Source organism: Symphodus melops, assembly GCF_947650265.1.
Source record: "Symphodus melops genome assembly, chromosome: 11".
Lineage (NCBI taxonomy): Eukaryota > Metazoa > Chordata > Actinopteri > Labriformes > Labridae > Symphodus > Symphodus melops.
The window spans coordinates 17,523,377-17,594,869 of NC_136701.1; the positions used below are offsets into that span (position 1 = coordinate 17,523,377).

Sequence of the window (71,493 nt, forward strand, 5' to 3'; positions counted from 1 at the left end):
GGAAATCAAGTGATGATGATATGATGACTACAATAACATTGATTGCTTAAATGAAAAATTGAAGAAGATCTGGCTGGATCATATGGATTGGAATAAAATCAGTTATTTATGACAGAATTAGAAATTAGAGAATGAGAAATCCACCCTGACATCTAGTGGAGGGTGTAGGAAATTGAGGGTATGCATGTAGTAGGATTTCTGAAAGTGCTTCTTTATATAATGTGCCGACCTTTTGACATCCTTCCCCCAGGCCCTCTGTAGGTCAAAGAATACGCAACAGTTACACAATAACATATTAGGAATAACACTTATTTTATTGAAAAGGAGAATGTAAACAAATTAAATTTGTGTAAACGTTTAAATCCATCCATTAGTCTAATTGGAAAGGTAACTAGATAAGATTGGAACACTTTGTTGAATATAGCACCCTTTTTTCAAATGAGATATCTGTTTTTGAGCCATGATGAAGCTGTTTTCTTCTGCTAAAAAAAAAGAAAAAGATTTCAAGTAGCCTTAAATTGACAGCACAGCATTTCATACCATTTAAAAATTAAAAAAAAAAAAAATTCAGCATACTTGAATGACAGGAGCTTTACATAAAACAAACAATTACAACATATTTGCCAAATAAGTAAAATACTATAGCCTACAATCCACTTTTAAAGTTTTCTTGTGAAATACATGATTTAAACTTCAAGAAAGCGACTGGTGCCTACTACATTGCCTAACTGCCTCCACTTATACGTCATCTGATGACCATTTTTCGGATCCTGCGACTTTGAGGATGTTTGACCCAGATGGGCCACCGTACTTGTTGTGTTTGTTTTAGCGAAAGCAAAGATGGCGAACGAACTAGACCGAGTGCGAATCTCAGCTGCGGAACTTCGAGGTGAAGCGTCGGATTCAGTCAATTTAAATGACTGTCAAACAGGTGAGAGCAGTTTAACTGGAGCAAGTGAGCAGACAGAAGTCGAGAAAAAGTAGATACAGTTAATACTAAAGCGAAACAAGTTATCAGAAAGTAGCCTATGGAGTTGCTGAGTTTCTAACCAGCTAATGTTGTTAGCTCGCTAGCATCCTGTCCGCGCGCTCTGTTTTAAACGCCCCCTTGACAAAAATACCAACAGATCATTTTATTTCACTGTGGTGATGGATTCATCATATTTATGTATATTTTTCCTCCCCCGATGTGTCTTGTATATTAGTAACATTAGCTCCCAAGTAGGTATGTTCACTAAATATGTGGATGTAACGTGAAATGAAATTAACGATAGGCTTGACTATTCGCGTCGTTTAACGTAAATTAACGTCAGATAGTATGCTTACGTTAACAACGTTTTAGAGTTTTGTCATAAAGAACAACATATTAATAAATGAAACACCTAATAAGATAAGATGATATTTGGTTCCCAAGTTGTTGGATGTGTTGCAGGTTTAGCTTTTGTCTTTTGTGAAGTCAATAAAGTATCTACCTATCGGTCAATCGATCTATCTAATTATGAATTGATTGCGTGTTGAGGCTGTGAATTAAGCAGTTCTTCTAAGGTCGATATAATATGAGCAATCCCGCTTTCGTAATGTGGTCACATACCGAACATATGAAAAGTGAACATGCATTTGTGACTTCATTATATTCTTCTTTTCCCTGTTTATTAGACCCCTGATTATACTGTCTGACTCACACAAACAGTGTGATTTAAAATGGCAGGCAGTCAATCCACCACAAACTCTCAAACCTCATCAGTAACGGAATTGCCAGTTTTGCTCATTTCATTGTTTTGTGATTAGAGGAAAGAAACAAAGTGTGCCAATTTTATACCTTTCAAATAAAGCATCCGTTTGGCATTAGTAAACCTACATGTTGTCTTTTCTGTGAATGACTACTTTGTCTCACAGCATTTTGATTGTGTTCTCTGTATGTTTTTCTTCACTGCAGGGGAGCATTGTGTAAACAAGCAGCAAAAGAGGCATGAAGGAAAGCGTCCTGATCTGAAGCGCTATCAGCTGGTACCTGGACCTGGACAGCGTCACTGTGACAGCGAGGAGGGAGAAGCTGGCCAATGTGATCCTCCGACTGCTGATTTAGATGGGCGTGATCAGTCCTCACAGTGCGACAAAAAGAGCGCTTCTCAAAAAGTTATCGAGAGGCAGGAGTGCACATATGATGGGATGGATAAAGACTATATGGAAAAAGACAGGATGAGAGGGGATGGTAGTGGAACTCAGAACTGTAGAAAAGCTGGCATATCACAGGCTCAAGCTGATGCAAATCTAAGAAGAGACTTTGTTGAAAATGACACTGAACAACTGGAGCCTGTCGGAGCTGTGAAACCGATGAGGAAAGCTCGCAAACCAGACCGAGCATTTTATCAACCTGGGAGCAGGAGGAATATTCAGGGGAAGGACTGTGGAGTTGGAAGTGAGCAGGATAAGCCTCCCTCTAACAATCATGAGCACAAAACTGAGCCAGAATCCCAATCGATTACAGGGGATAGAAAAACATCTCTACTGAAGCTGGAACAGAAGGACCAAGAAGTAAAAGGCATACACGATAATGCCAGACAGTTTAAGTCCAATGAGATGAACAGAAAGCAGGAAAGCCGAGATCTAAACAAACCTCCGTTACCCTCTGATTCTTCAGTGGAGAAAATATCTCGCAAAATAGAAAAGCTCAGCGTGAAAGAAAAAAGTAAAGTTGGAGGTGATGGGGATGAGACCTCACTTTCAAGAGATGAGAAAACAACTGAGAAAAAAGCAAGAAGCCAAGGAGTGGGAACCATCGAGGAAGAACCGAAGGTGGAGAAGAAGAGGGAACGGGGAAACCGCAGAAGAAGAGGAGGCGAGAAGGACAAAGAGCTAAATCAGGACGCCAGTAGAGATGATCATGAAGTAGGCGGGGGAGGAAAGAAGGATGGGAAGAGAGCTGAGAAAGAAAGAAACAGACGAGCACCTGAAGCTGAAAAAGATCATAAAGCAGGCAAACCAGGAGAGACTCACCCAGGCAAAGGAAGAGAGAACCGCAGAGAAAACCGAAGAGGAGACAATAACAACAACCCGTCCAGAGATACTGAGAAAGAAGCTAGGGCGCCAAAATATAAAGACAGGGTTGTTGAAAGACAGGAGAGAAACAAGCCAACTGCAAATATCGCAACCCCAACTTCAAAACGCTATTCCAAATCAGATATTCGACGCTCGCGGAATCGAACTTACAGCAGTAGCTCAGCCAGCAGTGTGACCAGTCTCGATGGTCCAGGAAGAGGAACGGACGGGGACGGTGCGAAGTGGCCATGCTTGGAATCGAGGTTCACCAACAGAGAGGGCGCGGCTTACAGTGGAGAAGGGCGGAGGAGACACCTGCAAAGCTGGACAGCCAACGGGGAGTCTTCGACAGAATCGCAAGAAGGGAGTGAGACGAGTGACGTAGCCGAAGACAGAAGGAGGAGGAGGAGAGGTGGACGGGAAGAGCAAAGCGCGGAGAGGCAAAGCGAATCGAGGAATGGACCAAAGGGAAACAAAGGGGGATGTCGGGGAATCCTAAGGGTGTCTCTAGAAAACCAGTTGAGTACCTCGCCACGTGGCGGGGCCGCCAAACATTGCTCGCCAGGCGCGGCGGCTCCACGTGGCAGAGGTGGCGGCATCCTGGTGCTCCCAACCCGGACGGATGTCTCTAATCCACCTGAGGTCAGGCAGAGGCTGCTTTTCGGTGGAATAAGAGGAGGAGCTGCAAGCAGGAGCAGAGGAGGCAGAGGGGGCGGATTGAGGCGGCTCTGGGATCCAAATAACCCCGACCAGAAACCCGCTCTCACCGGAGCCCAAACCTCGCAGCACTTATCTCTCCAACAGCCGGTTTATCTTCAGACAGGTCCGGCGTATGGACAGCTTCACTTTTTAGACACTGACGATGAGGTTGCAGGAAGTCCTCCAGTTCCACAGGGGGAGAATGTTCGATCGAAGCAAGCCGCTGCCATGGCCTACTACAAATTCCAAAATTCCGACAACCCATACTTCTACCCTGTTCCCAGTGGCAACACACACAGCCCCGGCAACTCTACCGGCCAGCAGTATTCATACCCTTACAATTTGGGGCCCTATCAAATGAATCCCACCAACGGTATGTACGCAGGCGCCGGCGTGGGTCAGTTCTGTGGTAGCAGGGCAACAGGTTACTCCCAGACAGCTGCAGGCGCTGGTTTGACTCCAGAAGAGGCCGAGCAGCAGGCCAGAGGGGAGCTGGGGAGGATGCTGAGGGCTGCAGACGCACAGGAGCTCCAGCTCAGTAACCTGCTCTCCAGGGACAGAGTGAGCGCTGACGGACTGGATCGCATGGCCCAACTCAGGTGAGGATTCACGGGGAACATATTCATGTTACTACCGTTTGTTTTTTTTTCCTTTTGTTTCACGTGTGACGTTTACTGCTTGTTTAGCTGCATGTTGCCCCTCGAGTCTGATTGATTTAAGAAATGTACAAATCTGAGACAGTTGGTATTTCAACTAAACTTTTTTTTTTTTTCCCCAGAGCCGACCTCTTGGGGCTCTATGAGCAAGTCATCCTGATAGACATTGAGTTCTCGGACTCTCAGAACGTGGATCAGGCTTTGTGGAAGAACGTCTTTTACCAGGTCATAGAGCACTTCAGACAGTTACTCAAAGACCCCACATGTGACAACACACCTCACATCAGGAACATGCTGCTCACACTGCTTGATGAGGTAAGAATAGTTTTCCTGACATTGACTTGGTTTGACTTCACTATTATCACCCTGCCTCATTACATACACATCAGGTGAGATGCTTACCAACGTTATATTTGGATATGCGGTTGTAGATCAACATGTGTAGGGTTAGCTTTGTAATCAAACGAACCAAAATGGTTTCGATGGATGAAGCTCTGTGATATTGTTCTTTTAATAAGCTGATCATACCTGCCTTTCTTTTCTTTTTTCTTTTTTCCCTGTGGTGATCGTTGTGTTGTACAGGGAGCACTATTCTTCGATGCCCTGCTTCAGAAGCTGCAGACCGTGTACCAGTTTAAGTTGGAGGATTACATGGACGGCATGGCGATAAGGGCCCGACCATTACGCAAAACGGTACGGCAGTATTTCTTTGCGTTTACTTCACATGGGTTTACTGGAGTTCACATCATGAAGTATGTGTCGCTGAGATCTTGTTTTACAATGCACGTGCGTATGATAGCGCTGAGCTTGATATGTTTAACGTTGTTCGTGTGTTTCTGGCTTCCTCAGGTGAAATACGCACTCATCAGTGCACAGCGCTGCATGATATGTCAGGGAGACATTGCACGTTACCGCGAACAAGCCAGTGACTCGGCCAACTATGGAAAGGCTCGCAGGTAGGCTTCAATTTGAAACTTCTCGAGGTGTGGAAATATTCAGACCCACTCACATTTGGCACCCTTCACCCCTTAAAGCCCAGTACATTTGACTTTGTGCGAGCGCTCTGATTCACGTTCAAGCTGGCGTCCTTGGAAGCGGCGTGCTTCTGCACGGTGAAGTTCATGCACGAGCACACGTGTGCTGTAGCATGCACCGTAGTCCTCTATCTCGTCCATCAAACACTTTAAAAAGAAGATCACACAACAACAACAGCAAAATAAACGAACGTAGCCTTTTACAACAGTTTGACTTTTACACTGTTGCTATGAGCTAAAGTCAAGAAACTTAAGAGATGTATTTTTTGGGAGATGCAGAAAAATGTGCACAAAGTTCCGTGCTGATGATTGACACATTTATTCTCAGCTGGTATCTGAAAGCCCAGCAGATTGCCCCCAAAAATGGACGACCTTATAACCAGCTGGCCCTGCTGGCAGTCTATACAGTAAGTGTTTTGTTTCTTTTTAAATAATTATGTGACGTCATGCTTGTCTCCTTGTTATGACCCTGTAATGAAAAAAAAAAAAAAAAAACAGGCGACCGTTTTTGAATAGTGGCCTATTTTCACCCACCCAGTGTGCCTCTTATTCCTTGTCTGTTCCCGCCTCTCGCCCTTACAGAAGCGGAAGTTGGATGCTGTGTATTATTACATGCGCAGCTTGGCTGCTTCCAACCCCATCCTGACAGCAAAAGAAAGCTTGATGAGTCTGTTTGAGGAGGCTAAGCGGAAGGTAAGACGCATGCCTTAAAGACTGGATCGGGCACGTCGTAAATATTGCGTTGCATTCAAATAAAGACAAATATTTGGATTCCCTTTCTGGATTTGGACATGCTAGTCTGTTTTCCGATAAGTGACTGAACTGCATTCCAAACCAACAGGACCAGTTTCTTTGATCATGGTGGGACTGTAGTCACCAAAAAGAGCCACATGTTCACAGGCTTTGTTCTCGTAGGCAGAGCAGCTGGAGCGAAGGAGGAGGCAGGAGCATGAAGGAGGCTCCAGGGGTCCCGCAGTCAAAGGACGAGGAAGACGGGAAGACGGGGCACGTGTCGAGATTTGGATTCGCCCCAGCGGGCAAGCGTCAACCCCTTCCTCACAGAGGGGAGGGAGTGAATCCAGCAGAGACTCTGAACAGGATGGAGAACTTGGCAATCTGAGCCCCAGTGATGTAAGGTCATCTTCTCTTTCTAACCTCCACGCGTCATTCCTCTTTGTTTGAACATTCCCCCCCCGCTATTCTTCATGATGTCAACTCTAAGACACGAGCGCCTTGCATTAATCTCCTACATTAATTAATTTGGGTCTCCCTTCTTTTGATTATAATTGTGTGCCCCTGTGCTTTAATTGTTTCCTTTGAGTTCATTTTCAATTCTCTTTACTTTCATCTTTTTTGAAGTCTTTTATTTTGGGTATTTGTTTGGCATTTATCTTTAGTTTCTTCATCCAAAGGTTTTCTAACTGCCTCTTCACTCTCTTTTTTTATCTTTCTTAGTTTGTTTTTTTTGTGATCGGTTTTGATTTATCTTGCAATGATTGATTATCTATTCCTGAAAGGGAATGGTATCAAATGCCTGGGAAATGAAATAGTTCTATCAGTTTGAATTTATTGAATTTAGAGTTTAGGAAATTTAGGAAACAGGGAATAGAGTCTTGGTGATTACCATCCTTAGCCATTACATAAACTGATCTCCCCAAGTTCCTAGCAATGAACGAGACCTTTTCAGACGGGGATTATTTGTGTGTGCCGTGTCTAAAGCGACATGTGGAGCTTGTGGTCTGTTGCAACTCCTGTCAAAGCTGCACAACAAATTCATTCCAGGCTGTGAAAAACCTTTCAGCGGCAGGTTTTTCATGGGGACGATTTAGATTTTCTCTCATCAAAGTACCATGCTTTTCTACAGAAATGATCAGTGCATGTCGGTCCTCCTTCCTGTGTCAGTCCATTTCGCCAAACCTCTAACATTGTGCATTTCATTGATTACATCAGCTCCATGTCTGATGTCTTTTCTTTTTGCTCTCATGTGTCGCGCTGAAAGGTTTATTGCCACATGTTCAATAATTCTTTCTATTCTTTTTTTTCTTTCTTTCTTTCTTTTTTTTTTTTTTTTTCTCCAGCTAAATAAAAGGTTCATACTGAGTTTCCTGCATGCGCACGGAAAGCTCTTCACTAAAGTTGGGTAAGTGATGCCTCTTGTATTCTGGCTCCTAAGTTCAAGGACTAAATGTTTTAAATAAAGAGCCTCTCTGTCAGTCCGTCGTGTATTTTTGAGAATCGGTGTGTCCTGCATTTACAGCATGGAGTCCTTCCCCGACGTGGCGAGCCGTGTTCTGCAGGAGTTCAGGACGCTGCTTCAGCACGGCCCCGCCCTACTCGGCAGCACTCACTTGCTGCAGATCATCACCATCAACATGTTTACCATACACAATGCAAACAGCAGGGGTAATTCTATAAAACGTCAACAAGGTTCTTTTATTTTCTGTGTGAAATAGAACTGTACTCCTGCTGGAATGTTTGCACTTGAAAGCTCCGTTGAACATTGCACAGCTGATAGTAACTCTTCATGTTTCAATTTAAAACATATGTTCAAACCAGTCGAGCGTGCAGTTCTTCCAAAATGAACAAAAATGAACTGACAGAGTGTAAGAATCATTGGTGATAATCATCCAAAGAGCGTTGAAGAAAATCCACTTGACATGTTCTTATTTTGTTTCCCAGGTGAAGACGGAGAAGTGCGGCACCTTCTGCAGGAGCAGAGCACTGCTCTGGGTCTGGGCATGTTTGCACTGCTGGTGCAGCGTTGCACAGAGCTGCTCAGAGACACTCCTGCAGGTACAAGCCAGAGGTTTTAAATGAGTGTTACATGAGGTGAACGTAATCTATCAAAGAACAGTAAAAAGACAAGATTTTTGCACAACTTTAACTTTATTTGTCCCTGGAGGGCGATTTGTTGTGCGGCAAGTCAGAGCAGTGACAGCAAACGAGACGAGAGTACATGACCAACACGGTGACAATGCAAGAGGCATACAATCTTCACAGAGGAACAACCAGTCATGCACCTTTTGACTGGGAATAAAAATAAAATAAAATAAAAAGTAAAATGCAGCATCTACTCATTAAAAGCAGAAAACTGTTAGCTGTACATCAGTGGAGTAATTGCTGCGAGTCTCCTCCATCCTATCTTAACAAATGTCTGCGTATTGTGACGGTGAAAGTGTGACAACCTTTTGACCGACGCCACATTTTGAATGTTTCAGTTATGAAGGAAGCAGTCAGCCTCAGAAAATGTGATAACTATATCTTATTGCATTTTAATGTTGCAATCAGCCCTGATGTCTGAACATTTATCTGTTGGTCTTCAAAGTAAGCATTTTTTAGCAACCAAAATCTTCAGGAGTTTCTGGATTCTTCTGGAAGATATGTGTAAACTGAAACTCAAAACCTTAACGTTACTTTCGACTTCAAAAAGCTACAGGCTTTGTAACGTCTCTTTATAATCGTATCTTGCGTTAAGTATTTTCTGCGAATTAGTTTCCGCTGTTTTCTCTCAATCTTTATTTTTTTTTTTAAAAATCGTGTCCGCTCTCTCAGATCCAGTTCTGGTGGCAGATGGAGAGGAGGAGGGTAAAGGGGAGGAGTCAGAAGGTATGGTGCGGGTCTCTGCTTTTCCAGTGGACCTTAGGGAGCTTCTGCCCAGCATCAAAGTCTGGTCTGACTGGATGCTGGGACACCCAGACCTTTGGAACCCACCACCATCCAGCACAGAGTGAGTTACCAAACTAACTGTGTCTGCGTTGCACAAAAGCTGCACTGTGATAACACTGGAAGCGGAATTAAACGCTTCTGTTTGTTGATGTCGCACTGTCTTCGACGTGATCTTTGTATGAGTACAACCCTCCTCTGAGTGAAATTACTGACACTGTATCTTCATAAACTTGTCTGTCTCCTTCCCTTTTGCCATTTTTCTCTCTACCCAGCACCACCAACCCTGATGTTTGGCAGTGCCTGGCTGACCTGTGTAACATGCTGGCATGTGTGGACCACGAGGAGGTGCCGCTGTACAAAGCCGACACTGACGAGAGCGAGGGAGATGAGGAGCTGACGGTGCTGCAGCTGAAAGAGGACAGACTCCTCGCTGGCTTTGTTCCACTGCTGGCCGCACCACAGGAGCCCTGTTACACCGACGGACACACCGAAATGGTGAGTGGAAAGATACTGTATCATTATCCTGCTGCCCTGTTACATTCTTCCTCTCCTGTGGAATTGCTGCATTTTCTACAGCCACCTACAGAAGGCTCAAATTAACACGTGAGCCTAATCGTCCCTCTTACGGTTCTCTTTTCTCAGGCGATTGCGGCAGATTGTAAGAGAGTCACTGTGCTGAAGTACTTTCTGGAGGCTTTGTGTGGACAGGAGGAGCCTTTGTTGGCCTTCAAGGGGGGCAAATACATATCTGTGTCTTCTTCTCCATCGCCGAACAATTCACAGAATACAAGGAGCGTGCAGGATTCTTTGACTGAGAAAGAGGTTAGTAGCTTCCCTTTCTGACCCTCCTATAACGCCTTCTTGTTTCAAGAAATTGAACAAATGTCAAATGGAATCGCAGTTCAGCAGAGCCAGCTTGTGGTGCTGACGCGTGTCGTCCTCCTCTTTGTCCTTTTTCGGCAGTCTGACGACGTCATAGTGGAGGCCGACTCCTCTCTCTCCGCATCTGAAGGCGACGAGGATGCTGAGGAGGCAGGAGACAGCGAGAATGACATCAGGCAGCTGAAAGCTCGACGCCATGACCTCGCCAACAAACTGGCACAGCAACAGAAGCGCAGAGATAAAATACAGGTAACGCAGGCCGAAACTGGAATACCTGGACATACTGTAGATATTTAAATCAAGAAACCCATCACGTTGTAAATTGTCACTGATTTGTTTCTGATTGGGTTGAACAAGCCCAGAGCCACAGCTTCGTGAGCTTTTTTATTAATGAATGCATTCTAAGTCCGACTCATGAGTTACTCTGATGTGAGTAGCGAGGGTGACTTCATAGAGTTAGCTTCCTTGTTCTTTCTTGTTCCAGGAAGTGCTGCAGACCAGTGGGCAGCTGGAGCTGGAAGTGAGGCCACTGTTTTTGGTTCCAGATACCAACGGATTCATTGATCACCTGGGAGGCCTGAGGAAACTCCTGCAGAGTGGAACATACATAATAGTTGTACCACTTATAGGTAAGATAGAAATAAAGAATAAAAAGGGTTTGAATTTTAGGGATGAGTCTTTTGTTTGAGATCTTTGTTTGAGTTTTCATGCTCTTATGTGTTCTCTCTCTCTCCCTCCCTCTCTCTCTCTCAGTGATTACAGAGTTGGATGGCTTGGCTAAAGGCCAGGACAACTATGGTGGAGGAGCGGGGTCAGGAGGTCGCAGCACTGGCAGCCGCAGTAACTACAATGTCAGTGCGAGCCACGTGCAGGCGGTGCAGGAGAAGGCGCGTTCAGCGGTGGCTTTCCTGGAGAAAGGATTTGAAGCCAGGGAACCGTACCTCAGAGCCATGACAAGCCGAGGAAATCAGCTCGAGTCTATCGCCTTCCGCAGTGAAGACACCACTGGACAGCAGGTGGTGGTCCAGATTATTATGATTATTTTCTCGATTTTTCAATCGTTTTGAATACAGTTTCAGACTTTGCAATGTACTGCGAAATGTTCTACATTCATTGATTTAGTCTTCTGCTCTTCCTTCAGGGAACCAACGATGACGTGATTCTGTCCTGCTGTCTCCACTACTGCAAAGACAAGGCGAAAGACTTCATGCCTCATCAGAGAAGTACGTAACATTGACTGTGTTTTATCATTGTCATTCACCCACAAACGTGAAAAAAAAAAAATGATTTTTTTTTTTTTAATGCTCTTTCCCTAAAAAACTCAGATGGAACAGTGAAGCTCCACAGAGAGGTGGTGCTCCTCACAGATGACCGCAACCTGCGCGTCAAAGCGTTGACGCGCAACGTCCCGGTCCGAGACATCCCTGCTTTCCTGAGCTGGGCCAAAGTGGGCTGAAGCGGGCGAAGCTGCGATCAAAGGAACCATACTGCTGAAGCCGGCTTGCCAACTCAGCCAGGGGAGAAGACACACTTTGAAGAAGAGAAGGGGGAGAAACAGGGGAGAGGAAATGATGAAGAAAGCCAAAAACCACTTCATATGGAAAATAAGGAAATGATTGAGAGAAAGGTGGTTTGAGTAAGCTTGCCCCACCCCACCCCCCACCCTTGAGACAAAGTGTGTGTGTATGCATGTGTTAAGATCAGTGAGCTTCCCCAGAAAGCGCAACGGAGACTTGATAAGTCTCAGGAAGGCGGGATCAGAAAGGAGGCAGGTAATAAAGGAGTGATTTGATTTTGTAAGATGTCCGGAAACAGCCTCGAGCCTCTGCTCGTAGTTAGTGAGTGTATTCCGCAAGAAGTATTCAAATTTGAGGCTAATGATAGAGGGAGAGTGTTTGTGGTCATTTAATTGATTAAAGGGAGTAGTAATGAGGCCATAAGTGGCACTTCCACTCTTCTCTGAGGGCACAGCCACAGAGGCTGCTCCGGTCTCTACAGTAGAGCTGAAGCGGAGGGAAGATGAGGAGAAGCACAGCTGGAGGGTCCTCAACATATAAAATGAGTGAAGTGAGGCTCAATTGAAGGCCCACATGCAACTTCAGAACATCCATGGAAACGTTCCATGCATTGATAACTTGAGTTCCTCCAGCTCGATGCTAACATTGAGTTTGGGGATCAAAGGAGAATGCTCTTAAAAAAAGTCTACAACTAAAGCTATTGGTTATATTTTTTTTTGTTTTGGGTTTTTTTGGTTTGTGTGACTTTTTTTTTTTTTTTAATTCTTTGAGGCTATTTCTCGATTTTGTTTGACCTGATGTTAAATGTCTGCAGAGTTGTTTTTTTTTCTCAAAATATGTAAACCCCAATTTATTGAATCCAATCTTTTAAAGGTTTTATCATTTTGTTTTTAGCGGAACCGAACAGTAACATGGATAAAGCTAAAAAAGTGAATCAGTTTTCTTTTATTAGATGTTTGGTGACATTCCAGCTATTTCTTTTTCTCAATTGAAACCAATAAAAACAGATACTAAAAGAGACACTTCTACTTTACACTGCCATGTTGTGAGTGGATCCTCGGCCCTGACAGTTACTCTGCAGATATCTTAATACCACGTCCTGCTTTTCCACTTCACTGCGTCTTTACGATCACACGAGTTGTCTTGTGCTGTTCAGATTAAACTAACAGCAGTTTATCTATTCTACAAATGTTTCTAACCAAAACAAGTCATTTTCTTTTTCATGTGATTGTCTTTTTTTTTTTCCAGAGGTCACATGTTCACTTATATCAACTTTCGCTCTTTTAGGTAGGACACACATGAGGTCAACCAACATAAATCACAGCCTGTAAAACTCCAGTTAGCTCGAGCGTCATCTCACTGGTACATGTTCGATGTGAAACGCATGGGTAGTGTTTGTGCTTGTGTTTGCACTGCATTGCTTTGGAGACAAGTACAACATATGCTGACTTATCGTGGATGTTTCTATGTGCATTTATTTCTGGAAATTAAAAATCTCTTTTCGTCACACTCAGTATATAGACGTAAAAATGTGACTGTAGATGTGGCTTGTTTATTTTCCCTGTACTGTTTCAGCTAGGCTCTTTTGACTCTCATAAGCTATTGATGTTTCTGTATCAGTGTGAACAGGTTATTGCATTTGTTCTACTGCTCTGTGCAGATGCTACTGTAGTGTTCAGTAAAGTCTACCGTGTTTAGATCTGCTGCTGCTGCTGCTGTTTTTGTGTTAGAGCAAATGTAATAAAGACAAAAACAGTTCATCACTATTTCAACATCCATCAATAAACGTTTTGAAGCCACTGGTGTTTCCTCATTAATGATGTACTAAAGAAAATGATATTATTGATACAATAGGCGGACATCTTACAATAGAAAAAAAAACAGATGCAACATATTAATGAAGCGGCTTTCTACAACTACAAGAACTCTAATAACTGAAGAAGCTAAAAGGAATTCAGTCGTATTCTTTTTATAATTTTCATCTGGACCTTGCAGTGAGACATTAAAAGAACCAGATCATGCACTTGCCAGATTCATTGACATTATTTTATTAAATAAAAAATGCTAATACATTAAAGCGAAAAGTGAAACACCTGCTAAAAAGAAAAAAAAGTGATGAAACAGGATGCACACTATCAGGGAAACCTGCAGCAAACAATATTGTAATCAAAAGCTTTACAGTACTTGTGTGCCCTCATGTGGTAGATAAAGATGACACATGGGAAGAGATAAAACATTGTGTTCTGAGTTTTGGACAGATCACATCAACACAGCTTTGTTTCTCATCCATACACAATTGTGAGAAATTGGACGGATTAATTATAATGAACTTATTCAAGTTAAATCTGTGTAAAGGCACAGAGGTTAAATAAACATCGAGACATTGTAATTGAGTGAATGGCTTGGGTTCACTTCATTCTGAGCTTCAGGCTGATGTTGGATCCAATTTCAAAGTTCTACTGCTGATGAAGATTACAGTCCACAGAGTCAATCTACGCACACGAGTACAAATGCTATAGGATTAGTGCTCGGAGGCTTCTACTGTCTACTGTAACATGATAGCATGCACTCTTCTATAGAAAGCAGTTATAGCAGTAAGATCTGAAGTAGCACAGTCATTACACATGTTACGTTAAAGGCTAAATACAATAGATAAATGCTTATAATAATGAGGGTGTGTGTGTGTGAGAGAGAGAGAGAGAGAGAGAGAGAGAGAGAGAGAGAGAGAGTTTGTGGGACACAGTTCTGCAGCCTATCCATCCATATCATTTGCTTCAGTATACTTGTGTGCCTGGATACAGACCACACAGGCAGGACCTGATTCCCATCATCATGACAACAGGGCTACCAGGCAACCAATCAAAGCCCTCTGAGCCCTGCTCTGTGAGCTGATTGGTCCCTCTGCCTGCAGCCTGTTCTGGAATGCCCATCTTTAACCTCTGTGCTGCCATGCACAGTGCACATATCCTTTATATTCTCTTGATGCAGATTACACCTATATATGGGTAATCCTCTGAGATGTGCTGTCACGTTTTCTACTGATGTTTCGGCAAGTTGTTTTTTTCGTGCGAGTACAAGTCCATTAAAATGAAAAGTATTTATACCAACATTGGATAAACAGAGGCTACAGCTGCACACATGGCTACTTGTATGCGTCCCTGATGTAAACAAAAAATGATGTGTCACAAATGTATCAGCCATTTGAGTGTTGAGGCAATAGACCTCCTTGAAATTGTGTATTGCATCATCAAGCATTTGGCCTTGTCCACTGTGCTATTAAAGCATTACATTAATACAACCATATAATAGGATGTATACCAATTAGAGTACAACATGGCTTATGTTATTTTTCATTGCACAACAAGACTACAATCTACAATACTGACAGTTTGTGCTGTGGTTTAAACCCACTCCCACTCATACTTAAGAGCAAGAACAGGTGACCTGCATACTGTGGTCACTTGAACAGTCAAATGTTATTGATCCCATTTGACATCTGGAGAAAATGTGTCATTGTTTGAAGATGCACACACACACACACACACACACACACACACACACACACACACACACCAGTCATTGTCCGTTTAGATACAGTAAGGGGTTATTTATAGTAGAAGTCAAGACTGAAACTGTTAATCAGGTTAGGAGCTCAGTGACAGAGAGCATAAGGTCAAACAAACACACACAGAAGGTGAAGAGAGAAAGGTCCAACACTTGGTTATCTGTGCTGCATCGTTTCTGTGTTGACATTGGTCTGTATGGTTCCCTTTATCCAGACCCCACACACACCTATGCGTGCAGTTTTTTTGCATGGTAGTCTCTCCAGCAGTCACAGACTCTGAGGTAAAGGAGGGTACAGCATTGACCTGGTCTCATACAGCTGGACAGCACAGCAGGACTCTCCAAAAAAAAAAAACTGCAACACGTGTACTCTCTCTCCCTCTCTCCCCCCAGTTAAAGATAACTGTCCTGCCCTGACTCAGTGTTTTTTCGATTCATTTTTTTGGCTCCCTGATTCCTCCTCGACCATGAAAGGGAGGTGATTCTCCCCGCCGCCATTTTTTCGGGGAACTGCCTAATCGAAAAAGAGAAACTTTGCTAGCTCCTATCTCACGCTAGCAGGTTAGCTCGCTAGTTGGTTCAGTAGCCTGCAGCCTGCCAGCTGAGACAGTGAACGCTTGACAGTCAGGTCCGCTTGCTTTACTTGGATGTATATTATTAATGCGTCCAGTCAGCATACATGTAGAAAACAACGTGAACAAATCAGCTCGTTGTGGCCAGCGTCACTATTTGTGTATATCGGGTAGGGCAATATTGCCCTTAGACAGGCGAGTTAGCAGTGCTAAGTCATTAGCTTTAACGACTTCATTCTTTGATTTCTCTGGATGGCATTGCCTCATCTGTGATTTATCATCATCGGCTCCTATATTCAGACTTCAAATCTCCGAGAGTCCCCCCCCCCCAGCCTGCAAGGATTCATTTTAAACCCCGGGTGAGTCGAGAGATAAGTTTAGCGTTTTGTTAACCAAAAAGCTAAAACGATTTGTAGATGCTACATGCACACCACTGGAGCCTGTTTTTTTTGTTGTTGTTGTTTTTAACATTATCAATCGTGTGTGTCAGTCTGCTAAATTGGTTGTTATTTGCTCGTTAACTTATAAGTTATTGTCACAACTTGTACGATCTGTCGCATCGAAAAGATTTTTTACAGCAACACGACTGAGCAACTTCAGTCAACTCCTGTTTGTCACAAGGGTGCTGTTGTTTTTAGCACCAAATGTAAGACAACCACAACAATAATATCAATGTACGACGAGCGAGCTGAACTGACAGTGATGTCGTTTTGTTGTGGATAATATTGGTGACACATTGCTTTACTCAGGCGTTAGCTTGCTGTACTAGCTTGCTAATCCGCTTTATGCAACTATCGTAGCGAGCAGTGCCACTCCCTCGTTTCTGTTTTGGTCCGGTGCTGTGTGGCTGACTGTGGATGTGTCTGTTTTCTGAAGTTTTGCTCGTCTGTGTGAGGGGGGACATCATGAACCACACACTGTGTGAGAGGCTAGCCGTGTGACGGTAGGTGACATTGGTGGAGTGTCTTTTACTGTGTGTGTGTCGTACGCAGCCTACATGCCGTGCCATTGTGTTTACAAGTAGCATTAGTGAGGCTAGTCTGTCAGATCGTTGGTGTTGATCATTGAATAAGCGACATGCAGAGCTCTCATCTATCCGCTGCTTGATGGATGCTTTTTTTCCCCATTATTTATTTTGACGTGAGTCGCATTCCTTTTAGTTTTCTGTGTTGATATTGCGTAACAACAGCTATCTCCCAGCAAGCTACTCTCATGCTTGGATTATCTTTGATTTTCCCACTTTAACTTATTATGCATGACTGTGGATCAGCTACACAATGATTTGATTTAACACAACAATAATATATGTATGTTTAGCTCGCTTGCTATGACACAACTTTACTCTGTTTGGTGTGATGTATTAGCTTTTGATGTCTAAGGTTTTTTGTTTCTACACCTACACATGATGTACGTTGTATGTACCGTTTATAAAGCGTCTGTCAAATATGCCCCTGCTGCAGGAGCAGCCAAGCTCTTGTTGTTGGTGGGTTTTTTTTGGTACGTGATGAACACAGTGTCCATGTTATACACGCAGCCAATAGGCTATATCCAAAATGCAGGTACGACTTGTCCTTTCACTCTGATCTTACAGATCTCTGCTCGGCTGCACACCCCCGCTCACCTATGTTTTTTTTTCCTGCAACCCAATGCTGATATTAACAGCTGTCATGTGTTCAGTTATATAGCTGCATGAGAACAAAAGTGCTCTTCTTCTTTACTTTCAAGGAGTGACTGCTTGCTGATGACGAGAGGTATGCAGTTTGTGTTTACTGTGAGCATCTCGTTGCAAAAAAAAAAAAAAAAAAAGCCAGTGTAAAGTTGTGTGCTCTTTTGTGTCGGTGTTATATCAGGGGGTCTGGATATGGGCTACTGCATAATGGATTTAAGTGTCTCCCAGGAAAAATGGATTAGACACTGGAGCAAAGCCTTCTCCTCTTTGCTAAAGTCTACATCTAAGTCAGTCAGTGACAGTCAGCCACTGCAGAACAAGAGCTGGTTGAACAATGTGATCCAATGCAGTACCACCACCATAACTTAATTTATTGATTAGAAATGTGCAATGACGGAATGCATAATTTTTTTTTTTGTGAATCTTTGTTGACTAACCCGACTTTAAGACGCTTTAATCGAAAATCTCGAGGAACAAAAAAAAATGGCAGACTGATTGCCTTCAAATCTTTCTTAGTTGCTTGTTCACACATGCACCTGCAAAACAGTCGCTGCTTGACGCAAATGGGGGCACCTCAGGAGGCCAGACCTGGTGTGGGAAGTGTCAGCTGACTCAACAGAGTCTGATGATGTCATGAATTTATATCAGTTCTTTGTGTAGTTCCACGCAATCTCAAAATTAGTGCATTCATTCTGGTCGTGCACTAGGTGCAGGATAGAAACATCACCACCCCGCTCTCGCTGATTTGAGGTGAATTTTATCTTCATGTTCATTTCTGCGTTATCACATCAGCGCCCCCTGACTTGAGGCAAAAAAAGGAGGAGGCTGTCGGGGGGGGACGACAAAGTCCAGGTAACGTCCTAAGTGAAAAAATATGGCCGTTGAAGTTCACACATGCAGCTCTACCTGAACATTTCTGGACGATTTCAGGGGTGTTGTGTGTTTGTGAAAAGCACCGCGACAGTGACAGCATCTTCACATTCATAGCAGTGTTGAAAAAAGTGATGTAAGAATAGTCGGGGTCTGCGCTTCTTCGGGATGAGTTCCCGAGCATCTGCTCAGGAGCTTTGATTGAGACTGAAAACGTTTCGGTAACCACCATATCTGATGAGTCAGACTGAGAGCGTGAAGATATATTAGGAAAGAGGCACTTTAAAGAGAAAAAAAAAAAAAAGGTCGATTGACGGATGACTCAGTTTATCAAGTCATTTAAAATCATCTCAGTCGTGAAGGTCTGTTTTTTCTTTTTCTTTTTTTTTTTTAGTAAAGGATGCACATGAAAGCTTCAACATGATCTTCATCAGGTGCTGTCTCAAATTGGAAACGTTTTTTGGAGATGAACCGGTGCTCTAAACCATCTGAATGAGTCTGTCTCGTGTGTGCGTTCACTGCTGATGCTATGTTGTTGATGCTTCTGACATTCATCCTAACAGGAAAAGTGCAAATGGAGCTCTTGCGAGGGAAATAGGATGTTTCAAATCCTCTTAGTGTTCGGTCTCTCTCACTCCTCTCCTCTGCCACCGTCATTTCTATGGCAGTATCGCAAATTGGGATGTGCTGTTGTTGACATGGGGTAGCTAGAGAGCTTTCACTTCCTCCCCTCAGTCAAAACCACAATCTGTAATCAGTCTCGGAAGCAGGAGCCGGAGCATGATCACCCCACCCTCCTTCCAGGAGGATAGAAACATAGTGCCATAGCTATTTCAACAACAGTGCACATGTAGGTCATGAAATGAAACATGCAGAGTCTGGGACACGTGCACATTTTTAGAGACGTCCTCGGTCTTAGCTGTGTGAACATTTGGATTGTAAAGTTATTATTGTAACAACAAGAGAATATAACCACGTGATGTTTAGCATTTCCATCTGGCTTATAGCTTTTAATAAAGACGTATCAGCTAGCTTAGTGTTTCTTCTCTGAACAATTTAGCAATATACAGCGTTTAGCATCTCACCGAAGGGCATTTAAAAGTCTATGTATCAAGTAGCATATTTCATATTGAGAGCAAAAGCATGTGTGAGAAGTAAGTGCAGTATGTTTAGTAAAAGTAAGACCTGGGATTGTCTGCTTTAGTCCAAAATGATCACATTTAGGTCTGATTAATTGCTGGTATGATTTTACAGTTTTTATTGAGAAGGTGCGCTTTGAATGAAAGGAAAACTGAGATCCTGTGGATATATTCCTGACAGTCGTTCTCCGCATTTTGACAGTCCAGCAGACAGGATTTCTGCGGGTTGCTCTCCTCTGCAGCTGACCGTGCGCCGCGAGGAGAATTTCACTATCAGGATCAATGAACTATTTGATTATTTATTGTCCCTCTCCATTTCTCTTTCTCTCATCCTCTCTGTGATATCCATCCACAGTCGGTTTTACAGGATAGATGCGAGTATAGATTACTAAACCAGACTGTCAGAACAGGTCTAGGGAAACAAGGGGTCAGGGGGCTCCGAGACCAGAGAAAGGGACATAACAAGGCCCCTCAAAGTAGGGATTGTTGTAGGAAGAACTGACATTTAGAGATTTGACCTTTTCTTTTAGCAATGTAAATTATGTTTTTAAAAAGGAAATTACTCCCAGGATTAAATTGGCTACTTCTTTCATCGTAGCGTTGCCTGTACATTTTTACTCTCGGGACGATCAGACCACATTCACAGTGGCTCGTTCTCTGACTACTGAAGTGATATCAGTCTGGATTTTATTTTTAGATTCTGAAAAAGGTAAACACAAAAGTGGAGGCGGGACATACTTTGCGTCACCTTGAATGATATCGCACATCTTGCAGACCATTTCCTGAAATCACATGTATTTGCGATGGTGAAACGATACACCGATATTTGAATTCAATCCCACTTTTATTTTGAAATTAGCTGAAAGGACCTTCTGGTAGATTGAAGGTTAGCAGCACATCCTTGTTTGGGATAAAAACTAAATGAAAACAGCTAAAAGAAATAGGGTGAAATTATTGGTGTGATTAGGTGACTATTACGTTGGACTCGTCGACTGAGCTGTCTGAGAGTTTTTTTTGTGAAGCAATCAGTGATGCAATAGTGTCGTTCTTTTTCATCACTGTGACTACAGGGAGACACTGCGGAGGCTTATCCACTGTGTGAAAAAATAAAAATCTAACGGATAAATTCAAGATCTGAATTGCGATGAACTACCGGTAGTTAATGCAGAGCCGTTGTTTTTTCATTGTTGGTCGCCGCTCTGCTTTTTCTGCTAGGAGAGTTCTACGTGCGCTCATTTTTTGAAAGAACATGAGTTGTAAGGGCTGTCAGGATCACAAAATGAAACCAAATGACTAATGAATCACAGGATGTAATACTTAAGACTCGGGGGCGCTGCTCGTCAACAGGCAAGACAGGCACCTGCTTGGGGCGCCAAACAGGAAGGGGGGGCGACCCAAAACAGCGACCCAAAATGTGCAAATTTTGCAACAACAGCAGGAGACCTCCCTAAGGGGGCCCCATCTGACTGCATTTACTCTTGTTGACCTGCTGAGCACTGGTCGGAGGGCCCCTGAAATAGCTTTTGCTGAGGGTCCCAACTAACTCTAGTACACCACTGGTTCGACTGCTAATGGGAAACACGGTCATTTCCTACAGTTATCAGCAACATCCTTCTTAAAAGAGTGCTCGCAAGGATGTTTTTATTTTGTCTCCAGTGGATAATCAGCTAATCACTTCTGTAATAACTTTCTTTTTTACTAACCTAGCTTGTGATTCGATGGTCTCACATTTTATGCTGAGTGAATCAATGTGCTGAATCAAGAAGTGTAATTAGGAGGAAGTACAGTCACATGTTGGGAACACTCTTGGTTATAGCTCTTTCAAAAGGCCAAAACGCTTTCAGAGCGGAGTTCTACTGACACAGTTTTGCTGGTGCTGCTGATGTTCAGACTCTGTCAATGTATCAGGCTATTTCTGGTGCGGGGACAGTCCGTATTGTCTGTGCTCGGAAATTAATCATTTAGAGTACAGCAGTGGTTTTACTTTGTCAACGCTGAACTCGGTCCTTTCTGCTTTTCGCACAAACCAAACAAAAAAAAAACGACCCGAACGCTCAAGCCATTGTTCATGAATGATTTAATGGTCTCAAACATGAGGAGGGATCTGTCAATACACTCAATGTCAGATATTTAAATGTGAACCTTTCATTTAACTCAGCAGATTTTTTTTTTTTTTTTTTTTTTACAAATGTTTTATCATCATTAAAGGTCTGAAAATGTTCTAACGATGAAGTCGATCTTTGTCTCTCTGTTGAGAAATGTTTTCTCAGTCAGATTTCAACACGTAATGAACGCTTTCTTAAAGAGCCCAACACGAGCGTTCTCCGTTCACTGCTTTCATGACTTTTCTCTGTGTGCTTCCTCGACACTTTTGACCAGTTCCGCTTTTTCCTTCTTCATAAAGTCTGCCAGCATTCTTTGCTTTTGATTTGTTCTTCCACAGTCAAAGTCGACAGCATTGATTGTCCTGCTAGAAAATTCAAGATTTTAGGTACGCATGTTTTTACAAGAATAGCTTTCATTAACTCACCATAAGAGAAGCATTCCTACACCTTCTCTGTTTACCTACTTACTGCATTCAGTTGGACAGACACAACCCTTGATATATAATTTCTAGAAGGTAGAAATGACTGTTTTTGTATCAGTATTTGAGTGCATCTTCTTGGGGCGCAGATGGTCCTGCTGCATATTCGGAAGCTTGAGTCCTCAAGTGGGACGACCTGAGTTCCAGTCCGGCCTGTGGCTCCTTTCCCCCTCGTTCTCTCTCCCTGGTCTCCTACTCTATCCGCTGTCTTATCCAATGAAGGCAAAAAAAGCCCAAAAAGAAATCTTAAAAGATTGTAAAAATCAATACACAGCTGCATCTTCTTGAACTTCATGTCGCCCCGTTTTCAACCACATATCTTATCAACTGTGCAACATTCCACCTTGGCATGAAGGATCACCTGTACAGTTCCCGGGGATTCCAGGCCCCTCATTCACTGGAACAGTCAACTTTTGGTGTGGTTGGAAACAGTTAGCAGCCAAGTGTTATGCACCACAGTGCTTATCTAATAATGCTGCAAGCATTATGACAGAATTAGACAAAATGTGAATCACTCTTTGTTCAGTAAAAGCAGATTAAAAGAAAACAGACTGGATCTCTGTGAGTGTGACTGAAGTTTGTTCCCGGCAGCACTTTTTAAGCTTCTCTCTACTAAGATATGTTTGTTTTGCTTGAGAGCTATGTGTCTTAGTGAAAGACTTTTTTTTTTTTTCCTTTTTTTCCCTTCCCCCTTGAGTGTGTTCTCGGTCAGCTGGCTGGCTTTTTTAGCGAGACAAACCTTGTGACATTGAGTTTATCAGGGGAGTTTCGGTACGCCAGGAGTTGCTGATAACTGTGACTGGCTCGCTCGGTTAGGCTTGATGTTTCCCGATGATAAGCAAAAGAAGAAGAACCGGTAAATTGAACCTCTGAGCCCTTTTTATAGGACTATAAAGGTATAAAGGTGTGGTGTTAGGAAAAGGGACAGGTTCACCCTCCAGTTTCATATTATTATCTGAAGACAAGATGAAGGCTTAAAAACGCCAGAGATCCTTTAAGGCAGCACGCTCATGCTTGACTTGGTGCGTGCCCCTTCTTTGGATATCTAACAGATCTTGAAACTCAGTGTTGGCTGAACTTTGATCCCTGGAACAACTCTTTATGTTTATTAAAGCAAATTGTGGAATAAGTAAACGCCATATAATAACTCATAAATGCCCCCCAAATGCTGAAGCAGAGCCACTCGCCTGGGCTGTTAACCTGGTTTATGATCAAGCTCAAGTTATACTTTCTTGTCAGCGGGTTAAATGCATGAAGCCAGAATGTGACGTGTATCTCACCCTGACAAAAATAAGAGTATATTCAGGATGACCGGGCCTCGGTGTCTATGAGTAACCGTGAGTCCAAACTTTAGACCTGTGCAATCGAAACCTAAAACCAAGAGGTGACGTTAGTACATCTCAGCAGTGCAGACACAGGTAGTTCACAAATACTGCATATTTGCATGAAACCTGATATAACACACCTCTGTACGTCAGTCCCGATGAGTCTGGTTACTATACCCACACACACAAAGAGGAACCTTTTCATATATAACCTACCCCAAAAAGTAATGTTGACTTATGCGTCTTTTTTGTTTTTTGTTTTGTTATAGTTACACAAAAATCTGATCTCTGACTTGATTTTTCTCTTCCTTCTTCCTGCCCCTCAATATAAATCCGCTTTGCACACAAGTTAGGTCTCTGTGGGGAACACCGGCGTATGACACGCTTAACATGCATGTTACATCCATGAAGAAAGGAAAAACAATCATTCACCACATTTACAGTTCTGTTACTGTACCCCACTCTTCTAATTGAGCGTCCAATGAGATTCAGCCCTCATTACTGTTGGTCGCCTCGTAGCACGGGACGTGAAATCAATCGGTGAGCTGGGACGTTTGCATTACCCAGTCGTTCCAGTTGCTTGAACATTTGCAGTAATTGCTGAGGCGGTCTGAACTGATGCACTTGTGATGACTCTGCAATTGGTAGATTATATCGTGGTCAGCACTTGAAGGTGTGACTAGTGGCTCAAGGCTATGTTTTAAAAATACTTCAGGAGCTCCTGTCCTCCTTTTCAAAACAACTGTGTACCTTCTTGAGCTGGTTAGATTTTAAATCCCAGCAACTAAGTCAATATCTCGATTTATGAAGACCAATAGGTAGGAAGTTTGGTGGGCCAAGATGAATGGTGAACGAAGTAAAAAGGATACCGTGTAATGTAAGCTTAATGCTTTACTTTTAACGTTTGGAACTGGCAACACACCGGGGGTAAAGGTGCAAACTTAGATGGGATTTTGGAACTTTTAAAACCAACCATTTCCGTTTCTCACTGATGTCCTCAAACTGATGTCACTTCAACAATTTCATATTTTGGAATATCGACGAGTTTGAACCGTATCTATAACACGTCTGTCTTTCTGTCTTTGCTTGTCCTGTCCATCCAGGTGCTCATGTGCTGGTTCCTTCGGCTCATCCACTACTGCAGATGAATCTTCAGCTGCTTTGGCATTGCTCAGCACACAGATAGTCCCTTCCCCTTTGCGTGGGTGATAAGGGACTACATTAACCAGGATGCCCTCGTCTGTAAGGGCAGGCAGTCTGAAGGATCCGGAGGTGGCAGAGCTTTTCTTCAAAGAAGACCCAGAGAAGCTTTATTCTGACCTCCGAGAGATCGGCCATGGCAGCTTCGGCGCCGTCTACTTTGTATGTGTCTACATTGAATAAAAAAATAAATAAATAAGGAAATGCCCTTAAACTGATCTTATAATGTAAAAGTCGACGGATAAATGTATGACTTGATCAAATCGGTTAAATATGATTTTAATATGATTTATTTTGTGTACTTGACATGAATGTTATCTGTTGTGTCTCCCAGGCACGAGATGTGCGCACCAATGAGGTGGTGGCCATTAAAAAGATGTCCTACAGTGGCAAACAGTCTAATGAGGTGAGACCAGAATTATGTTTAAGTTTCTAAAAAAATTTTTTTTTATCTGCATAGGAAAAGTGCACATGAGCCCTTTCTAGTTTGGTGTTGTTCATTTGAAAATAATTGAATGTAAAACCCGTTTTGCACTAAAGCGTGTTAGAAAAAAAGCTCATCCTATACAGTATTTAGTTAAACAAACTCAAGTGTGTCCAACAAAATCAAAAACCCAGAGATACGTTTAGTTTTTATTTACAGTCAAACACATCTGATGCGTGTGGAAGGAATACATCCTGTTCATTTAAATGATCATTTCTAATAAGAAGATATAAAGAAACTATGAATGTATTTTTTTTTGTTTATCTCATCTGTTTGTGTGCCACACTCTCCTGCAGTGAAGGATCTCGATGCCTTCGTACGGGCCTGGGTCCACAGATGACGCTTTTTGCTCCGGCAGCGTCCTAAACCTCAGTTTCACTGTGCTTCTCACTGGCGCTCCTTGTTGCTAGGTTACGTAGATTGACCTCTGCCTCCCTTAGTCATGATTGTTATGTCAGTTTTATTAGCACCATGTTCTTACTGTTTTTCTTTATTCATGGAAATATGAACAAGAAAATCTCACGTGGCGTTGGTAGCAGCTTCACATCTGGAGATTGTAACCTAGGCGTCTCGGTCGCCATTGTTGGGGACAGAGCTGAAATAAGAAGTCCCGCCTCTTCTTAACTTTGATTGGTTGATGAATCGTAGCGATAATGATGATTGGCCCAGTTCCGAAACGTTGTCAGCTGAGAGCGTGCAGCGACAAGAAAAACAGCCGGCGTTTTTGCACTGTGGATGTTGTGCGCTGAAAAAACATTGGTTGTGTTTTGAAAAAGGGCGTGGTTAGTGCAACAAAAAAAAAAACACCGTCTGTGGACACAGGCTCTATATCAACAATTAGCAACAATTCATGAATGCTAGCATCATGTATTCATATTCACTTGAAATAGTTAAAATGTAAACATGACAGCCAGAGAAAACAAAGAAGTTATTGCATCATTCCCCACAAGAGGATCGACCTGGAAAAATGTAAGTCATTTATCCAGAACCAGTTCATTTCAGTGAGTCGGACTCCTGATTACAAGCTGCTTGACAGACAGCATTAAAGATGGACTTCCGTTTTAATCACTCTACTACTTAGTGCTCTCATCGACGTCTTCCCTTTATGTTCACTTTCACTGCTGTCGTCCCAGATGTAGTTCCCTCTGCTCATGATGTCAGATTAGCTGTAATCAGATTACCCATAATCTGTGAAGAGAGCCACCTTGGCCCCCGTTTACACTGACAGAAATCTTGTGCATAATCACACACGCTCGCTCGCTCACTCTCGTCTCTGTTTTCCCCCCTCACAGAAATGGCAGGACATCATAAAGGAGGTGAAGTTTCTCCAGAGGATCCGACACCCGAACAGTATAGAGTACAAAGGTTGTTACCTCCGTGAACACACAGCATGGGTGAGTCCGTTTACATGCTACAGAAGTGAGAGATTACCACTGTTCTGCAGCTTTTGTGGGCCCGTATGTGTTCTTACATTATTATTTTATAATTATAACATTGCTTTTTTCAGCTGGTGATGGAGTACTGTCTTGGTTCAGCTTCTGACCTGCTTGAAGGTGAGCCTGCGTCTTGTGTCAAAACATCTACTGAATAGAAGGAGTGGACTAAAACATTTCAAGTATTTAAAAAAAAAAAAAAAAAAAGCCAGCTCTTTTAAGGGTTTATAGTCAACATTTTTGTTTTTGAGATATTTTCCACCTTTCTGGCAACTTGTTAAGTTAGCCAGGCATGACGCATACGTGGCATGAATATCTTTTTTTTTTTTTTTTTTTTTCTGATCATGATTTAAACTGAAAATCAAGCTTGTATTGCGCAAGATCTGAGACCATGAAACCATGAACTTATCGGGAAAGCATTTTCTGAGGTCATTTACCAAGTGAGAGGTAGGCTCTGTTTTCCTATGAACTGATGCAGCATGCCATCAGACCTCTCCTGCAGCCAGTCTGCTTCCCCCTGCTGGCTGTTTAAAGCAACGCATCTTAAGGACTTCCCAGTTGAAACCCGTCGGCTTCTTATCAGGTCCATCAGGGTCAAACATATTTGACGCTCCTTAAAGAAAGGAGGTGGCCGTCTAGCCTCAAAGAAAAGAAACACGAACAACATTGTGACCGCTCCAGCTTTGTGTCTTTCCTGCTCAATTGTTTCCATCTCCCTTTTTAGTTCATAAAAAACCTCTACAAGAAGTAGAGATCGCTGCCATAACACATGGTGCTCTGCAGGGGTTGGCCTACCTTCATTCCCACAACATGATCCATAGGTGAGCAAAGCTTATAATAAACGCTACATCTCCCACATATCCCCCTGTTCTCTCTCTCAAACACATACCAACATATGGCTTCTCTCTCTCTCTCTCTCTCTCTCTCTCTCTCTCTCTTTCTCTCTCTCATAGGGATGTGAAGGCAGGTAACATTCTGCTGACTGAGCCGGGGTTGGTCAAACTGGCAGACTTCGGCTCGGCCTCCATCGCCTCGCCTGCCAACTCCTTTGTAGGAACGCCATACTGGTGAGTGATCGCCTGGAAAAAAAGGAAAGCGGAGCCGAAGTGAAACGGCCGACGTTCTGAACAAGCCTCCAAATGAGCTTCAGAAATGGCATCGATTCAAAGACAGGACTGTGAAAATATTTACACGGCGCTATTAAAAAGCTGTGTGATGATTAATTTAGACCCTCTGTTGCTGGGATGGAGAGTCGTCAGCCGTTCTGATGTTATATATGTTGGCGAGGAACTCCTTCACTGAGTCACAGCGAATGCACTTATTACATTTGAAAGATTCAAGTGATGATCCAAGGTAGCGTCGTGTGTTGTTGTTGAACGCTTAAAGACTGTTACAGTGACTGTGTATCATCGAGGAAGATGTCTCTTCATAGAAGAATTTTTGTTGTTCTGACTCTGTTTCCTTCTCCACCTCTTCTTTCAGGATGGCACCAGAGGTGATTCTAGCTATGGATGAGGGTCAATATGATGGGAAGGTGGATATCTGGTCCTTAGGGATTACCTGTATAGAATTAGGTGGGTGGCAGTACGTGTGTGTGTGTGTGTGTGTATATATATATATATATATATATATATATATATATATATATATATATATATATATATATATATATATATATATAATGTACATCTATGGATACTTAATAAAATGAAAACTGTGCCTAACTGATGGACACAACTTGAATGCAAAGATAAATCTGGGTGTTTGGGTTTACTCAGAGTCTGTTTTGTTTCTCTTTCAGCGGAGAGGAAGCCTCCCTTGTTTAACATGAATGCAATGAGTGCCTTATACCACATAGCGCAGAATGAAAGCCCTACACTGCAATCCAGTGAATGGTGAGATGACACACAAGCACAGCACGTACACACACACACCAGAAAAAAAAAAAGAAAATTCTTCACGCGAAAAATACAAGTACAAGTACGTAAGACGCTTTTGTTCCGTTTAAAACTCTTATGGAAACGTTGTTGCTCACTGTGTTGCACCTTCATTGATAATTAGTTGTTGCAGACTTCTGCTATTCTGCTCTCTCTTTTTTTTGTTTTCTTTTTTTTGTTTTGTTTTGACACTTTATCTTATTTCCTCTCTTTTAGGACGGATTACTTTAGAAACTTTATCGAATCTTGCCTTCAGAAAATCCCCCAGGACAGGCCACACTCGGATGACATGCTGGGTGTAAGTGCATGCACACTCTGCACACATGTGATGCATGGGTCAGTGTGTTAAGAAGGGGGGGGGGGGGACTGACAAAGCCCTCTGGTGATAAATCTCTCTCTGATGTTTGCTCTCTGCTCTGTTCTGTCCCCCATAAGCTTCTATTTTCATTTACTAATCCTCTCCTTCCGGATTCACACGCACGCACGCACGCACGCACACACACACACACACACACACACACACACACACACACACACACACACACACACACACACACACACACACACACACACACACACACACACACACACACACACACACAAGCAGATCATGTAGACACACAAGTACACACAAAGCTCGGTTTTGGTCGAAAAAAACACAGATGTAATTACTGCAGTGATGTGACTTCAGTGTCCGTGGTTAAGTAACTGAGCAGCTGTCACTTAGCCCACTAATGGACTCACCATTGCTAATGGAAGTTGTCCTTTGGGTATGCAAGCACTCTGCTCTATGTATCTTTTTTTTTTTTTTTTTTTTTTTTTTTTTTAAATGTCAAGTTTCAAAACAGCACATGTTCTTCAATAAAATGAGGAGTTATTGTTCACGGTAACTGCGTGTAATTGTTGTCTCAAAGTGCTCTTACGGTTGAGAACAAAAACACAAAAACCGATTATACGCACAAAATAAATCTAAGTCATGATGGTTTGTTCTCGGGTTGATTCTGCATCTCACCCAGTCAAAAAGCTTCCTCGTAAAGAGGGAGATTGCAGTCATGCTTCGGGTGCACAGGACAACGTTGGTGTCCACATCCTGTCGACCTGCGAGTACTCTTTTTGTTCTTAATGGTTTGTCTTTTTTTTTATTTTTAAATCTCTTAAACAGCATGCATTCCTTCAGCGCGAACGTCCAGACTCTGTGCTGATGGATCTCATTCAGAGGACCAAGGATGCAGTGCGAGAGTTGGACAACTTGCAGTACCGTAAGATGAAGAAGATCCTCCTCCAGGAGGCCCACAACGGACCCACGGCAGAGACCCAGGATGGGGAGGAGGTGTGCAGAAGTTAATAATTCCAAGAATAAGATTAATGGAGGCCGTTTTAGCAGAAAAACATGCACATGTGTCATGGCATTGTACCAAGGAGAGAAAATAACCCAACATGCATTGGTTTGTATGCATGTCTCTGTGTGTGTTTTGTTCCTTTTCTTGTTCTCTCCCCCCCCCCCTCTCCCTCCTCCCTCGGTCTCTTTCTATATCTGCTCCTCCCACCGTCCCTGCAGGAGCTGGAGCCGGGCGGTGGTCGAACTGGAACAGTGAACAGTGTGGGCAGCAATCAGTCCATCCCCAGCATGTCCATCAGCGCCAGCTCGCAGAGCAGCTCTGTCAACAGTCTGAACGAGACGGCGCAGGACAGCCGCAGTGAGCTGGACCTGATGGAGGGAGACCACACGGTCATGTCCAACAGCTCCGTCATACACCTCAAACCGGTGGGTGAAGTGATGCAGAGACAGATCCCTGTTTTTTTTTTTTCACCGCAGTCTGGGAAATGTAGTTTCAAATGGTTGTTCTCACTGAACCATACTACACTATATATCAAACTATTTCAGCTTCTGTTTTATCAAATTTCCCAACTCGTGGTCATCTTACAGATCAAAAGAATGATTGATAATTTAAAAAACCAAAATGGATGCACCGCTTCTTCAGTGTTATTTAATCTGTGCATCTTCACACAAAAAGTGTGATTGTTAGATAGTCAAGAATGGTGCGAAACGTCTGTCATGAGCACTCGCTAGTTTCTTCTTTTACCTTAAAACTCAAACTTCCATGTTTATCCTTTGTGTTACGATAAAACTAATCAGATTTAAAAGCTGAAATGAGCGAATGTTTTATGGAGTTTTTTTCCTAATTAAAATATTTATATTTATTTATAGGGTGATCAAATTTCCATTGATTTAAAAACAAATCAAACGTTTCGGTTTTTCTCCTGACTGATGAATGAAAAAATGGTAGAAGTTATGTCGGGATAATCTCTTTTCTTCCAAGCTTCTCCATATGTCAGTCTGTTAGGGAGGTGACTTTGTATTTGAATTAGACAAAACCAGAACATTCTGATTGGTTCAAATCAAAAGAACACAGCAGTTTGTGATGAACATAAATGTCCAGTTTGTGGACAGTGCTGATGAGCTGTAAGAAACGCGTCTCTTTCTGATTCTCCTCTTGTCCACTCTTGATCCCTTGCGCTCTCTCTCCTACCTCTATGCCTCTAATGCTTCTTTTTGTTACCGATGTGTTGTGTGAAATCCCGTGACAAAATAATGTGTTCATTCTCCAGGAGGAAGAGGAGAGTTTCTCTGGGGAGCAGGCGGCCACCAGCGAACCCTCTGAGCCTCAGCCGACACCAGCTCAGGCACCGAGGAAGCACTACCGTAACAGAGAGCACTTTGCCACCATCCGCACAGCGTCGCTCGTGAGAACGCGCTTTCTTGTCTCCTCCATGAATCGCACTCATTTCATTTTATTGGCACACGTGTTACACAAAGGGTCAGATCATTTGTGCTTCACGATTGATTAGAAGACTGTGAACAGTTCTACACATTTAACCATTCCCCCCCCCCCCCTCCATTTTTCTCATACAAATCTGAGTCTAAATGGACGGCGTGCTGACTCTTCTGCAGGTAACCCGGGAGATGCAGGAACACGAGCAGGACTCTGAGCTGCGGGAGCAGATGTCAGGGTACAAACGCATGAGGCGGCAGCATCAGAAGCACCTGATGGGGCTGGAGAACAAGCTGAAAGGAGAGATGGACGAGCACAGACTGAGGCTGGACAAAGAGCTGGAGGGTCAGAGGAACAACTTCACCCAGGAGATGGAGAAGCTCCTCAAGAAACACCAGGCGGCCCTGGACAAGGATGTATGTTGACAAAGCATTCAGGGGGGGGGGGGGGGAGAGAAAAAAAGAAATCCCCAACAAGTTCTTGATTCTGAGATGACATATGGTGCTTTTCTGAGCCTGTTTGAACTTAGAGTAGGACCGGCATGTTCTGCTATCAGTTTTCACACGTTTTTTTTTTTCCTGAATTGAAACGTGCTGCTACTGTCTTTCATTTGAACTTTTTAGCTGAAGACATTTAACAACGATGAGAAGAAGTTCCAGCAGCACATCCAGGTTCAGCAGAAGAAGGAGCTCAGCAGCTTCCTGGAGTCCCAGAAGCGAGAGTATAAACTACGCAAGGAGCAGCTTAAAGAGGTAATGCACTTCTGTTTTACACAAGCCCTTCATGTCATTATGTGCAGGGTTGTTGTTTTTTTTTAGCATTTTTTTTTTGTCTGTAATATATGAAACACTCATTATGTTCATTTAAATCAATTGATTTGACCATAAACAGCAGAAAGAACTTTCAGAAATGTAGCACATTGTCTCAACTGATGGACTGAAGCTAAAAGACTAAAATAAACTAAATCAGTCAGTTATCAAAAAAGGCAGTGACTTAGTTTCTGTCAATTGACAATCTGTCAATGGATTCAGCTTATCGCAGCATTATCTCAGACATCATTCATCTCAGGAAGAACTTGAAGCTTCGGTGCGTCTAATTAGATGGTTACTGTCAGTTGAATTACCAAAACAATATAGAAAATAAGAGCACTCATTCCATCGATTCTGTGTAAATGTCAACATGCTGACAAACTACCAAGAAACAACGAGGCCCTCGTGTGATGAAAGTAAAAAAAAAACGCACTTTATTTTGAAAGGAACTGAGTGAGAACCAGTCGACTCCCAAAAAAGAGAAGCAAGAGTGGCTGTCCAAGCAGAAAGAGAACATCCAACACTTCCAGGTCAGAGTATTCCCACACAGAACCTAATGCTGATATCACTGACTGCTGAACATATTCTATCACAGATGTCTGTAGTCTTCTCTCAGAGTTCATATGTTAATTGTTCTGCAACATCTCGTCACCTCCCAGGCAGAGGAGGAGGCTAACTTGCTGAGGAGACAGAGGCAGTATCTGGAGCTGGAGTGTCGGCGGTTCAAACGCAGGATCCTCATTGCCAGACACAATGTGGAGCAGGATCTGGCCAGAGAGGTATCAAACAAGCACAAAGAGAATCAGCCACCAGCGTTGAATACTTCATCGATTTGACTGCTGTCACCCATTGGGCTCCTTTTTTCTTTTCTTTTTTTCTCCTCCTCCTCCAGGAGCTGAACAAACGGCAGACACAGAAGGACCTGGAGCACGCCATGCTGCTCAGGCATCACGAATCCATGCAGGAGCTGGAGTTCAGGCACCTGGGGACGATCCAGAAGGCGCGAGCAGAGCTGATCAGAACCCAGCACCAGACTGAACTCACCAACCAGCTGGAGTACAACAAGAGGAGGGAGAGGGAGCTGAGGCGGAAGCATGTCATGGAGGTTCGACAGCAGCCCAAGAGCCTCAAGGTGCGAGGAGAGACATGACTGCAGCATCTGTCACATACCCAAAAACTAAGGTCACTCATTTTGTTTCTTTACGTTGTCTTCTCCAGTCCAAGGAACTCCAAATTAAGAAGCAGTTCCAGGAGACTTGCAAGACCCAGACCAGGCAGTACAAGGCCCTCAGGAACCACCTGCTGGAGACCACGCCCAAGTCTGACCACAAGGCCGTGCTCAAGAGGCTGAAAGAGGAGCAGACCAGGAAGCTGGCCATCCTGGCTGAGCAGTACGATCACTCCATTAATGAAATGCTCTCCACGCAGGCTGTGAGTACCGAGAAGAGAGGCTGGAAATACTTTAACTCTTCCAATGAGCTTTATCGTTTCTGTGTTATATAAATGTGTAAATGTCAGAATTCGGCCTGACGTCAGATCAGTGCTGGGATTGTTTAGAGTTCATGGAGCACCTGTGTGAGTGTGTTACTCAACGCCAAAACTTCACCCATTCAACTTGCATAATTTTTATACCAACACGAGCCGAACCTCTCGCCCACATCGACCTCAGGTCTAATCTTTTAGACACTGTAGCAGCACTTTGAAAACACACCCATTATACTTGTTTTTTGTGTCACTGAAATCTCAAAATGTTTGATTTAGGAATATGTCATCAAGACGGAAGATTCAGCTAAATATTTCGTAACTACTCCCAGTTTTTACTGTCTGGCACCTTTGCATTCCAAGCAGAAGTTGTTTAATTTAGCAATTAAAAGTCATCCAACATTGTGTCAGAGGATGTCATAACGGGGATATATCAGTAAGTCAGTCTCAGTTAGAGAACAATCAAGTCTAATGGCACACATGAAAGTCAGTTATTTCATTGACACCCAGCCAAAAACAAACCTCAGTGTCACAGTCTATCCAAACCATTTACACCTTTCCAAACAGCCAGCAGGAGAACGTCTCCCAGAGACACATGAGCTACTTGTCTCTCTTTGAGTGTTTCTCTCTCTTTTGCTTGAACGCTCTCAGCTGCGATTGGACGAGGCTCAAGAAGGGGAGTGTCAGGTTCTGAGGATGCAGCTGCAGCAGGAGCTGGAGCTGCTCAATGCGTACCAGAGCAAGATCAAGATGCAGACGGACGCTCAGCATGACAAGGAGAGGAGGGATCTGGAGCAGAGGGTGTCTCTGCGGAGGGCCCTGCTGGAACAGAAAGTAAGAACAGATGCTGGACTTGTGTGTCAGTGGGTTTGGGAGCGTCATGACACTGTGGCATATATATTTTTTTGTTTTGGTTCTCGGATGTATTGTTTATTTATTTATTTTACACCTTGTGTCCAGCTCCCCCTTGTAAGATTTTAGTTTGCAACATAATCAAAAGTGTTGGACCAGGTTGTGTATAGAACCAGGTCTCTAGTAATCTCCCTTTGAGTGGGTGTGACATCGAGTTTTGAATGACTTTTGAAGTGCTATTTATAAATTTTTTTAAATTTATTTTATTGTTGGAAAAATATTTCCTTGTCCTCCTCAAAAATGTAAAGGTAAAATATAAATGTTAAGTTGTGTTCCTTTTAAACAGAAGCTTTAAAATCATTTGACCTCTAAAATGAGTCAAAAAGGAGAATTGTATTTGTTTGCCCTTTCAGTTCATATGAATTTCAGTTCTCTTGTTCTCTGTGTTTACCTCCCCAGATCGAGGAGGAGATGCTGGCTCTGCAGAACGAGCGTCTGGAGAGAATCCGCTCCCTGTTGGAGCGCCAGGCTCGAGAGATCGAAGCCTTTGACTCAGAGTCCATGCGCCTGGGCTTTAGCAACATGGTGCTCACTAACCTGGCCCCTGATTCTCAGGGAGGCTGGGGAGGAGGAGGTGCAGGAGGAGGCCAGGGGGCTCAGGGGGGAGGCCACTGGCCCGGAGGAGGAGGAGGAGGAGGTGGCCACCACAGTCATCACCACCAGGGGGGCTCCAGCTCACAGCAGCCCTGGGGTCATCCCATGCTGGCTGGGGGCCCGCCTCCCTGGAGCCTCCACCACCCCGGAGGAGGGGGTCAGAGGGGGAGCGGAGCAGGCGCAGGAGGGGTGAGGAACAGCCCGCAGGCTATGAGGAGGACGTCAGCAGGGGGGAGGAATGAACAGGGCATGAGCAGGAGCGCCAGCATCACCTCTCAGATCTCCAACGGATCCCACCTGTCTTACACCTAGAACACACACACACAACGCACGGCACGTTAGTTGTCTTTAAGTGAAATTGACACACGATCACACACACACCATGTATGCACCACACATGCTTCACTCACACTCGTGTTTCCAACCGTTGATCGAAAAAAAACAAAAAACAAACAAGCGTTAACACTGGATTCACCATCACCACTTTCAGTCTCTTTCTATGAGTGCTCGCAGCAGTCTGTGGAAACCCAAAGAGCCTGAGACCGAACTAAGAAAGCTGCCATACAAGGCATGCCACAGTGCAATAGTGTCATATTTTTTTTACCGCAGCCTGACGTGATTTTCCATGTGTATATATTTGCCATGTTAGTTCGTGTTGCCATAGTCACAGGGTAATGATCGTAACAACTACCGGAAGTTTGTAGTCAAGTCCTTAGTTTGCAGAACGCTATTTTAAACGCAGTACGGTGCATTATGGGAAAAATATCTGATATTTTTAGAATGACTTTGGAAGGTGTGCCCTAAAGAATTAAGCACATCATCTTATGGAAGGAAAGTTTAATGACATTCATCTTAAAGTGTAACAGGGAGAGGAGAGGGCAGGTGGTGTTTAGAGCACAGATGAGTGAAGAGCAGACGAGTCCAGAGAGAGAAATGAAAAAACAAAAGGTTGTTGTAAGTGAGTTTGGTTTGAGTGTCATAAAGTCACAGCACAGAGATGGCCGAGGATACGTTATACTGAAAGACATAAGGTTTTATTCCAGCCTGAATGACTTTTTTTTATCAGAAGTAAATCCTATAGTTGAGAGGAAAACTACCTAAAAAAATACAATAAAAAAAAACACACATTCTAAAAGACATGTCAATGCCAAAAGTAAAAATGCAGAATAGTCATGAATGCCAATAATTAAAGGTGCACTATGGAGTTTTGGTAGAGAAATGTAGAAGTTGGAGAAATGTTCATAACTCTATACACAAACTGTCCTCAGAGGAAAATCTGATCCCTGGAACAGTTTGATGACAAAAAGCTACGCGAGAAGTTATGGTGGTGGGTGTGCACTCTCCTTGTCACTTTTTTTTTTTTGGCTCCATACAGTGTTCCAGGCACTCGTTTTTTTTGTGTATTTAGTTAAGAAAATCTAGCACAGAATCGTTTCCCTTCTCCAACTTTCAAATTTCACCATCACATCTACATGGTGCACCTTTTAAAGAGATTCTTTCCAGAGATTCAGGTTTAGTTCGTAAATTGTGGCCAAGTAGATGCATGCGTTGCAGAATCAAAGAAGAGCATTCTCAATCGAGTCGGCTTGTGTTTCCACAGACCTCTGCCCTTTCACTCTCACCTGTCCCCCCCCAGACGGCTAACCGAAGGAATACTGTAGCCCTATTAGTCCAGCACCCTCACTACAGAGGTGGAGTCATCTGCAGAAGATGACATTTGCTTGAATGCTTTTCAAACTGGTGTTCTCCGGGCCCTCGTTTGCACTCACTCCTTGGGTCGCTTTTGGTGATGTAACTGTTGGTGAAACTCTTTAACCACGCCTGTCCACCTACCTCGAGAATCCTCAAGTAGTGCTTTGCAACAGCAGGAGTTACACACACACACACACACACACACACACACACACACACACACACACACACACACACACACACACACACACATATTAATATAAAAACTAAGATTTTACTCCACAGGGAAGAGTTTGTCCCTTTAGACACTTGGATAATGAATGCATGTAAGTTGGTCAATAATGTGAAAATTGGGATATAGCACACTTAGCGGTAGTTAGCCTCGTTGGCTGTAAATGAGCAACACAATCCGTGCGACAGTATCCATCTCAGCTAACGACAAATATCTGTGTGTTGTTTTGATTTACAAAAAGAGAATTGCAATGGAGCGAGTGAACAGGAAGCAGAAAGAGCAGACGGCTCGCCCTCTGCTGGTGGGTGGCCTCTGTACGTGTCAGCTGATGGGCGGTGATGCTGTGATCTCCACTGCCATGTCCCTGCAACCTTCCTCCCTACTGACACCCCGCTCTGTCTCACCCCCAGTCGCCTTCTGACCAGCGATTCCCCCCCTCCTCCCCTCCAGCTTTGTGTCCTCCCCCTTTTGTGAGCAGTGTGGTCATCGCCTCCTCCCCCGATCGATCGAAAATGGAAAGAGCTCGTCAAAGTGAAAGTAAAGAAGTACAGAAAATATATTTATGTAATATTATATAAATCTATTGCAAAAGAAGGATTATAGTGAAATAGGTGGAAGTTTTATTGTGACATGCAGAGATTGTGCATTATATGACTGTGAGAGGTGGAATGTACAGTAAACATGTTAATATTGTATATTTTGAAGTTGAAAATATGGACACCCAATCCACAAATCGGAGAGAAATTAACCTGTTGCTACGCCGACAGTGACATTGTTTGAGATCATTGGTGCTCACGTGAAGGTTAGGTCAGCCGCCGGGGGTTTTTCACAGTCTTCCTCGCAGCTGTGAGTTCACACACACACACACGTTTAACGACACGACGTTGCTCGGGATTGCCTCGAGTAATGAAGCAGTTGCTTGAATACTGAACGAGGAGGATTTTGCACATCACTTCAAATGTAGTGCGGTGGAGCCTCTGCTTTAGCACTGGCCATCACCGACATTACGGCGATAAAGAAGACTCGATATGTCTATTAAGGTTAATTTCATCGTTTTTCGGAAGATCTTAGAGAACAAAATCTGAAAAAACATTTGGCTGCATTTACAACATTCAGCACACTTGGCAACCTGAAACTGTTTCTAAATTCTTGCACAAGGTAGAACATAAGGATGTTGTTTGACATTTACAAATGGTTCCTCTTAGGTGTTGTGGGGTCCACTATTTGGACTTTTATTTCCTGATTTATGAAACATTTGCCCTCTTCCCCTGTGGTTTTACACACATCCTCACACTCAACTCAAGTATCTGCCTTTATAAATCGTACCACCGTGCACTCGGAACGTATACTCGTCTGGTTTTCATGGCCTCGTTCTGAAATCGAAAAGAAAAGCTCGTTATGTGGTGGTCTCACTTGTCTCTGCAGCCTGTATGACGTTGTGCCCCACATCTTTTATGAAACCTGTTCCCCCCCCCTCCCCCAGTTCTTTAGTGTTTTATTTCCTTTTATTTTAGAAAGGATTATTTTATGTTCCAGATGATGTCTGCAGAGCGCCAAACCTGTGGCAAATTTTATGAAAACCTTCTTCCTTGTTTACTAGAACACCCGGGTGTTTTTGCAGGCAGTCGGGGCAGAGTCTAGCTTTAGACCTTGGTCACTTTGAACTGGATCAGTCGCACTGATTGCACAAGCGATTGACCAGATCAAAGAGTCTGCTGTGACCCCGCCTCCCCTCCCCTCAAAGAGCTGCCATTGGCTGAAAGAAGGTGGGAGGCCGGGTCACATCTCTGTACAGTCCGTTTATCAGTATTCTCCTCATCTTCCCTGTCATTTGGTGGACCTTGCTGTTTTATTTCTCTTAGTCCAGAGACCTGTATTAAACTGTATTAAATTGTATAGATTGTGGAGAAAAAAAGCTGAATGTCGCATAGCAGAAGAGAAAAAGTTATTCCTTGCAGATGAAAAAGTGATTTAAAATGTATAAAATCAATTCAGAAACAAAGTTTAGGGGATAAATGTAATATTTTGTTTGTAATTACTATTTTTTGTTGGAAGAGGGCTACTGGCTAAAGAATCATCTGTAATAAAGTAATTTTAATATTTCTACGTCCCATGCTGCTTTTTTTGTGACGAAAAATGAAAAGGTTTTTTTTTTTAAGTTAAGAAGAAAAAAGTCAGTAATCTGAAGCAAAGAGTTTTGAATTTATTATTATTATTTTTGTCTGATACGGTTATAAAATGTTTCCACCTGCTTATGACTTTTAACTGGGATCACTTCCAACATGCAGGGGATTTTTATTACAATACAAAAATGTGTTTTTGCTCCTCTTCATCATATTCTCCTGATATATTTGACCAATTTGGTTACAGATTTTCTAGATTTGATGCAAAAAGACGTGCAAAACTAGATATGTGTTCAATATGCATTAAAGATTAAATCCACACACCAGAAGCTGCTCCAATTGAATTGAAAAAATCCCCACATGGAACGTTTCGACCCTCGCCTGTTACATGTGGTGATTATTCCCATTCAGTGATATTGGAGCAGCTTCTTGTGTGCGGACTTAGTTTTTTTTTTTTTTTTTTTTAGTCTTTGGATGTTTTTTTGTCCAGCAGCAAGTTCTCAACTTTTTGGATGTGCATTTTCTTCGATATATGCGCTAAAGGACAACACCTCTCAATGTCTTCATCAGCTGCTGAGACAGCAAAGAACCTGAATAAGTCATCTCTGTGTGTTCGCTGTCTTTTTATTTACATTTTCTTCACACCTCCAAACGTGTTTTCGATGGAATATATCATGTGTAACAAAATGTATGTGCAAAATTACAATGATTATTTCTCTGCAGAATGTTCAGCTCCCTTGTCTCCTCATCGTGTGTAGGACCGCTGCCAGGTGAAAGTCTCCTCTTCCTCCAGATGGCTCTGCTGAGCTGTCTGGAGTCTAGCTTTCCTCATCACAGTGTGTCTCCTCTTGCGAAGGGGAGCCATGCCACTGATCCTGCTTAACTGCCCAGCCTGACTAAAATCTGCTGTAGCATCCCACATGGCATTTTCCCTTTTCTCCTTTTTCAGGAAGTCAGCGACCACTCTGAAGTACTCCAGAACTACGAAATGACTCCAGTTGCCCTCCTCAACCTCTCCGTTTCCTATCCTCCCTCCCTCCTCCTCCTCCTCCTCTGGTTGACCCTCCAAAGTGAACCCGCAGTGCCCTCCTCTGTCTGTCAACGCCAGCAGGAAGTATGGACTGCTCTTGAAAAGGGGAAGGGGCAAAGACGATGCAGGTGGGAGGAGGGGGTCATCACTGCTGCAGATACAGAGCACGGGCACCGCTGCCTCGTCTGCGTCTCTGAGAGGCTCGTTCCTCTCCCAGTAGCTGTTCCAATCCTGGGCTGGGTAAGCCCTCTCACCCAGCACCCAGGCCACAGAGGGGGCAAAACCCTTCGAGGAGATCGCTGGGCTCAGTCCAGAACTTGATGAGCACGTTGAAGATCTTGTTTTTTGCTGAAGCAGCGATGAAGAGCATGTGAGCGTTTCCTCAAAGTCTCTGAGAGAGGAGCAGCTGAGAGCCCGATCCACATCCAGCACCCCTCTGAAGGAGTCTGCATATCTAATTAAAGTGGGACATATAGAAAAAAACATTTTGCAAACCTGTCCCCACCTGTCAGGGTGGGAGGCTCAGTTGTTAACACTTCGAGCCGCTGCGTTACACATTACAAACCCTCATAATAAAGTCAATGAGACAAATTGATGAAGTTCAACCACTTCTAGATTTATAAACGACTAAAGGACAAAAGACATTCTTGACTGTCAATGGGTCATTTTCAGTCAAAAACAACTTACTTACACTACTTACAGACCAGCTTTTCCAGTATGGTGAATCCTACTGATTGACTTCAAAAGTCTCCTTTATTAACCAATGGGTGACCTCACTGTGCTACATCCATGTTCATATAAAGTCAATGGGACTCACTGAAATAGTGCTGTACTTAAGCTTCCTGCACATACAGCATTCATATTAAGAACTATAGCAAAAATCTTTTCCGTGTCTGGTTCTCTCACCTTCTGAGCTGCATTTTCCGCTGGAACAAAATCCCCCAGTGGTAAATCGGAGGCATTGCCATTTCAAACCACTGCTGGCCCAGGAGAACAGGTGAGATAGCTGCAGCTGCGGTCAGGTAAGAACTTGATCCGCTCTCCCCCAAGTAGGAAAGAAGAGTCCCTGAGCCCGAACCCTCACTCACAGCAAAGAGAGCAGAGGACGGGTGGCGACTGTGGACATAGGCTACCACCTGAAACGAGAGGCAGACACTTCTGTCCAGACTGATGATCGTGATGAAGGCCACAAGCAGAAACGTGTCGGTCTTATAACATTGTTCTTCAAACTACAAGTGTTGCTTGAGCTTTTTGACCTGGTCCAGAGATTACAATTTTGATAGACAACAGATACATACTTTTCAAACTATCATGGTACCCATGAGGAGGATGAGACTAACGTTTGTGACCCAGTAACTTCTCAGCTGTTCGCCCCCAAACGTCAATATTTCTGTCGTTATTTAGGGTCAAATGCTTACAATACTTGAAATTCACATCCACTCAGCTGTTCTTGTGTCCAATCCTTAAAAGTTAGGGTTAAGGTTAAGGTATGAGATGGTGCAACATTAAAGCTTTGAACCTCTTCGTGACTCTTATTTAGCTTTAAAATGTTATTCTTTTAGTTTCGACTTTGAGTCTCAGAAATATTTTAGTAAGTAATTTACCTGTTGACCTTTTTATGACACAGCATAAAAATTTAAAGTAAAAAACAGCAGTTCAATAATCTGGAACCATTTAAAAAAAAAAATATTATTATGAATTGTACGATTCAGAACAGGGTAGTTACACCTGCAGTTGCACCACGAACAGAACATAGATATTTCATGAAAACTTGGCTGTTAAGTTAAGAAAAAATAGCAAGTGTGCTCGTCCCTGAACCTCTTGGATAAAGAGGCAGTGTACAGTACATCTGCCTTCTTGTATTATTGAGGATGTGTGTGTTTTTGTCTCGATACCTGCTCGAGATCAGCTGGGTCTCCAAACTCAATGAGTCGAGCTGTCGTCAGTGGACACCCTGCTGTGCCTCGAGAGTGAGACACCACCACATAGAAGCCCTGACATACGGCCTGATTGCACAGCATCTTTAGATGGGGGGTCATCCCTCCCCAAAATTGAGGGATGATGAGGAGGACAGGAGGGTTTGTGGGGATGCAGCCAAGTATCTTCCCCCTTGGCTGGTGCTCCTTCCTCCCCTCCCACTTATTCCTCTCAACCGGTCTGGTTCCCACAGCCCAGTCCAGAGCTACAATGCCCCCGTCTTTTAGTAACAAGTGGTCCCTACTGAACTGTACTGTGTCCCCATGTTGTCCATAAAGCAGGCTGGACAGAGTCTGGAGGTGGGGATCTCCTTTGGGCCAGGAGGCCAGTCTGGGCCTGGTGAGAGAGTTGCAATGGCGGAGCAGATATTTAGCCAACGCAGTTGCTTTGCAGATGAGCTGGGGGCCATCTGAGACCCGACTTGACCCTGACAAAATATCTGTCTCTGCTGATCCGGCCTCTTTGGTCGTTTTTATTGTTTGTTTGTCCAGTGGTAGCTCCAAGATCAGGCAAATTATGACCCAGAGTCTCCAGCCTGCAGCCCTGACAGCCAGCCGTGTCCAGGAGTATGCCCTGGGCCAGCGGCGAGCCAGAGACAGGAGCAGGAGGAGCAGGATGGGGAGCAAACACCACACAAAATCCATGAAACAGGCTGCCATCGGTTCAGAATCCTGTTCCATAAATATCCAAAATTCGTCTGTGACGTTTTGCTGTGATTTCCTCGGCAACATCTGACCCCCATTCTAGAAACTCCTGTTCTGAGGCATCGTTGGAGCCAGTCTAGCCGCCTTAGTTGACGGAGCGCTTTCTTCAGTTTTTTTTTTTTTTAAATGTCAAATCACAAGTCTTAAAATATGTCCACCAAACAACATCAAAAGGCGAACAGGAAAAAGTCACGATAAGTAAATTGTTAACGGCTGCTCCACTTCTCCCTGCTTGTTCTCCTCCCTCCATTAATCATTCACTGCAAACACAGCCTCAACAGAGCAAACACAGGCACATAAATCTGTTCCATTAATGTAAGCATGATGATATTTTTTGACCTTGTTTCATGCCTACTTTAACTTCATACGTCTCCCAGTTTATCTATAAATACTGTACATATGGATTTACCATAAAGTACACATTTCATTTTACAGTCTAATCCGAGCTCCAGCTGTACAAAAGTACACCAATAAAGGATGAATGTTGCTGTATACAATCCCATTAAGGGCAGCGGATTATTTATGGACCAAACTTTTATACAAATATTAGCATCTGAATAGTACAATCTTGATGAGAGATTTTTTTTGAAAACATGTCAAATGTTATATTTATACGTCCAGAGCTTTCTTGAAATAGTTTATTTCATAATAGTTGTCACTGTGCTCTAGCTGCTTGTTTGTGTTGGAGGGGATATGTCCAAGGGGTCATCAGCCTCACGCCTCTCATTCATTTTCTCTTCTCTGGCTCTCTCTAGTGCTCTAAACTCTCACGACAGGCATGGAGGCTGGTCTCTTCTGGTTCGCTCAGGACAGTCTTTGACACGTAATCCCATACATGTGAATCTACGTTATTATGAACAGAAGTACTGACATCACTGTGGCATTTGTAATGGTTAGAATGACGCAATTGAATTGAATATTCTCAATTTCAGTATCGTCCACGATGCAGAATCATTCGTTTCTCATCATTCTACTTGAAGTGTTCAGTGTTGAATCTTATTCTCGAAATGTTTGCAGGAAATGTTGTTGTAATTACCAGGGGACACCAGCAAAGGTTGCAACTGATTTATGTTACGAGACACCATGGTATGCTGATTTTACTTGTTTTCCTTTTCCTTGTGTGCTTGACCTGGATGTTAGATGTAAAGATAGACTATAGGCTGCTCTTTCCAGAAGATTTTAATCAAAGGTTTATGTCTTGTGAAGTTTTGACACTTATTAAGAGACAATAAAGCTCCAGCTTTATTATAGAATCATCAGTCTTTACCATCTTTAAGAGCGATGGCCCCCCAATTAATTTTTCCCAAGTGCCCCACCAGACTTGAGGATTGCATCGATGGAGTGTGTCTTTGCCAATTTTCTTCACTGATGCGAGACTATCCATCAAGGAAAATTCTGATAGATATTGATTGATTTGACTTGTCTATAAAACATTTCTGCACAGGCTGGAATCGACTGGTCCTTTTTTAATAAGCCAATAGGAGCAGGTATCAGTTTGTCACAGATTTGTCAATAATTTTAATATCAGGGGACCTCGATGTATTGCGGATAAAACAGGTTAAGGCCTGAGCTCATAAAAGCACATGCTGGAGTGCGCCAATCATATGTCAGGTTTAATATTAGCTTCCTCCTCAACAGGAGAGGTCAAGGGGAAGACACTTTGACAAAGCCTGCTTGGGGTTTTTGAATTGCACGCTTTGGATGCCACATGAAGTAACATTATGACGCAAATTCATTTGAAGGCCGCCGACTGGTGTAAATGTTTCTTTATCTCCAGCATGTTGCATATGGCTTACTTTCTGTTTCAGTCATTCATTCATGTTTCATCATTTTATTGTTTGCACCGTATCAGTTCAAATGACTGATGAGATGAATCCTGAATTTGTGACTTTCCAAAAGATGGATGCGGCTTACTTGCTTTGTTAAGGACCTGATGAACCCTCAAGAAAAGATGTGAATAATTCAAGCTGACTGCTACATGTGGATTATTGGTTATTTGAAGAACATAAAAAAAAATATTTGAGATGTTTTTAAACTTTTATTTCTTATGATCACCTGGATCAGAGGATTTGTGTCTTCATTACATTGAAATAAGCCCTTTCGAATCACAGAAGATGGTAACTTATCGTTTTCTTACTGGCTCTGAGAAGAGAGGTTATTAATTGTTACAATCTGCTATCTTACCACTAGATGGCACTAACACCTAATTCAATATCTGTCAAAGAGAAGACTGAGGAGAGAGACTCAAAATAGTACCTTCAATATTCTGTGTGGTGTTCGAGCACAGTGTTTCCTTTCTATACAGTGAATGAAAATGCAGCAGCCTCTATAAGGCTCACAAATTCAACAACAGCAGAACAAATGAGAGGCTTTCAAGCTTCAAATCTCAACACGTGTTCAACAAGTGTAAATCTCAAGTCTCAACACGTATATTCAGAGTCATATTGCTACATGATTGAGGGTTTTATTATTGACTGGCCACAAACCATTCTAAGTAACAGATATAAAGAAATATCTAGAAGCCTGAGTTCCATTGGTGGCACAGAGGGTCAGTAACAGGGTACTGTGGGAGGGGATTAAAAGGCTGAGACCTTTGTGAGGACAAATCAACCAAAGACTTTCTGTTTTTTTTGGATGGACTCGGCTCCATTCAGTTCCATAGAAGTGCAATAAAAACAGTCTTAACATACAATATCCTCTCTCTGAGTTGTGTGTGTTTGTAGAGTGCCATTGGTTTTACAGTTGCCTTTATTTTTAATTCCATTGCGTGTGTGTCTACAGTCTCACGTGGCCAATACTGACCATACAGTCACAGTCCAGGCTTTGTTTTTTTTCTCCATTCTGTTTGTACCTCTCAGAGCTTTGTGTCTCTATGTTGAGAGCTTAACTGCCTTTGTTCTTTATCTTCTGCTTGGCCAGCATTAAGAGTGTGGAGCTTTTCTCTCTGCTCTGAAGAAAAACACAGTGGCAATTGTCTTTATGGTTTGAGAGCAGAAAAGCTCAGTGACATGTCAGTCAGTGGGGGAGAAAAAGTGTTTCAGGGAAAAGAGAAAGGCAGAAGAGAGTGTTAAGATCAACAAGAGACATATGACAAGAAAAACATATTGTGTTGCACATTAAGAAAATAAGTATGTTGGAAAAGAGAAGGGACATGCCTGTATACATATGTGTATTTGATATGTTTGAGGGTGTTATTAACTTGCATCACATTTTATTTTTTACTTCATACTGCAAGGGCAAATGTTTCACTCTGGCGGCCTCAAGTGGCTGTTGGATAAAATACTTGCATTTATTTTCATCTTAAATGCTCCATTCATAGGAATAATATTGTTGAATTTTTCTCTGCTTGATGGATGCTTTTGACAGAGGAATAATGAGTAGGGCCTGACCGATGTGGGATTATTAGGGCCAATACTGATATCGATATTAGGGAGATAAAAAAATCATCATATACCAATGTATCGGCTGATATCTTTCTTAGATCTATCTTCAATTCCGGTCTACCTTGCAATCATTCATTATCACATTTGTTTTTGAATGATTTGAGGTGTGCAAGTAGTAGGAATAATACCTGCAGGAGGCAGTGGCTGTTCATTGCGCTGTAGCAAGGACTATAGCATTTGTTTGTTGGTCCTTTCCTGAGGCAAGTAAATACACTCTATAAAGCAATGCTTTGATAAGGACCTCAAAACTTCACCAAACAATAACTTGATTTAAATTTTTTTTTTTTTTTACAAAGATAGCGCTTGCTGTGAGAATCCCACAGAGAATCATTGGCTTTCATTTTTTTCTGGAAATAAAGGCAAGGCAAGTTTATTTATATAGCATATTTCAACAACACGGCAATTCAAAGAGCTTCACACAATACATCAAAAGCATCGTGACAGAGGAAAAGAAAAACATTCAAATAGAAAAATGTAAAAATCACTGAAATTGTTACATCTAAAAAACATGTCAAATAAACAGAATTAACGTGAAATGAATTTAAATGAATTAAATATAAAACACCAAAAGTTTTTTGTTGAAGTTTAGCTTTCTAATACTTCAAATTGAGCCCATGTGGGAAAAAAGAAAGAAAAAGGCAAACAAAAAAAAGCAAAATTGTCCAGTTTTACTCGTGTTTTTTGATGTAAAAAATAACATTGGATTGGAGCTTGCTTTGAGTCTTCATGAGCAGGAGTCCTTAAATCAGCTAATGTACTGCCATTAATGTACAAGACGCAGCTTGTAAAGTTCAATGACTTATAATTCAAACATCAGTCGTCTTTTGTGTCCATGTTTGATGAGCAGAGGCACTTGAATGTATTTAGCTTGAATTCTCATTTGGTTCTGTTGATAAATGATTTACAATGGAGCGGCTTAAGAGCATTTGTTGAATTGGATTGTGAGTTTCACACAATGGTTCATTGGAGGCTTGTTTCAAAAAAGGGGGAAGTGGTGGTGGGGGGCATCAGTTCTGAGTTGTAGTAATTTTATTTTTTTATTTTTTTTTAAACAGACTTTTGAAGTGCACACGTCCCCTCCAGCTATGAACGGATATCTTGGGGTTTGAATTGAGGATGTTTTAATATTTTTCTCCATACGAGATCCTTCATTATGCTGGCTGTTTAAAGTCCTCTTCAAAGTGCTTTTTACAGTCTGCCTCGCACTGCTGTTCTGTTTGTGTTTATTTTAATTTCCTTTATGCTCATTTTTTATCAACCCATGTCATTTGTCTTTTTTATCTGTATCTTTCCTCTACTCGAGGGACTTTTTCCATCCATCAAACCGACCACAAACTCCAGCTTTTAAATGTTTGACTGTGTCTGCCTCTCTCTCAGACAGGTTGGATCTGAGCATTTCATTTCTGTCTCATTTTGCCTCTCTGTCTGCTTCTCCTCTTCTCTGTTCTTCATCAATCTTCCTCTTGTTCTGCCGCCTCTCCTCCAGCCTTCATCCTCCCTTCTCTCTCTCTCTCTCTCTCTCTTTCCCATTCCATCACATCATGCGTCAGACTTTTCTTCGCTGTGTCTCAATTTCACAGCCTTCCTCTCCACGCTCTGCTGTTGCCACTTTGATCTTCCTCTCCGTCATTGATAAGCAGCCTGTTTGCAGGCTGTAAGTGTATTTTTAGGTTTGTCTTCTATGCATTAATTGGCCCTCCTTTCCTAGGCTCGTTCTCTACTGTATTTCTCAGCTGTGGAGGAAACATTTTCATCCTGTTATCCTCTGGCTATAAGAGATTTTCTGCCTCAGGGGCTTTTATAACTCTGATCCCAGTTTTCTGACAGACAGTGAAGTCTGCGAGTCTTCGCTGAGGCTGATAATTTTTAAAATTTGACATGTTGTTCTTGGATCATAAGCTGGATAGTTCCAATGCTTATTTAGGCACATTATTTTAAATATATCTTTAAGTTAAACCTGTCTGTTTGTTTTTGTTTTTTTTGCCAGACCTGTTTAAAGTGAAATCAATTGTAAAATGTGTGTATTTACAAGCTCGATGTACGATGTCATTTTTGAAACACTCAAATCAAACCAGTCATCTTAATCGAGCCAGTCCATTTATGAAGAAGCATGCCAAATTAGACTCCTATTATGGCTTCTCTTCTCTTTCACACTCTCCCTCTCTGCCTTCCCTGCTCTGCTCAGCAGGTACCCTGCAGTTTATTTTTGAGACTTTGGTCTTCATTTGAAAAGGAGTTAAACTCATTTGGAACAATTTGATTTAATTACTTTTATTTGTGTTTAATGACAGAATTATTTACACCTTAATCCTGTGTGTCTCCTATCTTTTGTTGTGCCATTTTTATACAGTTCCAGGGTTTCAAATTTGTGGCCTTTACAAACGTTTGTGTGTCAGTTTTTGAATATGATAAACCGTTTTTTAAAATGGATTGAATGCAATTTAGTAATTGATCAAACATAGCCCCCAGCCAAAGTGCACTTAAAGTGAAGAGAACCAGATAATATAATTCTGTGTAAGAAGTCATTGTTTCCTTTCCTTTGTTTCCTGCTGTGTTTATGAGTTTCGCCCTTTCTCTCTGAAGCACATCCATGTCTGCAGGCTCCCGTAGAAAATGAATGGGTAGCACACTTCTTCTTGTCTTGCATGACTGTTATCAACAGTGTCGGGCAAGTTAATAGATTTCCAACTACTTACAGTTACTAAAACTTATAAGAGCTACTCCCTTTTGCTTCATTACTCATATGAGCGTACACATTGTTTAGTGTTGCTTTACCACTGTGAGAGGACAAAACTCTCAAATACTGTAACATTGTACCCATGATTGATATTTACTGTATGTATTTTTCTTATTTGCTATCTGAAGGGAGAACACTTAACATATGACCTTGGACATTGATGACATTTTATCAACTACATCATTGCTGTACTCTCTGGTTAACAGATGTTGGAGCTGGAGGGGATTTAAAATCAAGTTGTGGATGTTTGGATAGAGTTGCTCCTCCTTGGTCTGCCGAGCTAACGTGAGTTACACCTGATCCCCAATGTGAGCTGCATCAGAGTCTCTCACAACAAGTTTATCAGAAGCTTGTTGTTGATTAGCTCAGTGCTTAATGAGATACACGACAACGCACCACTATGTTTTCGTTCTTGACCTTGAGGGGGAAAAACTGTTGGTATAAAATTGACAGACAGTTCATGCCTAAAGGAACCATTGTATCCGTGATTTCACTGTTGAAAACAAATTAGATTCACTGCTAGTTCCTGCAGAAGAGGAAGCAGAGTTAAATGCATTTTGTAATGCATCACTACAAACCATGGATGTCTTACGAGCTTTGAGTCACAATCCTGCAACCTACTGGACTAGAGTGGAGCAGAAAGATTGGACACTTTGCAGACTATGATATATCAAAGACACAACAAGAAGACTAAAACATAAAACAAATAGATATGTCCCTGGTTTCAAGTAAACCTTCAAAGACCTTCCCAGAATTGACTGCTCACAAACAGACAGTGGCGCATGGCGTCCTCTCTCTTTTTATCTTCTCCTCTTAGTGTTTTGGTACAGACGTGAAACTTTTGCTGTGCGATGTGAGCTAAGATCACCTTGCCAGTCGAGTGTGAAGTTTCAGCCATGTGGCTTGCTGACAGTCTGTACGTGATGTTTATTCACACCTTCTTCTGAGTGTGAGAGGAGGCAAGAAGAGGATTTAATTGGTGAACAATCAGAAGAAACAGCGGTTGTTCTTTTAAACTAAAAACTGTTTAAGGTCACGTTGCATAAACCTCTGAATCCAACTATTCAGATCAATGCTGTCAATCATTGTTTTTTTTGAAAAAATAACTAACGAAAAGAAATATAACAAAATGTTTTTGCAACGTTTCCCATTCTGCATGCATTTTTAATTTGTAACTGTGGTGTTTGCTTTTTGTTTCCTTTGTTGCTTTTTTTTTCTCTTCCATTTGAGGCACTTTGTTAATTTATTAAGAATGGTTCTATAAGCTTATTATGATTATGAACGAGGCTGAGGCAGGAGAAAAACAATAGCGGTCTCAATCAGACATTCTGGTTTGTGTCTGAAGACACACAAACACACAATCACACAACCAATGTTGCAGTGTCTATTCTTTGTGCTGGTGCTGAACCCTCGCCTTGGCCTTTTGCTTCACTTTGATGAGGGCACCGTCACCACACAATAGAACAGAAGGTGCAGAGGATAAAGCTTTTCTAGAGCAGAAGCACAAAGGAAAAGGAGGTGAACCGATGCCAGGAGGAGAGAGAGAGAGAAAGAGAGTGAGAGAGTGCAGGAGAGAAGGAGCTATTGATGTTAAATGTGCAAACTTGAAATACCAGTACAACCCAAAAATTATAAACATTTAAAACAAAATCAAGGGTGATATGGTCCATGTAAGTTTCTCTTTTGTATTAGACCACAAAATGAGTTGGGATGTCACAAAGCCGTGGTCGTACACACACTAAGTTCATATGAAACTTGAATTGAGAGAACGAGGCTCTTACTGCACAAAACTTCCAAATCAATTACCAAGAAGTCAAACATGTATCACCACTAGCATGGCTAAAAGGGATAGGAACCCAACAGCTTTCAAATGATTGTGCATGCAATGTTTATCCTCTCAATTCTCCATGGAATGATATCCGAGATGTGTGTGCATCTGTGCATCACTCTCAGGCACACTCCGTGTCTGATATTGCTTTCTTCACTCCTTAAGAGCCCTTAATTGAAATGCAGTAAGTGAGTTTGGCAACAGAGTGACAGGCTTATTAGATATAGCTTTCTGCCAAAGAAGGCTAGCCAGCCATGCTTTACTGCTCTGCTTAAACCCAAACACTAAAAACAAGTGCCACGCTCATGCTCTGGTCAAGGAAATCGTTTCATAACCTGATGGCAGCCATACAGCAGGAGGAAATATGAGAGCGATGTCGAGGCATCCAGTACAACTATGGGGGAGAAAAGTGGGCCCGGGAAAGGAAGGTGGCAGGGCTAATTTTCATAATGGAGGCAATTGCAGTAAGAAGAAGAGTGCTGTGTCTTATTGTACTCAAAATTCAACGGGACAAAATGACTTTGCATACTGAAATGAGGATTTTATTATTTCACGGATGCAAGATCAACCAGCTAAATTAGGGTTTTGGAGTGAAAGTGAAAGTTATTATCCTTAATAATCTTTGGTTTGAAAATAGTAACATATGAGATGATTGGGCGGGAGACCTGATTTTCAGGCAGCAGTGATTAGTTTCAAGGTAAAGAAGCTCTTCTTACTTTTTCTTTTTTTCCCTATTCAGCAGCCAGAACCATTTCCATTGCTCCATGTGGCTCGTCTTTATCGCTACCTTTTTTCCCCTCAATATATGCTGTTTGCATGAATCCTATTTTTAAAAATAAATGTTGTATAGATAATCAAACCAGAATACAATATCAAAATAAAACTTGGGGAGGGGATTATTTTCAGCATTTATTAACATACCACTTATTTGCACCAAGTGGAAAACAATTCTAAGAGCCAATTCTGTGATTCCAAAGATGACAGATACTAAAGACTATGACTTGTACTAAAGACTTGTATGTTAAAATCCTAGGGACAGGGTTACTTTTAATGACAGGTGACTCACACTAGCTGTTCAGTTGGCATAAACATAGCCGATTCTTGTCATTGAACCTGACCTCACCCCTCTTGTGTAAATATGACTAACAGAAATATATTTATTTTCCTCGACAGGGAGCTTACAGTTGATTAATTTCGGCATTAACTGTAACACATATACATACTGTACATGGAAATAAGGCTTCTGAGTTGCAGTAAAGAGTTAGCAAGAGCTCCAAAAAAAAATACGCTGAAAGATGCTGAAACAGTTTGTGGAGAATAATCTTCCGGGGTTTGTTGTGGCAGCAGCTTTTGTGTTTTTCCAATGATTCAGCTTTTCTTCGTCATGTAGCACTCAAAACAAGATATTTAATTCCCAATACATCTACCTAGTTTACAATACTCTAAATAAATGTAATAAACCATGATATTGACATAAACATAATGGGGGAAAGCCATTGGAGGTGCTTCAGTGACTCTTATGGCCTTCATATTCCTAGAGTTCAGTTAAAAGCCTCCGGTACATGGGTACAATTTATCGAGCCTACTTAAATTGTCCCCAAAGAAAATCACTTAGCAAGAGTCTGTGAGGTGTGACGAGTTGAAAAGGAAGCAGAGATAGATAAATCTATAATCACTCAAAGCCATGGTTAGCCACACTTTCTGAAAACGATCCTGTGGCCGATTGGTTCTCTTATCGATAATGAACCTCTTTCTGCTGCTTTATTTGTTGTTTCTGGCCTTTCTTCAGAAATACAGATGAAAGCAAGGAACCTGAAATAACTTCTTTTTTTTTTTTTTTACTTGTTACAAGGAATTTGTTTCTTAATTTTGTCTTTCATTTTAAAAATACAATTTTTGTTTAAATCTGGACTTGTCGGGTAAATGTGGCTTACAAATAATTGTAAGATCCTGTAGTATCCTGTATACATTTTTGATTCTGGCATTGCAAACACGATATCTTGAGGCATTACCTTCCGAAGAAATGATAGAAAATGAGTGAAAAGCAACCAACATTTAACAGTACAGTGTATGGCTTGGGGTGTAGGACACAGTGTAGACAGAGCAACATCACTGAGGTTTAGTAGTGCTGCGGGGAATTCGACGTGTTTCTAAAGGAAACTTGGACGCTTCAGGTCGCAGAAAATCAAACCTGAGGAGTCTCTATTTGACCTGCTGGGCTTGGCAATGACTCAAACCCCTTTTAACAGTATTAAAACCTGAAGGGAAGTTTCACAAAAAGAACATAACCTTCTCTGATATTGAGTCTAGATCTAAACAGCTGATCTATCAACGAGTCCATAAAACAAACGTATTAAAATAAAATAACGCTATTTACTGCAGCATTAACACTGATTGTGTGTTTGTTTATAACAATACAAAGATAAAGTGGTAAGAAAATGAATGGTATTTTCTAGTGTCAATATGAGCCCATCACAATTACCTTTTAGACTTATTTTCTTTTATTAAGCTTTACGTCAGCCTGATGATTTCATAAAAAGAATAAATACTTTCTTGAAGCCTTTATCAAGCCAAAGTAACCCAATTAGTAACCACATTTCAAGCTTCATGAGACAATAATTCCTTTAATTTATGCCTCAGTGAGACTGCTGCTAATATGAGCTGCCTCTCTCTAATAAACGCCTCTTTAAGTTGAGATTCTGCAAGTTAATGCGCCATTTTGTGGCATCAATTGTTCAAATGTTGTTGCATAAAGATTCATTGAAAACACTGCTTTGTATTTTCAGTGACTATAACTTTAGTTAATAAGTCTGCACTTGAAGTTATGAATTCAGGATGCAACTTGCCTTGCATTCACATGAAGTGATCAGAACGGTTGGAGGTTTTTATGATTGATGTGCATAAATGTTGAGGAGCTCTACCATGCAGTCGACGTGAGGCTTTCAGTAAGTTGAATGAAGACAAAGTTTATTGTAAATTTTCAGTCTTTATTCAGGACCGGGATTGAAAAATAGAGACAGTAAATGACATCTTAAACATCTCAATGCAACGCAGCAACAAGTGAGATAGACATCAACTGGCCAACACATTTAACCCCGCTTGACTACGCTGGATCGCAACATACAAGTCCCTCATGCCTTAATAATTTAAGAGAGTCATAAAATCCTGTCTTATAGCATTAGAGAACTGCTGTGCAAGGGTGAAAAGCATTGATCTATTACTTAAACTTGGCCTCAGAATTTAATTTCCTAATTCTAAATCTGAAAGCATATTCTCCCTCCTTCCCCCCATGCCATTATGTGTTATTGAGCCATCTCTATATATTCAACCATGAGTGAATTCCAGTTCTCCAGATGACCTCCATTATTACGCCAGCTGTGGTTACTGGCAAACCTGTAAAAAACCTCTACAGAGAATTTTGTGTCAGTTAGAGGGCACGCCACCCCCCATGAGAACGTGAATACTTCTGGTTCCCACTTTAACACCGCAGCTGTTGTGGTGGCATCATGTGCAACGCCAGCATTACTTTCAACAGCTACCAACAGATGCTAATAAGAAGAATAATCAGTGGGAGGGAGAGGATTTGTCTGAAGGCAGTCACCTGAGGCAGGTCGGAGACAGGAATAGAGCTAGGCATTAGCTACATAAGGACAGGTATATTAGGAGAAGCCAGATAAATGCCAGCCTGTAATGTGTTTAGACAGTGGCTTAAAATCGAGGCATTAATGTGTTACTGCTTATTAGAGCTGCCATGTGTTTCAGCCCTAAGGTAACTGGACTTGTGTGTGTCGTTACTTTGTTTACACTGTCAGCTAGTTTGTTAATGTTAGGACAATTTTAATGCCTGGAGGGCAGATACATTTGAACTCGATCAGTATTTGTTAACATTGTGCTGTGGACAAGAAAAAAAGTTAGAAATTAAAGCACCTGTGGGAACTTTTGGTTTGCATCAATTTAAGACCTCTTGTAGACAGAGCAGGACTTGTATACATCCAGTTTTGTGTTAAAAAAATAAAAATCCTGCTTTCTTCTCAACAATCAAAAAGATCACTCATCGTGAATGCCAAGGAAAAAGGACTGTTCATGGAACCTGCAGTCGATCACATCTGACCCAACTATGTGGCAGCATTTTCAGCACAACACATAATCATACAAAAATAATCTTTTTTTAAATGATTTTATTCCTATCTTGTAGCTGATAAAGAGGCAGCAATATTAATTTCACAACCACGTAAAAACTCCTTACAGGAGCTTTAAAGGAATAAAGTGCAACTTTTTGATCCAGTAGATGTCACCCTTGAGCACTAGCATGAAACAAAAACAGACAGTTTGGTGACACCTCCGCCACACTTAATCCTCCAAGCACTCTCCTATTGGACACGCATTCAATCCATCTCTCCTCGCGTTTTCACAAAGGCCTTATCAAGTTGGGCTGAAAAACATGATTAAGCACTAAGCCCAGTCAGTGGACAAAGTTGTCCTTGTCTTGGGCTGCAATTGTTGTGCTAGCAGGCGAGTGGTAGCGCTGTTTAGTTAGCTCATAGCTTCACATTGTATGTAAATTTACACAGAATGACCATGCTCTAAAAACGTTTAAGTCCATGTAAACATGTTGTAAATCAACTCAGACAACATCACATCCAGCGGGACTCATGTGTCTCACTTATTGTAGAAAGGCATGACTCAGCGAATATTGTATTTTTTCAGTTTTGACCAAACATTAAACATGTGTCTCCACTTTTGATCTGTGCAGAATCTAAATCTAATCGGTTGTCTCTTAAATATACAACAATATGCTGAACCTGAATCTCATTGATTTTTTAATCTGAGCATGAAGATTCCCTCTTGAGCTAAAAATATGCCCTGAAGCTATTTCAGTCTTTAACCCCAGATGAACCCTAACAATGGAAGAGACAAAAGAATCGCTTCGGATTTGAATTCCGTCCAGTTTTTTTTCCCATGTTTGAAATTTAATTAACAAACTGGGACTAATTAGAATTTGGTGCCCACACAGTAACAGGTTTGTTATTGTCTGTAGATGTGTGTACTAAACTAATGAGTGTTCTGTCTCTCCCATCAACCTGTTTTTGATCAGTTGTTTGGAGTGGGAGAAGTGAAGGACTTGTGTTGCTTTGTTTTCACTCTGTGAACTTTGTGAGCAGATCAAAGCAGCTAATGCTTAAAACAAAATTCAAAGTTGTTTACTAATACAAACAAGCGGGAGACCTGACTTACCGAGAAAGTTCGCAAGAGACCGTACAGGTTAATTAACTGAAAAGAAGAAAATCTTAGAATAACCTCACAAAAAGAACAGTCATCACCACTTACGTTTGAGTATTAGTTGTAGTGTGCGTGTGTGTGTGTGTGTGTGTGTGTGTGTGTGTGTGCGTGTGCGTGTGCTTGCGCATACTGTTTGTTTAAAACATCAGAGGTCAGCTGTGCGTACATGAAAGTGAGGGTCAAATCTTTGATTTATCCATTTTGTTTACTTGTACAGTTGTGTGTGTAATTAGGGCCTGGTCTGGCCTCAAGGTGGAAGCTGCCTGTGAAGGTGACCCCGGTGGGAGCTGTTCAGAGGTTTAGTGATTTTATCAGAGTTCACCACCCTCAGAAAGGGCAGGATTTAGTCAGGCTGCAAAGATGGACTTTCTCATTAGTGCTTACCCTGACTGCTGCTCAACCTCATCTGTGAACAACTGTGCAATCCATTGATAGATTTTAAATATGCTTAACTCGTTAAATTCAAACTGCAAAATGTTGTAAAGTATAGAGATGAAACAGCCTTTAGGAACGTTTTTTGCTGGGTTTTGAGGCAGTTATTAGACTCTTATAAGGCTTTTTTAATTCTTGAAAATACTTTTATCGTGATTCAAATACTGCATCATCCTATCTGCTCAAGATATATGAAACATGTATTTTAAAATGTGCAATTAATAATATTTAGATAGTGAATCCTACAGAGCCCCTGAAGTCCCAAAAAGTACATATATATATATCTTTAGTGCACACACACACACACACACAGGATAATTTGCTTTACTTTTTGGGACTTCAGGACCTTGTTGGAATCATGGCATCTCTTTTAAGTCCTATATCTTAAAAAATACTTTCCTTAATATAAAATTGGTAAAGAATCACAAGACAACAGAAGTCCAGACAGTAGTGTAGATGCCACTATTAGCTTTAGAAAAAAAAGAAGCAAGCTTTGTTCAACCCTTTTGATATCTCAATTGGAAAAGCGTCTCTGTTCACACGACATCTTCATCTGTTGAACAAAAAGTAGCTCCTTGTTGGTGATGTTCCTGCATTCATCGACATGTTGTGAGTTGAGCTCAATATACTGAAAGCAGAACATTTTGTAAGCGTAGTCATCCTCTTACCTTTGTTTGAGACCACTGAATTAACCAGACACTCTTACGTCTGCAGCACACCTACGTCACACAAGACCTGGTAAACCTTTAAGAATCAAATGAGGCATACAGTTTTCTACCCGCTGCCATCTACTCTAATGTAGATCACATTAATTGCAACTTGAAAACACACAGACTGCTAATGGATGCATTATTCAGCTCAATTAATGACCTCATTAGGATAACTGGTTATATTTAATTCTAAATATGGGAGGACATTAGTCAGCTTAATTACTCTTATTTGTTGTTGTGATGTAAAATGACCTACAAGAACATTGGGGATGTAAACTGAAAATTGCAAAATCACAGTTGACTGAGATTTTTACATCTTATAGTCAGGAGTGTTGATACTCATTCAGAGAAAAAAAAGCCTCATGTAGACAGAAACATCTCTGACATGCAGACTTAGCAGCTGGTGGCACAGTAGGGAAAAGTTGTAGATTTTGCAAATACTGGTATAGAAATTGATGGAAGTGTTTGGATTTGGAGCTGAAAGAAAATGAAATTTTTAGTCCTCTGCCGTGGGCACCCCTTAGGTAACAAGCTCGGCTCTCTGTCTTTTAGGTAGTTAAGGCAAGAAGAAGAAGAAGAAGAGGGAGAACAAGCCACAAAAGGAGATAGAAGGGACGGGGACTGGCTGTCAAGCTGGCATAAAGATATAACTGTGAGGAAAAAAAAAACAGAGCGAGAGACAAAGGAAGGGCTGATAGGGGGAAAAAAACTCTCCAGTCTGTGATGGAGATAAAGTGTGTGCGATTTGTGTTTGCATGTAGGGGAGCGCTCTGTGGTGTTCCAAACACCAGGCAACTGTATGACTCTGCGTTCCAGTCTGTCGTTGTTAAACCCTACTGGGGCTGCTGGGTAAGAGAAGCATGGCGTAGCAGCTGTAGTGTGTGTGTGTGTGTGTGTGTGTGCATTCTTTTTATGTCGATGTTTTTGTCTATATCTTAACATGTGCATTTGCAACCCAGTGTCCTAGATTAGTGGTCCCAAACCCTTTTGCCTTGGAGAGCCCCCCCCCCCCACCCCCCAACAGTGTCTAAGAAAAGCTGCCCCCCCTCAAAGAACCACACCAAAAAAAAAAGCGTTACAGCAATGTCAAAAACTAACATTAATTCCAATTGTTTCAATAAATAAAATCCCAACAGAATAGTTCTTTCACAAAAGACCTTTTGTATGCAGTATCCAGTGAGAAATAATATATATTTTTAATATAGGATACATCATGGGGGAAACTTTGTGGTAAAAAAAAAATCCAAAGACTTTTTAATAAGTCACTTTCCTCACCTCCAGGATTCACTTCTCCTCTGTGAATCAAGTTACAAACAACAACTTGACAAGCACTGCAGTGCAATGTACACAAGTACAACTTCACATTGTGCTGCAGTGTAGGCTACTTCAGGATCAGTGGCAGTGACATCACTGCTCAGTGTTTGTGAAATGTGAACACATTTTCGGAGTCGTGGTGGATCCCTGCTTTTCAGTCTGGTTTTCCGAGTTTCCCTTCAATGCCTATATCCTGACTTTTTAATAGTAAAATGTTATTAATCAGAATTGTCGATAACTCCTTAAGAATGCAACACAACATTGGACAAACTCCCCGCAGAGATGAGTTGTTTACCCAAATATGTTTGATACACTATGTGCGCTTGATACATCTGATTGGCTCCAGGTGTTTGTTGGTTTCCCAATCACCCAGTTTGTTTTCCTGTGTGTGTTTTGGATTGACAGAGAGAGCGACAGTTGTGTCCCTTTGGTGGCTCTCCCAAGCAAAGAAAATGTGCCAGGTGTTCACAGTCGTCCTCCCAGCATCCTCTGACTGCATGTCTGCTTCCAGACAGATCAATAACAGCTGCTGCATGCTACTCTCTTTTCTGGTCTTTCATGTGTTTTCTCTATTCCTCGTCGTACACTCAATCTCCTCGGTTAGTTCTTATAGCCTTTTCCTTACCTGGTCTGTCTTCATTTGCCTTTTAAACTCACCTCTTACCTCACATTTTCACTGTTCCATTTCCTTTCCTTCACCCTTTACCTCACTCCCCCACTCTCTCCCTTCCTTCCTGTTCTTACCTCTGCTTTTCTCTTCTTTCATGTAAAGCTGAAGCACTGCCTAACGCTTACGTCCTCTTTGCTCCTGTCATCCTCCAAAAAAATAAAGAAAGGCAGTGGAGGGAAAATGAGACAGAAAAAAAGAAAGAGACAGACAAAGAGGGAGAGAGAGAGAGAGAGAGGGTGGGCTGTCTGTGATTAAGCCATTTAAATAGTGGGCTAATTGAATTGACAAGCTGTTAAGTAATTGTCACTATTTGTTCCCATCCATTATTCAGCTCTTGACTGCTGTTATGACAGCAGCCTGGTGTTCAAAATACGTCTGCATGTGTGTTTGTGTGAGAGTGTGCGCACAAGAGTACTTTTCTGATTTGTGTGGATGAAACAAAATAAAAGAAGCTAGCCTTTGAACGCTATAATGGATATGGTCTGCCAGTGCAACATGAACAGAGCTTAAAGTGAAGAGTGGAAATGGAAGATGGTACAAGAACACGCACATTCAAATACTTCAGCTATGAATATGGATGAAGGTGCTGGAGAAAAATTACATACAATAAAACAAATATGTGAAGAAGCAACACGTAGAGCAATATTTGTCTGAAATAGCCCAAACTGAAAGTGCTAAAGACGAAGAAAAATGATGTAAAACTAGGTTTTTTTTTAGTACTCTGAGATGTGGGGATTATGATGATGATAATTTAATAGATTTAAATGAAGAACACAATAGGCTACAGTGTTTACACTACTGGAACATCACGGTGCTGTTTCAGGATTATTTACTATCAGACAATATTATTGCATTCCATCAATCTTTGAATGGAGTTCGCCAGATAAAAAGGGCCGACACCTCAATGAAAGGATTGACAATTATAAGAAATAGCGGATTAATGCATCACCAGGGAAGCCATCACGATATATGTCCACATGAAACAGATACAGTCCACAAGCATGTGACGACGCAAAAAAAAAAGGCAACACTGTTATTTTCTGTCTCACAGGAGAGAGTGCAACTGTATTCACCCGTGTGTTTGTCTGTCTGTGAACGGAAAATGTCTTCATCAATAAAAAAACGCCTTTTTGTTTGTGTATTCCCGAGTGTAAATAGATTCACCTTCAACTTGTCTTTCTAGCCTGAATGAGGCGTTGCTTTCACTGCTGTGACAGAGATAGTTCAGGTATAGTTCATCAATAGGGTTGCCATGTTGAGGAAAATTTCCCAAAAAGTTTAAAAGCTAGTGACAACATGGGTGGTATAGATTACACTGAACATTTTACAATTGTCTATCCATAATGCTGTAGAGCACATCCAGGAGGGACAAGAGCAGGGTAATGGCTTAAAATGTCCAGCAGAGAGTACTGACGACTGCAGTAGATGACATTTATAACAGCAATAATAGTTCATTCTTATCCTCCTCTGATGTATGCATGTCGGAGCCTTTACAGTGCTATCGCACAGAAAAACACTAGAGACCGCTTTTCTTCCAGAATCCACCTTGCTCGAGGCATCAGACAACATCCGATAACGTTTAAGAACAACCAATGAAGAGGTTTGTTATATTGTTGATTCCTAAATCTATTAATTGAATTGCCAGTTAACGACTGAGGCGCAAACATGCTCGCTAATTAAATCAGTAAGACTGGAAAATATGGCAGTGAAGTTCAGGGGAAACTTATCACCATTTCAGGTCATTTCTGAATCAGGACTCTTCATTTCTCCTATTTAGCAGCTGATTCTGTCTTCGCACCATTTACACTCAGCGTTGAGGACCATAACTACATTTGAAGTAGATAAGATAAGATAACACTTTATTGTTGACACGGAAATTTGTCTTACATAGCAAGCTCAGAAATCCTCACATGTCGCTGTCAAAGGGAAAACACAGACTAAATATCTGGACAATGAGAAGCGTACAATTTTGCCATACTGATATTCTGTTGGATTGGGTTTTTTTTTCCTGTGCTGATCCTGTTGTTTTTTCGACCTGAAACATCCTTGTGAGTTCTTAAAATCCTCTGCCATGGAATTGTCAATTAGCAGTTTGTTTACACGGCACCGGGTCAACTCTACACAACCTTTTCACTTGACGAATGAAGTCTTACTCCAGCTACTCTATGCTGTGACTCTGTTGCTTCTCCAGGGAGACACACTTTTAACTAACAAGAAAAATACACCACACACAAGAACTACTTTATTTTATTTACAGCTTTGAGGTTTACCTCTCTACTTCTATCCCAGTCAAGATAGAGGACAAGAAAGTCAACACAAATGCACAACTCTTCTACATTTATTCAATGAGAACACGCTGTGCAAAGAGCGGGTTCTCCTTGTGTGAGTGAAAGAGACACAGATGGGCACCAGTATCCTAACTAACCACACAGTTTCATGATAATCAGCCGTCACTTCAGATGATGCATGTCCCAGCTCTAACATGATTACCATTTTTAATCCAGTGGTTGGCATTCAGCGGCTGACTCTCATTTCTGTTCTCGCAGTAGAATGTGAGAGCTCTCACTCCTCTTTAAGCTCTCAGGATGGATTAGTTCACTAAGAAACATAATGAAGAGGACACACAGTAGACACAAAGCTTATATCAGAAAAGATCTCCAACTGAAGGACCGACATTTTGTTTTAAAGTGATATGCATACTGGAGTTTATCATCAATTTTCATTAGGCTGTTATTGTAATGACATCAGGTTAACTGGACGTTTGTTTGTTTTTTAAGTCAAGATTGTGATGCTACTTTTTGATCAATTTAAAAGTTCCAATAAATCACACATTAAATTTAACACTGGGGGTTTATGATCAATGAAAAGGTTGCAATAAATGTTGAAGATTCTTCCTAACACAGGGGTACAGGAGAACGTAAAAATGTTTAATAGTGAATGGTATGTGTGGATGATTATGCGTTTCAAAAGTCTTTTAAAAGCAGCAGAAATAATCCCTCAGCACCATTCCGAGTCATCCCGAAGCACTCATTGGTCCCTGCTCACAGCTTCACCTCTCTCTGATTCATTCCCTCTGCAGAGGTCAAGAGGTGACAGTGAGCCAAAGAGCCACAACTCTTCAGCGAGCAGGGACTCAGAATTTATACTCAAGGACACATGAGCAAAATGGATGTCAGCGACACCAGGTCACTTTATGACTGATGATCTTTGTATCGCTCGGATGCTCAGTCTTTACGTCGACCCGAGTTTGTGTGCAACTTCACATACAGACGCCTGTCACAGCTAAGGTGTGAAAGTTCAAGTTATGATTGAGTAAATTCAAAATTGAAGAAAAAAAAAAAAGAAAAAATTGTAACAAAAATCAGTTTGACCTCAAACTAAGTGCCTTGTTAGGTATAATCTTAGTTGTTTTTAGAAGGTACTGAACTGAAATGAAAAAGTAACGGATGGAAAAAAAACTGGGATGAATAAAGAGGCAATACTTTTTAGCATATTTTTATTTATTGGAACTTTTTGGGCTAATATGTTAAGTTTGATTCCCGGCCTTGACCTTTTAATGCATGTTTACCTCCCTCTCTCCTCGACACATTTGTGTCTCAGTGAATGTTTGCTGTGTATACAGGAAAACCGTCCATGGACAGCTAAAGAGGTGGAACATAATCAACCATACTGAAGTTCAAGAACCCATCAGCAGTCATCTGACAATGTAGCTTTAATTAATAATGTCATCGCAGAGGTACATAGCTACAGATTAGACACAAACTCCAACTTGCTTCTGAAGTTGTTAGTTGGACCATAAACTACAGCAAAACAAAGAAAAAGTAGGTATTGCTAAATGATCCTTAATTTCTAAATGATGGTGAACTGGAAGCCTGCTTTGCTTCTCTTTTGCATTAATGCTGAAAGGCAGATGAAAATCAAATTATTGCTTATGCTTCTAAAAAAAAAACACATTCCACTTATTAGCCAAACTGGGTTTGAGCCAAACTCTGTTTTCCACCTGCAGTTCTGTCATAATGTACATGGTGCCGAATGTTTCCTGACCCTTTTCAGCACAGATTGAAACATGCCCCCTGCGCGTTTACGATTTATGACCACCTCAGTACTTTAGGGCCACGTGGCTAAGAACTGCAGCCGTGATAAATGGCTGCCGTTCCATGTTCTGGAGTTCAGTAAGAGGCAAGCAGAAATCAGGGGTGGGAGAGGACACTTGGGAGGACTGTTTTCAAGTGTTTCCTGGCTGTACAGCAAGGTGAGAGTAAAGAGGGAGAGAACGTGCTAAAAGAGATGAAATGAAAAGAATATGAGAAAGTAGAGGGGCTTCTGTGGGGAAGAATGTGGATGCAGAAGGGGAAAGTTTGGAGAGTAAAAAGGAAATAAAATGGAAGAAAGAAAGGTAAGGTGTGAACATGATCTGAGATAGTTGACAGGAATATCCAATATTGAAGCAGAAATGAAATGTTTTGACAAATAAAGTGGAATTGAAGAAGAACAGTACAGCAAATAAGAAAAAAATAATTTGGGCCAGAGAACTACTGTATTTTGTGGACAAGCAAAGCAGATGAAACGGTGGACAAATGTATTGTCTTTACTCAGCAGTATTCACTGGATACACGGTTCCCTCATGAAAGTATTGGCCTCCGATTTGTTTTTCCGAGGTGTCGGGATATTTCAAAATTCAGGGAACAGGAGTCTATAGGACAAAAGAAATGCAGAGAGACAGAACCAGCACGCAAAGAAACATGTATTTACCCAGCATGCACTTCACCACCCCTCCATGCAGCCATGTGTACATGCTTTTGGAAGGAAATGTACTTTATGCTTGGATACAGTCTACTAGATAAATGTCCTAAACCCTTTTTTTCAAATTTTCCTCCCTTCTTTTAGCTGTTTTTTTTTTTTTTTTTGTAGAATAAGCTCTCCAGAAGCAGTATTTCCGCTGCAGTTGTGGCACAAGATTAAGTTAATCTTTGTCATGGCGTGCTAAGGCAGCAAACACGGCGTCAGTGTGGTGTTAACATAAACAGCATTACAATTCACCTCTTCCCCCATTTGGAGCGCTCCATGGCTGTCTCTGTAATTCCATCTTCTGGTGGCAAACAGCGTGAGGTACCTGCCATGGACGACTGTGTGAGCTTACACGGCTGTGAGCAGATAGAGCGCCACTGCATGTCACCAACATGTTGAAGGAAAGAAAATGATCTGTTTCAGTGGGTGAGAAGTTAACAGAGCTGAATAGATTCGTGAGGCTGGGGAAAAAACACAGTGAAACACAGTACAGTACATGACTGTAAAATAGTGACATTTTGTTCGGATTTGTCAGTTAAACTATGCATAATGTGAAACTAATGAACAGAACAGAGTCGACAGAAATGAAAGGACTATTGCATTAAATGTTTTACCTAATTTTTGTTTGTGCTGCTGTGTAATATTCTTTAATGATCAATAACAATATATATCATGATACAAAGTTTATTAATGCTCCAGTTTGGAGGAGTAACTCGTTAGATTAAAAAAAAAAAAATGCTCAAATGTCACAAAAGTATGTTTTTCTTCAATTAAAATTAAGATAATGCTAAAAGAATAGCATTACTGTACCTCACACTGGTGTGACATTGCTTTTTGCTTGCTGAAGCTGACCACAGGCAGTTTTTACTCAAAGTGTTTTAAATAATAAGGAAGGAACAAGACGGAGCAGAAAGGCTGCTGGAACACACAAGTGATAAGTAAGAAGGCCCACTTTAGAAAAACTTGAAAACCTCTGTGGTATCTGGGATGAAAAATACTTTCTAAAAAACGTGTGAAATTCAGCTACTGCTAGGCAACTTTACATTGAGGTACATTAATATAGAGCCGAACCTATGTTTGCACTCCTTAATAGTCATGGTTAGCTAAGGTGAAGGTTTGTGCAAGTTTATTATGAATCAGCTAAAAAATTAACTGTCTGTCAGGTAAATTCAAATGTCATTGTCATGTGGAGGTACCATATGGCCAGATGATCATGATACTCAGCTCCTCCTAGAAAAAAAAAGCAGCGAAAATGTATGAACTGAGAAACCGAGGTCTTGTTTATATTGATGCCTTGTGAGAAAAACAGTAAATGTCGGAGAGGTTGCAGATTTCTGTCCTTCCATCAGCAACATCTGCTCACTTAAAAAGTTGCCTAATTTTTCCTCCCTGGCACCATGGCCCACTTTGATGTCAATGTCTTTAATACTGAATGTACATCAATATATCACAAGCTGGGCCTATAACAAGACTGAGAGCAAGATAAAAATAAATAAATAAAACATTGCACTCCACTAATTGGCAAAACTTAATCCCTTTTTCCATGAACACTCCCTTGACCTGTGGTAATAGAGCCACTGGAGGCCCATAGTAAATATCAACAAGAGAGAAGGGAGGAGAGAATACACAACAGTGTGAAACATTTCAGGGTAATTTAACTCGTAAGTTTTGTCTTCAGATCAAGTGATCTCTCAAGTGGTTCTAGTTATCAAAACCAATCCCACACAAGAAACTAAGGAGGCTACATCCACCTCCTCTCTCTTACTCAAGTCCATTCAAAGGTTGTACTTAAAAACTGAGCAGATAAGAAGTTTTTTTGTTAAAATGAACAGATATTCACACGTTTAGAAATTGTAATGCGTTGCAAGTGTTTTCAAGTAGTACTTGTTTTTCTATTTCGAAAGTACTTTTTGTAAAACGACGGTGGTGTATGAAAAAAATTAACAGAACCTAACAATTGAGGGCGACAATATATTTGGCAGACAATGGCATATTTGGTGCTCTAATTTACATGTACAGCACCAGTGTAGTACTATAAAGTGACTCCAAATACTTCAGTAGGCTTAAAATATTTAATTTAAATATAATGATGAAACGTTGTCTGATTTGCCTGATTTACAAAGTAGTATTTCACAATGAAATAGTTTGGTAAAAGACGCAAAGAAGGAAAAAAAAAGTGAATTATTAATGAATAAGAGAATATACCTTCAGGGGCTGACCATGGCTGTTTGTTTAGTTTCACTAGATGCTCGGGGCAAAGTGTCGTATTTAAACACCTCTAACTGCTAATGATGTTTGCATCATTAAAAAGAAAAAGTGGGATCAATGACACAGGCAGCTAGCACTATTTCAGAAACACTGGAATGGATGGCTATACGACATAAATATCCAATGTATACAGTACAACCATTTTTTTCAATAAAGGAAACAATGTTTTTTGCTTTAGGTATTATAAAATACTCGAAACAAAAAAAATAGATAAAACCAATACGAGGCTACTTAAAATATAACATGAGATTCTTTGACTTTTCATTACAGTGCAAAATTTGTCGTCAATTTTTCTTACAGAACAGGTATAAGCTCTGGCAGATGTTTTTGATGCCTTATTAATGCAGGCTGCAGTAAATGACTTGAGATGAGGACTTTTTATCAAAAAAAAAAACAACGCAGTGCATTGCATCCCTCTGTAGCAGAGTTGACTACAGTTTCACAGGGGTCTCCTCATCTATATTCATCTAACAGCTTTAAAGATTTAAAATGATGAATAATATCCCTGTGAATAATAATAAGCAAGCCCCATAGTGTTGCCTCACTCAATTTGAAAAGAAAAAAAGATGAGGAAAGAGTTAATGTACTATCCAGTGAAATCATGTTTTAGATTATTAAATTAATTAGTGATGAATTTTGATGAGCTCTGCTCCGTTAGATGGACTAAGGATGCATGAATATTCATCTCTTCTCTGATTTCCTCATATGGTGGCTTTATGTTTAAATCATGTTGGAAAAAAGGGAGGGAGATATGAGTTTCTCTATTTTGTTTTTGATGTTTTTTGGTGCCCCTCCCTGAGGCCAGTTTAGAGGTCTGAGTGGTACATTTTAAAAGTATTGGTATTTGTAAGTTCTGAATGCAGCTCAGCACTGAGATTGATTGTGGTAGATCTGAGATTACAGTATAACAAAGTTTTAATATTTTCTTGATGTGTTCTTTTTGTCCCATTCCGCAGAAAGTCAGGTTTCAATAGAAACAGTGACCAGAGCTCAGTTCATTGTTTTTCTTCCTGTATAGTTCAGAAGGATATTTAAAAAGAAATGGGCCACATGCAGCCTCCTGTCTTTCCCTTCTAACAACTAGGGCAGAAAATACAAATGAGAGACTTTTCATCATCTTTCTAATTGAAAAAAAAAAATAAATAAATCAGCTTGTCTGTAAAATTGTTCAATTCAACTTAAAATTACGTTTGAAAAAAGGGTAACAAAGCTCTGAAATTGTAAAAAGAAAAAAAAAAGAATCTAAAAAAACATTTGTGCCCATTACTTAAACTGCTAAACGGTTTCCCCTGTAAGGTTCAGAATATAAAACTACATTTTAAAGGTATATTAAAACAATTATTCGTAAAATTACATCATAATAATTACACTAAAAAAAATGTTAAAAATTTGAAACAAACGCAAGATACTTGTGCTCTAATAAAAGTGTTACCCTTAGTGAAAAAAGCCTTCAACCCATCAGTTCTTCTATGCCCTACTAATAAGTTGCATAACCTACCATATGGCTCTCAGGTGCCACCACAACCAAAACAGCCTTGAAGATTATGTGCACTATTAGTGACAACAACTATTCACACATGGCCACTTATAAATATCACCGGGGTTCTCTGAGTTGTGGGATCCTCCCTGCAATGATGTTTTGTCCAATTATTCTCCGACACCTTAAGAACTCTGGAGAGGTGGGCTATACCACACCTGTCTATCTTAACTACACTATTAGATGTCCATTGCAGCCCAAGCAGCCTTCACGAGACTCATGTTGTTACATGCAGGTTCCAGGTAGCGACAACACTGATACTGACTTCTAAAGGCCCCACATAAAACAAAAGGCAAATATTCCTTGTGCCAACATTACAAATCATAAATTGAATACAAAATAATAAACTTATCATAATAATATAAAAGTATTTGTCCATATCAAAACCAGCAGTATAAAGTATTGAAAAAATGATAGAAACCCAACAACACCACAAGGATTAGAATACAGCTATGGATTTTTTTTTTTCAAAATAGAAATACAAGTTATTGAGTTTAAAATGTGTGATGCGTTCTATTTTGTGTGATTCCAAGTATGCCTGCTTTTGTGATAACACTGCAAATAGACTTGAAAGGATCGTTGTATGTTGAGGCTTTTTGGCTTTTGCAGTGATAAAGTTGAACAGACAGATTTAAAAAAAAAAGAAAGAAAAAGAAAAAAAAAAAAAAAAAAGCAGCCTGTATTGACTCCCGGCTCTTTGTAAGTGCTTGCCACAGCTTTATGGAACAGAGGCAGGTATGGACGCCTGGGAGGCTCATCCAGGGGTCATTATGCACATTGTAAAGGAGCTCTTTCCCTCTGCAGACGCAATGTAGGACTGAGAGAACATCAGAATAGAAAAGACTAAATGTGTTTGTGTGTGGATGGATGTGTGTGTCCATGCCAGAATGAATGATGCTCTTGCTGAGTAGAAAGTAATGCGCTCTCTCTCTCTATTACCTGAGGCCTGAACCTTGAGGGACAAGAGTGTGTGTGTGTGTGTGTGTGTACCAAAGCCGTGAATTCTGACAGATATCTTTGTCTCACCTGTCTGAAAAAGCTGTTCGGTCTTTGGGCACACGCCATGTCTCTACGTGCGTGCTTTCCTCGCCTCCTAATTCAACCTACTAGATATGCATGGAGAGCCGCAAGAAAATGAAGTGAAAAATAGTATAAACTTAGGTTTTGTGAAACCTCCTTTGCTCTGTAGCGTCACGTGAAGGGACATCTTTTTGTGATGACTGGGTCATTGCCAGTAGAAATGTTCCATACCAACCAAGCTTTATTTTTGAATCATTTACTAATAATTATGTCAATTATCATTACCTGATAATCTGAATGTCCACTGTGTACTCTATTGACACAGTATATCTACTGCAATGTCCAATCAACAACAGTCCCTATAAAGGGATGTCTCTGTTAGTGCAAAGATCTCCATGAAGTTTGGTCTTGTCTATCCTCACTCATGACTCGTCAGATCTCCTAAATCCTCTCTCCTTCGAGCAGCAGTTGGGAGTTTGAAATTATACTTTTGCTGGCAGGCCCAGAACTATTTCTGTTTCAGCTGTGAATGAGAACCAAAAAGCGGAGGAAACATCATTAAGGACTCGATAAGCAGCTCAAGTCTGACCCACTCTAGATTTGTCAGAGTCATGAAAATGGAGACAGAGGATGTGCGAAGCAGAAAAGATATTTATCATAGATGTGAACACTGTGCCTGAGATCAGTGTCTCAAGTGATGACAGTTTATTGACATCTTTCATGTTCAGCTGCAGACAGGCATTTGCTAATACAGAGCTCAAAATGTGCAATCCATTTTTGGAGAAGTTTGATTATTCACGGTAAAGTTGAGGTATTTAATCAGCTTAGAAGAGTATGACACATCTGAATTTGCAGTTTTGGGTATGAAATCATAAATTTCTTCTCCACTGTCAGAGCTGTGGTTTCATCAAGTGTAAAGAGCGATTGTCTGCAGTAATATTAAGTGACAAAGCTCATTGTGCGTATATCAACTTGTTCGTATTATTATAGTCTTCAACCATAATCTTGTGAGGAAAATGTGAAATGATGGTCTTATACGCATCTATCAGCCATATGCAGATAAACTTTGTCGAAATTTGTCGATTTCTAATTGGGTATTTTCTCGTAATTTTTACACACTCCTCGATCTTTCCCCAAACAAGAAGGGGAGAGCGCAAACGTGTTTCAGTGTCTCACTTCCCTCCTGGTTGGTTTCTCAGTGACTGTACTTCTCTGCTGCCACTTTGGGATTTGACATTGGAGGCCAGTTTGCAGCTGACAGCTGCTTGCTCTGTCGTTCACCTCCAGCTGGAAGGATTTGCACAGCTTAGACTGTTAGTTAAACGAAGCCCCTAAAGGAGGGAGAATGAGCTCCCCCGCAGCAGCAGCAGTACTCAAAGCAGCCCATAGAGGAAACTCAAAACTTATCTTCCGTTCAGAGGGTGAAAACAGATAGAGATACTTTTAGCTGTCCCCTCCAGGCTCAGGGAGAATACAGGAGCAGGGTAGTGGGGAGACAGAGCAAGTTCTAGCAGTGTTACTTCAGAGCAGGTTAGGTGTAAGACGGGTTTCTGGGCGATTGAACTTATATGCAGGATATTTGTGAGTGTAAAGTTAGTCAGCACTAAAACCTAAATGCAGCCAAATGCATCTTTACAATTAGTTTATTTGATTTAAATGTGCAGATTTTCATATTCAAAGTTTGGTTTCAAAAAGGAAGGGATGAAATCTGGATTAAAACAACCTCCATGAAACATCCTGAGGTGAAAAAGTTGACATCATTTGACTTACAAACTCTTTCAAATTTGAACATTTTATTACTTTTGAGTCTCTCTCATTGGATTAGAAGCCCATTTTGAACTTTCCACTGGACCAACCAGATGTCCTGGCTGAGTTTGTCTTGCTGGCCAGCAGCTGTTTTGCAAAGGGACGAGGAGCTCTGGGTTCTGAACTCAAATGTTAGATAGATAGATAGATAGATAGATGGATGGATGGATGGATGGATGGACGGACGGACGGACGGACGGACGGACGGACGGACGGACGGACGGACGGACGGACAGACAGACAGACAGATAGATAGCTCAGGTCTGCTTCTGGACCAATGGCGTGAGGGGTGTGGCTTTTGAGGGAGCACAGAGGGGAGGAGGTGAGTGAATAGGGAGAACAGAGAGGATTCTACTTTCAAAATCATGCTAGTTTTTGAAAATTACCTACCCTGCCTTTAACTGTCTAGATTATCACTCCATTGGCACCTCTTTCCTTTTTTTTATGCTGGACTTCCCCATAAAACCAGTCCTGACCGGTTACCCTCTTGGCAACTTGCTAAATGTTGACATAACAACCGAGCGGCAATCATTATTCCATCTTCCTGAGATGGCTTAATTGGCTGTCACTCATGTTCCTTGGCGACTTTAAACAGAAGTGTCACTTTATTGACATAATTTATATGGATAAAGAGCCGCTTACAGTCACCTCCTGGCTTGAATGAATCAATTAATCTCACTCTCACACACATACACCCAAGCTATGCACAGGCTCACCTCTAATTTCCCCGTTATCGCCCTGCAATGCTTTTGAATAATTCATGCAATGCCCTCAGTGTAGGGAGAAGGTAAAAGGAGGGGAGAGGTGGAAAATCGAAATTTAAGAGGTAGAATACGGAAAGAGAGAATTAAAGGTGATAAAAAGAGAGGAAACAAATAATTTATAAAACATAAGTGAAACATCACAGTGCAAAGTCGGAGTGGAATACCAATAGGGTCAAAACAGTCATAAAAGAGCTGAGGAAAGACCTGCAATGAACAATGCCTCAGTGACTTCACCCTTTGGTTACTCGAGAGGAAACTTAATGCGCATTGAAGGTGGTCCCCATATTGGAAATTCTG

General features: G+C 41.5%; 3 protein-coding genes across 4 annotated transcripts; 2 read left to right on the forward strand and 1 right to left on the reverse strand.

The window, feature by feature from the left end:
- The first annotated feature begins 776 nt into the window (after positions 1–776).
- On the forward strand, positions 777–13,292 carry smg6 (SMG6 nonsense mediated mRNA decay factor). The gene is made up of 19 exons (XM_079356393.1): positions 777–931; positions 1,937–4,337; positions 4,517–4,709; positions 4,977–5,087; positions 5,244–5,350; positions 5,757–5,835; positions 6,011–6,121; positions 6,344–6,559; positions 7,507–7,568; positions 7,686–7,831; positions 8,108–8,221; positions 8,981–9,155; positions 9,367–9,589; positions 9,737–9,916; positions 10,058–10,225; positions 10,461–10,605; positions 10,730–10,992; positions 11,118–11,199; positions 11,302–13,292. The coding sequence occupies exons 1-19, from the start codon at positions 841–843 to the stop codon at positions 11,430–11,432; spliced, it is 4,998 nt and encodes a 1,665-aa protein (XP_079212519.1). The 5' UTR covers positions 777–840; the 3' UTR covers positions 11,433–13,292.
- Positions 13,293–15,321: 2,029 nt separating this feature from the next.
- Positions 15,322–38,868, forward strand: LOC306831482 (serine/threonine-protein kinase TAO1-like). Of its 2 annotated transcripts, none has more exons than XM_079355611.1 (21): positions 15,322–15,988; positions 24,320–24,578; positions 24,751–24,822; positions 26,193–26,294; positions 26,408–26,453; positions 27,058–27,154; positions 27,287–27,400; positions 27,816–27,907; positions 28,135–28,228; positions 28,487–28,568; positions 29,433–29,600; positions 29,829–30,035; positions 30,881–31,015; positions 31,224–31,460; positions 31,668–31,796; positions 32,300–32,383; positions 32,513–32,632; positions 32,746–32,985; positions 33,072–33,284; positions 33,987–34,169; positions 34,647–38,868. In XM_079355611.1, exons 2-21 carry the CDS (start codon positions 24,447–24,449, stop codon positions 35,151–35,153), a joined length of 3,054 nt encoding a protein of 1,017 aa, XP_079211737.1. In that variant the 5' UTR covers positions 15,322–15,988; positions 24,320–24,446; the 3' UTR covers positions 35,154–38,868. The 2 variants fall into 2 exon arrangements, with proteins under 2 accessions (XP_079211737.1, XP_079211736.1); XM_079355610.1 differs by lacking the exon at positions 15,322–15,988 and adding an exon at positions 16,480–16,572.
- A 626-nt stretch (positions 38,869–39,494) lies between these two features.
- LOC306832060 (protein ABHD15) lies at positions 39,495–42,695 on the reverse strand. The gene is made up of 3 exons (XM_079356448.1): positions 41,814–42,695; positions 40,825–41,054; positions 39,495–40,372 (listed from the first exon to the last, which is right to left on the reverse strand). The coding sequence occupies exons 1-3, from the start codon at positions 42,624–42,626 to the stop codon at positions 39,634–39,636; spliced, it is 1,782 nt and encodes a 593-aa protein (XP_079212574.1). The 5' UTR covers positions 42,627–42,695; the 3' UTR covers positions 39,495–39,633.
- Positions 42,696–71,493: the final 28,798 nt, after the last annotated feature.

Coding starts and splice junctions, on each gene's coding strand:
- smg6 (XM_079356393.1), top strand. CDS start 841: ATGGCGAACGAACTAGACCGAGTGCGAATCTCAGCTGCGGAACTTCGA. Junction 6,122..6,343: donor TTGAGGAGGCTAAGCGGAAG/GTAAGACGCATG, acceptor TTGTTCTCGTAG/GCAGAGCAGCTGGAGCGAAG. Junction 9,917..10,057: donor ATTCTTTGACTGAGAAAGAG/GTTAGTAGCTTC, acceptor CTTTTTCGGCAG/TCTGACGACGTCATAGTGGA.
- LOC306831482 (XM_079355611.1), top strand. CDS start 24,447: ATGCCCTCGTCTGTAAGGGCAGGCAGTCTGAAGGATCCGGAGGTGGCA. Junction 27,401..27,815: donor TTTGTAGGAACGCCATACTG/GTGAGTGATCGC, acceptor CTCTTCTTTCAG/GATGGCACCAGAGGTGATTC. Junction 34,170..34,646: donor GGGCCCTGCTGGAACAGAAA/GTAAGAACAGAT, acceptor TTACCTCCCCAG/ATCGAGGAGGAGATGCTGGC.
- LOC306832060 (XM_079356448.1), bottom strand. CDS start 42,626: ATGTTGCCGAGGAAATCACAGCAAAACGTCACAGACGAATTTTGGATA. Junction 41,055..41,813: donor ACCCAGCTGATCTCGAGCAG/GTATCGAGACAA, acceptor CTCTCGTTTCAG/GTGGTAGCCTATGTCCACAG. Junction 40,373..40,824: donor CGGAAAATGCAGCTCAGAAG/GTGAGAGAACCA, acceptor CACTTTAATTAG/ATATGCAGACTCCTTCAGAG.